Source organism: Phocoena phocoena, chromosome 13 (genome assembly GCF_963924675.1).
Source record: "Phocoena phocoena chromosome 13, mPhoPho1.1, whole genome shotgun sequence".
Classification (NCBI taxonomy): Eukaryota; Metazoa; Chordata; class Mammalia; order Artiodactyla; family Phocoenidae; genus Phocoena; species Phocoena phocoena.
The window spans coordinates 44,010,585-44,082,673 of record NC_089231.1 but is presented as its reverse complement, the minus strand read 5'-3'; the positions used below and the strand labels follow the sequence as shown (position 1 = coordinate 44,082,673).

General features: G+C 38.0%; 1 protein-coding gene across 1 annotated transcript; it reads left to right on the top strand.

Annotated features, from left to right (window-relative positions):
* Positions 1-41,778: 41,778 nt before the first annotated feature.
* On the top strand, positions 41,779-70,693 carry DSG3 (desmoglein 3). The gene is given in 16 exon segments (XM_065889394.1): positions 41,779-41,826; positions 49,662-49,697; positions 50,219-50,347; positions 51,999-52,154; positions 52,743-52,887; positions 54,170-54,336; positions 55,197-55,325; positions 55,611-55,796; positions 58,264-58,535; positions 59,710-59,849; positions 60,923-61,144; positions 63,018-63,275; positions 67,011-67,150; positions 67,454-67,517; positions 68,905-69,152; positions 70,076-70,693. Coding segments are annotated over 16 exon segments (2,958 nt in total).
* Positions 70,694-72,089: the final 1,396 nt, after the last annotated feature.

Genomic DNA, 72,089 nt, shown 5'->3' with positions numbered 1-72,089 from the left:
CCTTGCGCCCAACATTGTTGTAACGGAAACAGTAACGGCACCTATCTATGACGTCCAAAGGGGTATCTGTGTAGCCGCTGAGTTAGCCAACACACACAGTGTAATCTATGCTGAGAGAGTGCTGTCTAGTCCTGGTAGGCCTGGCACGAGCAGTAGCAGCATGACGGATAGTTGTAGGGGACCCATGATGAGTAGCAGTATTTTTGTACAGAAATTCAAGTGATGCAAATGGTGAGTCCAGACATTCACATAAGTCGAACCATTTGTTCCCCATCCCCTATGACATCTCGACACACAGTAACACAGTATAGTAACATACCTTACTTCCAACAGTAAGTGCTTTATGGCCAGTATTCTCTTGCACCTTGTAATAGCCACCATATCCATCAAAGATGTATAATGTACTATATTTAACATTTTAACAGTCAACAAACATTCGAAAGTTCTAAATTCAGTGAGACTCTTTGATTATATCTTTTGGGGGGTAAATATGGCTAAGCACTTTAGAAAACCCTTTTAAAATTTTTTCTGATTTTAAATAATGTGCCAAAAAACTTGAAGAAAATGTGTTACATCCTTTGATACAGTCTAATGAATAGCATGTAATTCATAAGGTGAATCTTAGAGGTCTTCAGGCCTGTAAAACTGGTCATATAAACCAAGATGCCCTTGTTCTCAAAGGTTGAAAAAGAAGTCTTGTCTGCATTCACCAGCCATATTAATCTTTAAAGACATATTTCTATTAAAAACTTTTGACTGAAAAAGTGAATGAAATGTACACTTTTGAAGTGAAACTGAAAAAGAAGGTGGAGCGTCTATCAGTAGAGATCTGAAGTCATTTGTCTCTTCAAATGGTTTCTCAAGATATGCAATTATTAGGGCATGCTTAATATCATACAGGGAGAAAGCTGCCTAGGTGAATATGTCACTGAAAATGGTTCATCAAAAGGAATTATATACCTATGTATAGACATGCATATATACATATCAATATGGATGCATTCTTATTGCACTGTATTGATTTATATCATCAACTGTAAATTATTTAGAATAGCAAAAATAAAATTATTACAACACTACAATAGAAACAGTTCTTAAGGGAAGTATTAGAGATTTTACCCCTTAGAGAAAATTTTTTCCCTGCTCTTGTTAATTATGTCAGACTGTATGAAATGTGGTTTAATCAGTTTCATTGACCTGAGTCATAGACCTTTCCTTTAGCAACCAGATATTCTCTAAAAGCACCACTGTAATTATGCATATGTTCAACAATATTTACTTAGAAACTAATCTGTGTTGAGTGCTGGTCTTGGCTCTGTGAATATATGGATAAAGACAACTGAATGTTGAATGAATAAAATGGAAACCCATGTACAAATTGTTTATTTTTAGTAGGCATAAAGCTGGTTTGAGAAAAAGAAATTCTGGCAAGATAGCATTATTTAATTCTGTAAAATATGTCAACTATATAGTAGTAAGTATAATATGACTAGTAAGATAATGAAAATGAAATAAATTTATTTTCAGGGCTTAGTCCTTTTGGAAGGAAATAACTATAGTGCTTCTTGCTTAATTTTGTTTTTTTATAAGTAAAAGTATTGAAGAATTTAGGGCATTGCACAATCTCTTGCCCAGTTCTCTCATTTTATAGAAAGGGAATCTATAACTAGAGAGGTTAAATGACCATAACCAGCTAGTTGTGATACAAAACCTTCAACCCATTGCTCAGATACTCTGGCCTGTGTGCTTTTCAGTATTATAACTTCATCACACATAGAGAGGATCCAATTTGGCCTTTTGCATGGTCTTTGCTATTTCCTAGTTGGAATAAAAAGTATCTGTCAAGAAAAGAAAGTAGGTTTTGTGAAGTTTAAGTGCAGAATGGCTAAAACATCATAATACTAGAAGGTTATTTCCATGTTTTCTAATCTTTTCCAAATTATATGTATTGTCAGTTGTTACAGCCATTCCTTACTTTAGTTATTCACAACCAAGACTTTGTTACTTTTCATTACCCTATAATTGGATGAAATCCATAGGACAGCCAAGGAGCATTGGTGCCATGGTCATTTTAACACTCAGCAAGCAGCCATGGTGTATCTTGTATGCATTCAGTCCTGTGGCATATCCTGAGGTGGATATTTCTTGAAGTTCACATTCTATTAGGCCAGTGAGCCTAAGGGTCATGAAACAATTAGTGAATAATTAAATGTAAGGTGCTAGTGGGATTAAAACTGAAAATACTATGAGATTTGAGAAATGAAGAATAAAATAATAAGTGATTAATGGATAGATTAAAATTTTGAAAGGAGGTGAAACCATTTGTGAGAAGGGTAAGAAAATTTTTCTGTGCTCTATTCCTCTATCAATATACAAAGATTTAATGGTGCTTTGAAAAGAGAAACCATACTATCTGTGGAAACAAGACCAGAACCATTTCATTGTTTCTCTCAATATTATCAGTGGAGAGGAGCTTCTCCATCATATAAGATGATCTCCATCAATCATATATGACTCAAGCCTCTGAAACTGGCATATGCTAAAAACATTATTTCAAGCAAAATAGAAAGCATAAGACAAAATTTCCCCTTCACTGCTTAAGAGTTAGGGTACTGATTTATCTAGGAGATAAAGATGATATAGCATTTATGTTCAGTTTGAAAATGCAACCAGAAGTCTAGGAAATGAGATTTAATAAACAAATAGTATATAGTTTGAGTCATATCTCCTGCCCCATGGAATTACTTGAGGAGATGGCATTATTAACTGAATAAATGGGCTCTCTTAGAAAAGTCTTATCTGATGAAGGGAAAGGAAGACATTAAGACAGAGAATTTATAAACTTATTTCAGAAAAACATTATTTTTAAAAAGTCCCTCTTTTAAATTAGATGTTTCTGATTGCAGTGTATTACTGAATATAATAATGTGCTATATATGTCTTCAATAAAAAATATGTGATAAGAAAATATGTTTTATTTTCTCTTTGGTGCATGTAGTATTCCATAAATAAATACACATTTGGAAAATCTTTTCCCATTTTGTTACTAGGTGATTAACATCTTTATCATTATGTGTATACTACAAGAACATGAATTCACTTATAAATTGAAATTCAGAATAATTTACTTACCAATGGTAGAATTTCTCAATATCATTATTTTATTAACAAATGCTCACTATAAACTAATAAATCAACTGAATAAACTCCTGAAATTGTTCTAGACATTGTATAAATAATAAAATACCATCTCTTCTTACTGGATTTAAATTTAGCAAAATTATTACTATTATTTCTGTATCAGAGGTACCAATTTCTGTTGAAATAAGAAAAGAATAATTAATTTCAATTATTTTTTAAAGATTCCTTGAAAATGGTGTCATCTGAGGTAGGCCAAGTAGAATTTTACCTGCCAGTGGTTCCAAAAGTATAAAAGCCAGAAACACAGGATATATTCAGAGCATACTAATAGTCAAAATAAATATAACTTAAAATGTCTGACACAAAATAGGAATTATAAAATCCTCACATAGTCTGCCATTTTACATAATGCTTACTGTACTAATTACTCAAAAATATATCCTACTGAATTCTCAAAACAACACTATGTGGTATAACTTACACCTATGTCATAGATGAAGAAACTACAGCTAAGGAAATTGTTACTTTTATGTGTGCTTAAGTAAACAGCAGAGTTAAAATTCAAACCTGGAACAGCCTAACTCCAAAGACCTTATTCTAACTCATCAAATTCTTCTGACTTAATCCTAGAAGGACACATGGGAGGCAGATGGCAGAGGGTCTTGAATCCCATTAGGGTTTTGGATTTAACTTCGTAGAAAATGAGGGACCCAGTGAAATTTTTTGTGCTGGTGAAGGGCCGAGTCCTATTTTATGAGAGGACACTGGGGCAGTCCTCAGGAGTCCTCATGATAGGTGGTGTGGTGTTGATCATTACGATACAGAGACACCCCAGTGGCCAGATCACTAAGGCAGAGAGCCTAGTATGGTGTCAGGATCTTCTGAAAAGCCAGCGTTCCAAGTTGAGCTTGCTGGCCCCAAAGCCTGGGAGATGCTCTGATCACCACTGAGGTGAGCAGGTCCATGATGTTTTGTCTCAAACGACTCCTGTCAATCATTCTCTATGTTAATCAAAGGATTTGTACATGGCATACCCCTGACCTATTTTATTACTTTAGAAGAGGCATATGAACTATTTCAGTTTCTAGAGGAGGGCATGCTTTCTCATACCTCTGTCACTCTGCCCCACCCTGGCTCCTTAACTGGAAACCCTCTTCACTCCCCTCATCTACTCAGCTTTTTCCTCCTCGTGCCTCTTCACTCCCCTCATCTACTCAGCTTTTTCCTCCTCGTGCCTCAACACTCACCTTCCTCAAGCATTGTCACTTCCTAGGAACATCTCTTGATATCTCTGCCACTGCCCCAACCTACTTGCTTGGCTAGCTCTTCTTCTTTATTCTCTTCAGCAATTAAGATACTATTTTCCTATGTCTGCCAGCCTGTGAGCCCCTTGAGAACAAGGGCAACGCTTTTCTCATTTCTGCATCTCCAGTGTTAGTAGAATGTCTAGTTCAGCGCATGCACTCCTTATTTTTGGAAGTGAAGGATAGAGTCAAATTCTCTCAAGTACCTAAAACAAAGTGTCTCCAATTCAGCAGTGTTGCCTCTAGACAGCAGCCCTTCAAATGACCTTTGAAAGGTTTGTGTAAATGCCAGCAGAAAGCCGCAAGTATAAACTCATGAAGACACTTACATTTCAGGAGCAATTTACCATTTACAGGAAGAGTAATAAAATCATTGAAAAAAACCTCACATGCTTTTTGAAAGAAGTTATGAGATAGCTGAATAACATAAATTCTAAAATGTTGCAGAGAAGATGAATCTGGGAAATGTAGTTCCTCAAAGACCTTAAAAGTGAGTGATGGTGAAGCAAAGCTGAAAGCTGGCAGTCAGGTATCCAAAACAACTAGTTTTAAATCAATGATAGTGGATTTACTTTTCTAGAGTTCATCAAAATAAAGGTATTAGAGTGGGAATTTAGCACCAAGACTCTGCTATTGAATTTAAAATTTTTGTATTATACTCTTCTATAATTTCATTTTCCCACATTATCATGAACATCATTCTTTCAAAATTTTGCATAATAGTCATAAATTTGTACCACACATTTTTAATGATTCCGTTAATCCCAGAGAATTAGATCAATTTCAGTTTTTGCTATTATTAACAATGCTACAATGGACATATATATATACATACACAAGTACATAGTCACAAGAGCACATACACATGTTGAAATATTTCTATAGGACTGACTCTTAAAAAGGAGGTTACCCTTACTCTTAAAAAGGAGGTTATTATTTGCGTGGATACACGCAAATAATTTTTTATAGTTTTCCCAACTTTCTCTCTCAAAAAGGTGTGTCAATTTACACTCCCACCAATAGTTCTTTATTTTTTTATACAGCAGGTTCTTACTAGTCATCAGTTGTATACACATCAGTGTACACATGTCAATCTCAATCTCCCAATTCATCACAACAACATCACCACCCCCTGCTGCTTTCCCCGCTTGGTGTCCATATGTTTGTTCCCTGCATCTGGGTCTCAATTCCTACCCTGAAAACCAGTTCATCTGTACCATTTTCTAGGTTCCACATATAGGCGTTAATATATGATATTTTTTTTCTCTTTCTGACTTACTTCACTCTGTATGACAGTCTCTAGATCCAACCACGTCTCAAAAAATGACCCAATTTCGTTCATTTTTATGGCTGAGAAATAGTCTATTGTATATATGTACCACAACTTCTTTATCCATTTGTCTGTCAATGGGCATTTAGATTGCTTCCATGACCAGGCTATTGTAAATAGTGCTGCAAGGAACATTGGGGTGCATGTGTCTTTTTGAATTATGGTTTTCTCTGGGTATATGCCCAGTAGTGGGATTGCTGGATCATATGATAATGCTATTTTTAGTTTTTAAAGGAACCTCCATACTGTTCTCCATAGTGGCTGTATCAAGTGCAAGAGGTTCCCTTTTCTCCACACCCTCTCCAGCATTTGTTGTTTGTAGATTTTCTGATAATGCCCATTTTAACTGGTGTGAGGTGATACCTCATTATAGTTTTGACTTGCATTTCTCTAATATTTAGTGATGGTGAGAAGCTTTTCATGTGCTTCTTGGCCATCTGTATGTCTTCTTTGGAGGAATGTCTATTTAGGTCTTCTGCCCATTTATGGATTGGGTTGTTTGTTTTCTTAATATTGAGTTGCATGAGCTGTTTATATATTTTGGAGATTAATTCTTTGTCCGTTGATTCGTTTGCAAATATTTTCTCCAATTCTGAGGGTTGTTTTTTCGTCTTGTTTATGGTTTCCTTTGCTGTGCAAAAGCTTTGAAGTTTCATTAGGTTCCATTTGTTTATTTTTGTTTTGATTTCCATTACTTTAAGAGGTGGATCAAAAAAGCTCTTGCTGTGATTTAAGTCATACAGTGTTCTGTCTGTGTTTTCCTCTAACAGTTTTATAGTGTCTGGTCTTACATTTAGGTCTCTAATCCACTTTGAGTTTATTTTTGTGTATGGTGTTAGGGAGTGTTCTAATTTCATTCTTTTGCAAGTAGCTGTCCAGTTTTCCCAGCACCACTTATTGAACAGACTGTCTTTTCTCTATTGTATATCCTTGCCTCCTTTGTCAAGATTAGTTGACCATAGGTGTGTGGGTTTATCTCTGGCTTTCTATATTGTTCCATTGATCTATGTTTCTGTTTTTGTGCCAGTACCATATTGTCTTGATTACTGTAGCTTTGTAGTATAGTCTGAAGTCAGGGAATCTGATTCCTCCAGCTCCGTTTTTTCCCATCAAGATAGTTTTGGCTATTCGGGGCCTTTTGTGTCTCCATACAAATTTTAAGATTTTTTTGTTCTAGTTCTGTAAAAAATGCCACTGGTAATTTGATAGTGATTGCAATGAATCTGTAGATTGCTTTGGGTAGTATAGTCATTTTCACAATATTGATTCATCCAATCCAAGATCATGGTATATCTCTCCATCTGTTGGTATCATCTTTAATTCCTTTCATCAGTGTCTTATACTTTTTTGCATACAGGTGTTTGGTCTCCCTAGGTAGGTTTATTCCTAGTTATTTTACTCTTTTTGTTGCAATGGTAAATGGGAGAGTTGCCTTAATTTCTGTTTCAGATTTTTCATCATTAATGTATAGGAATGCAAGAGATTTCTGTGCATTAATTATGTATCCTGCTACTTTACCAAATTCATTGATTAGCTCTAGTAGTTTTCCGGTGGCATCTTTAGGATTCTCTATGTATAGTATCATGTCATCTGCAAACAATGACAGTTTCACTTTTTCTTGTCCAATTTGCATTACTTTTATTTCTTTTTCTTCTCTGATTGCTGTGGCTAGGACTTCCAAAACTATGTAGAATAATAGTGGTGAGAGTGGACATCCTTGTCTTGTTCCTGATCTTAGAGGAAATGCTTTCAGTATTTCACCATTGAGATTGATGTTTGCTTTGGGTTTGTCATATATGGCCTTTATTATGTTGAGTTAGGTTCCCTCTATGCCCACTTTCTGGAGTGTTTTTATAATAAAAGGGTGTTGAATTTTGTCAAAAGCTTCTTCTGCATCTATTGAGATGATCATATGGGTTTTATTCTTCAGTTTGTTAGTATAGTGTATCACATTCATTGGTTTGCATATGTTGAAGAATCCTTGCATCCCTAAGATAAATCCCACTTGATCATGGTGTATGATTCTTTTAATGTGTTGTTGGATTCTGTTTGCTAGTATTTGTTGAGGATTTTTGCATCTATATTCATCAGTGATATTGGGCTGTAATTTTCTTTTTTTGTAGCATCTTTGTCTTGTTTTGGTATCAGGGTGATGGTGGCCTCATAGAATGAGTTTGGGAGTGTTCCTTCCTCTGAAATTTTTTGGAAGAGGTTGAGAAGGGTGAGTGTTAGCTCTTCTCTAAATGTTTGATAGAATTCACCTGTAAAGCCATCTGGTCCTGGACTTTTGTTTGTTGGAAGATTTTTAATCATAATTTCAATTTCATTACTTATGATTGGTCTATTCAGTTTTTCTCTTTCTTCCTGGTCCAGTCTTGGAGGTTATACCTTTCTAAGAATGTGTCCATATCTTCCACGTTGTCCATTTTATTGTCTTAAAGTTGCTTGTAGTAGTCTCTTAGGATGCTTTGTATTTCTGTGGTGTCTGTTTTAACTTCTCCTTTTTCATATCTAATTTTAATGATTTGAGTCCTCTCCCTCTCTTTCTTGATGAGTCTGGCTAATGGTTTATCAATTTTGCTTATCTTCTCAAAGAACCAGCTTCTAGTTTTATTGATCTTTGCTATTGTTTTCTTTGTTTCTATTTCATTTATTTCTGCTCTGATCTTTATGATTTCTTTCCTTCTGCTAACTTTGAGTTTAGTTTTTTCTTCTTTCTCTAGTTCCTTTAGGTTTTAGGTTAGATTGTTTATTTGATACTTTTCTTGTTTCTTGAGGTAGGCTTGTATAGCTATTAACTTCCCTCTTAGAACAGCTTTTACTGCATCCCATAGGCTTTGGATCATCGTGTTTTCATTGTCATTTGTCGCTAGGTATTTTTTGATTTCCTCTTTGATTTCTTCAGTGATCTCTTGGTTATTTAGTAACGTATTGTTTAGCCTTCATTTGTTTGCGTTTTTTACGTTTTTTTCCCCCTGTAATTGATTTCTAATCTCATAGCATTGTGGTCAGAAAAGATGCTTGATTTGATTTCAATTTTCTTAAATTTACTGAGGCTTGACTTGTGACCCAAGATGTGATCTATCCTGGAGAATGTTCTGTGCACACTTGAGAAGAAAGTGTAATCTGTTGTTTTTGGATGGAATGTCCTTTAAATACCAATTAATTCTATCTGGTCTATTGTGTCATTTAAAGCTTCTGTTTCTTTATTAATTTTCTGTTTGGAAGATCTGTCCACTGGTGTAAGGGAGGTGTTAAAGTCCCCCACTATTACTGTGTTACTGTCAATTTCCTCTTTTATAGCTTTTAGCAGTTGCCTTATGTATTGAGGTGCTCCTATGTTGGGCGCATATATATTTATAATTGTTATATCTTCTTATTGGATTGACCCCTTGATCATTATGTAGTGTCCTTCCTTGTCTCTTGTAACATTCTTTATTTTAAAGTCTATTTTATCTGATATCAGTTTTGCTACTCCAGCTTTCTTCTGATTTCTATTTGCATGGAGTATCTTTTTCCATCCCCTGACTTTCAGTCTCATGTGTCCCTAGGTCTGAAGTGGGTCTCTTATTGACAGCATATATATGGGTCTTCCTTTTGTGTGCATTCAGCAAGCCTGTGTCTTTTGGTTGGACCATTTAATCCATTCACGTTTGAGGTAATTATTGATATGTATGTTCCTATGACCATTTTCTTAATTGTTTTGTTTTTGTAGGTCCTTTTCTTCTCTTCTGTTTCCCATTTAGAGAATTTCCTTAAGCATTTGTTGTAGAGCTGGTTTGGTGGTGCTGAATTCTCTTAGCTTTTGCTTGTCTGTAAAGTTTTTGATTTCTCCATCGAATCTGAATGAGAGCCTTGCCAGGTAGCGCACTCTTTGTTGTAGGTTCTTCCCTTTCATCACTTTAAGTATATCATGTCACTCCCTTCTGGCTTGTAGAGTTTATGCTGAGAAATCATCTGTTAACCTTATGGGAATTCCCTTGTATGTTACTTGTTTTTCCCTTGCTGCTTTCAATAATTTTTCTTAGTCTTTAATTTTTGGCAATTTAATTGCTCTGTGTCTTGGCGTGTTTCTCCTTGGGTTTATCCTGTATGGAACTCTGTGCGCTTCCTCAACTTGGGTGGCTATTTCCTTTCACAAGTTAGGGAAGTTTTCGACTATAATTTCTTCAAATATTTTCTCGGGTCCTTTCACTCTCTCTTCTCCTTCCAGGACCCCTATAATGTGAATGTTGTTAAGTTTAATGTTGTCCCAGAGGTCTCTTAGGCTTTCTTCATTTCTTTTCATTTTTTTTTTTTCTTTATTCTGTTCCTCAGCAATGAATTCCACCATTCTGTCTTCCAGGTCACTTATCCGTTCTTCTGCCTCAGTTATTCTGCTATTGACTCCTTCTAGTGTACTTTTCATTTCAGTTATTGTATTGTTCATCTCTGTTTATTTGTTCTTTCATTCTTCTAGGTCTTTGTTAAACATTTCTTACATCCTCTCGATCTTTGCCTCCGTTGTTTTTCCGAGGTCCTGGATCATCTTCACTATCATTATTCTGAATTCTTTTTTCTGGAAGATTGCCTATCTCCACTTCATTTAGTTGTTTTTCTGGGGTTGTATCTTGTTCCTTCATCTGGTACATAGCCCTTTGCCTTTTCATCATGTCTATCTTTCTGTGAATGTGGTTTTTGTTCCACAGGCTGCAGGACTGTGGTTCTTCTTGCTTCTGCTGTCTGCCCTCTGTTGGATGAGGCTAAGAGGCTTGTGCAAGTTTCCTGATGGGAGGGACTGGTGGTGGCTAGAGCTGACTGTTGCTCTGGTGGACAGAGCTCAGTAAACTTTAATCCGTTTGACTGCTGATGGTTGGGGCTGGGTTCCCTCCGGGTTGGTTGTTTGGCCTGAGGCAATCCAACACTGGAGCTTACCTGGGCTCTTTGGTGGGGTAATGGCAGACTCTGGGAGGGCTCATGCCGAGGAGTACTTCCCAGAACTTCTGCTGCCAGTGTCCTTGTCCCCATGGTGAGCCACAGCCACCTCCCGCCTCTGCAGGGGACCCTCCAACACTAGCAGGTAAGTCTGGTTCAGTCTCCCATGGGGTCACTGCTCCTTCTCCTGGGTCCCGATGCACACACTACTTTGTGTGTGCCCTCCAAGAGTGTAGTCTCTGTTTCCTCCAGTCCTGTTGAAGTCCTGCTATCAACTCACACTAGCCTTCAAAATCTGATTCTCTAGGAATTCCTCCTCCTGTTGCCAGACCCCTAGGTTGGGAAGCCTGACGTGGAGCTCAGAAATTCACTCCACTGGGTGGACTTCTGTGTTATATATGTTCTCCAGTATCTGAGTAACCCACCCAACAGTTATGGGATTTTATTTTACTGTGATTGTGCCCCTATTACCTTCTTATTGTGGCTTCTCCTTTGTCTTTGGATGTGGGGTATCTTTTTTGGTGAGTTCCAATGTCTTCCTGTCGATGATTGTCCAGCAGCTAGTTGTGATTCTGGTGTTCTCACAAGAGGGAGTGAGAGCACATGCTTTTACTCCACCATCTTGGTTCAGGGTCACAAATTTTGCTTCTTCCTTAGTTATTCCCACCAAAATTATTAGCTCTGTGAAGGCACCATCAGTGGCTGCTGGTTTATTGTATTTCCAGTGCCTTGCTCTGTGCTGTTCTGGAGAGGAGAGGGCCCCACACCATGCAGGGCTGCACAGGGAAATGGTGAGGGTCGTCTCCGGGCACAGAGAAAGAGGCAACTTACGGCTGAAGCCTTTACCGTGTTTTCCTTGGAAAGAAACAGGTGAGGCAGATTCCATCCAGAAGTCTTGATTGGCAAATGGATGAATTGAGCGCTCAACTGAGCAATCAATGAATGGACCAACTAGGTTTCACATTGGTAGCACAGATGCTGGTACTCACAAATGACTCTTCATCTGAGACACAGGGAGGGACACTTCCTCAACAGCTAACAGTGAAGGGAAGCATCACAAAAGTCAGACTCCACCATGACCTAACCCGACAGCCGTGCCAGCTGCCGAGCCTCAGGTGAGCCCTTGTCTTTGCCTAGGGCCGTGGGCGCAGGGGTCGGGACCCAGAGGCTGCCTGCGGAGCTGGGAGCTACCTAGGTGGCCCCGTGCAGGCTTAGCTGGGCAAGCGCCTGCCACCAACAGTTCTTGATAGGACTTGCTTAAACACAAACTTAATAATAATTGATTTAAACAATTCTTTAATTTTTAATAATCTAGTAAGAATTATGATTACCTGATGTATACCCATCATTTATGCAGCTTCTGACAATCAATAAATATAAGTTGATTGTATAAAAGAATGAACCGTTAAATGATTATTATAAATTACCATATATGCTTAGATACATTTCTAGTCTGTCCTTTATTACACTGACATATTATTAAGTATGCTGATAATTCTGACTATTGTTACAGATGTACTACATTGTTTTTAGTATGTTTTGATATCTGGTAAGTGCAGTCACCACCCATTACCTTTTTTTTTTTTTAATTATCTTGGCACTTCTGATACACTCAAGTTTAGAAAAAATAGCAAACGATGGAATTTTGATTAAGAATAAAATTAAATTGAATATATAAATGAATAACTTTAAGCCATTCAAAAATAGCATTAATCTAATGCTTTGCCTTTTCTAGTGTGATATTTTACACAGGATAAATACTTCAGAAAAAAGTTAAAACTTCTGGAAATTTGAGACTGCTGATAAATACTTTTCATTATAACCATTGACTGGTTGATAGTTTTTATTTTCTTTCAAAATCATTTCCTCTATTTCTTATATATAAGCTCAGTATCCAAAAAAACAACCAAAAAAACCAAAAAACAAAAAAACCCCAGAAAATCGTACAGTAGAGGGCAAAATAAAGTTCCCAATAGTAAGATACAATTCATTTACTTTCCATCATAATATATTTCACAAACAACCATGAAAACCAAATAAATGAATCCTAAATATTACACTTATTAAACATGGGAAAAAATCCCATTCCCAAAAAGCCAGTAACTGTCACTAAATATGATATACAATTTTTTTCTTTTTTCTTGAATGTTACCATGTGTCCATGTGTAAATGGTTGTTGCAATCTTTTAAACATGGGCTAAATAATAAATACAGATAATAAAAATTAATTTGTGAAAACTTCTTTAAATTCTATTTCAGCTTATTTGAAATAAAAGTAAGTGAAAAAATAGAGTTCATACTAGGAAAGAATTACTGTTGGAGATTTGCCAGTGCTTTTGTGGATTGTAAAGAAAGTGAATAAGCAAAGATTGTGTCATATCATTTTAAAAAATAACAAAATTAAGTGAAATTGAATGCAGAAAAAAATAATAAAGGAAAAGGCAATAAAACCATTCCAATAATTATACGAATAAATCCTTTTTTGCAGCTAAAGATGGTGATTGGTACTGAACTGTTGGCAAGTGGGTATCACATGCTGGCACAAAGTGCTTGTTCATTAGCTCATAAGCAGTTGAATTGTGCATAAGAAAGGTAATGCAGTGGTACCAATATACAATGTGGAAAAAGTGAGTTGAGGGGAAAAAATGAAAATTGAGGGCTATCTGTATTTACTGTCATTGGCATAAAGGATCAACCTTAAGTATTGAAAAATTTTTTCTTAAAAAGACCACACCTTGGTTAGAAATCCATAGAGCTGAGTTTCCCTGTGATGAGTAATATGACTGAGTTAAAGGTAACAGAGATGCTGAATGTGTGTTTAATAGGAGGCAGTGAGTATGTGTGGTGAGTGATGATGAGGTGTTAGTATAAAAGTCACAGTGTTTGCATGTGATCAGCATAAGTATTGCTTGACTGGGAAGTCTTATCTATTTAACAAGGAGGCACTGATGGGGTGGAGAACTTTGTACCAGTGAGGCATGAGCTACCAGGTGTGGGGAACCTGAAACTAGATAGGAACTGTAAATAAAAGAGTGAAAAAATAAATATTTATTATCATGCACCAAGCATTATGCTAATTACTTTTCAAATATTTTCTCATTCAATCCACCCTATGATCTTCCTTTTAAAGATGAAGAAAAGTGAGAAAAAGAAAAATGATATGGGAGCCCCTGTGACCTCGTTTCAATGCTCATTCATTCATTCATAAAAATGTTTTTAGGGCTTCCCTCGTGGCGCAGTGGTTGAGAGTCCGCCTGCCGATGCAGGGGACACGGGTTCATGCCCCGGTCCGGGAAGATCCCACGTGCTGCGGAGCGGCTGGGCCCATAAGCCATGGCCGCTGAGCCTGCGCGTCCGGAGCCTGTGCTCCGCAACGGGAGAGGCCACAACAGTGAGAGGGCCGCGTACCGCAAAAAAAAAAAAAAAAAAAATGTTTTTAGTATTTTACTATTACCTGTGAGCTGAGTGCTGGGAACGGAGAGGTTGAATTAAGGTCCTTGCCATCAAGAACCTCACAGTCAGATGCAGGAAGAAATAAGAGCTAAAATACAGTATGACAAGTGTTTCATGAGGGGTGTGAATGAGAGCGCTATGCAAGAAGAGAGGGGTGCCCAGCTGAGTGGAGTTGAGAAAGGCTTCTCTGAAGAAGTGACCTTTCAGCTGAGTCTGGCAGGACTGCAGGAAATAGCCAAATGAAGAAACAGGAATGGCATTCCAGGTCAATAGAACAGCATTGGGGAGAGACACACAGAGAGAGAGAGAGAGAGAGAGGGAAACTGGCTAATCTCTTAGCATAGTAAGGCTGGGGAATGAAGGAAGATGGTTCTATAAACAAGAAGTCTGAGGCCTAAATATTATGAAATTCTAAGGATATTTTAACTTTAACCTGGAAGGTAAAGAGAACCAGGAGAACAGTGACTTCAAAATCACTTGTGAAGTTTGCTCTGGAGTAGATAGGAGGAGGATGAGGCTGTTGGTGAGGAGATCAGAGAAGTTCTCTCAATGAAACAAAGCAGTGAGGGACTGCTTTGAGTTTCATCTACACATCCTGATCCCTGGGCTAACTGAATAATTAACTGCCCATGTCACAAAATCATATTTGAATTGTGCATTTCACATAATCAGCAAATGGTGGCAACCAGTTATGCCAGCTATGTCCTAAAGATGGCACTCTAACTTAAAAACACCAAGCCAGTAAATGCCCTTAAAACTGGATGACCCTCGTGGAAGACCATCTGCTGAAGGAGCAAAACATGAACACTGGGCTTCCCTGGTGGCGCAGTGGTTGAGAGTCCGCCTGCCGATGCAGGGGACACAGGTTCGTGCCCCGGTCCAGGAGGATCCCACATGCCGCGGAGTGGCTGGGCCTGTGAGCCATGGCCGCTGAGCCTGCGCGTCCGGAGCCTGTGCTCCACAACAGGAGAGGCCACAGCAGTGTGAGGCCCGCATATCGAAAAAAAAATAAAAATAAAAAAAATAAAAATAAAAAAAAATAAATAAATAAAAAAACATGAACACTAAGACCCAGGCTTTCACCTCAAGAATAATATGCTTTCTACCTTTACAAGGAATAGAAATGAAATCAACAGAAAAATCAGGGATAGGATTTTAAGACTTTTTTTGCTATTGGTGCACCACTGATTATATTCCTAGCACAAAATTAATGTGTGGGGCTTCCCTGGTGGTGCAGTGGTTGAGAGTCCGCCTGCCAATGCAGGGGACACGGGTTCATGCCCCGGTCCAGGAAGATCCCACATGTCGTGGAGCGGCTAGGCCTGTGAGCCATGGCCACTGAGCCTGCGTGTCCGGAGCCTATGCTCCACAACAGAAGAGGCCACAGCAGTGAGAGGCCCGCGTACTGCAAAAAAAAAAAAAAATTAATGTGTGCTTAATATATAAAATTTAGAAAATATAAAAAGAGACAAGCCTCTTAGATAGCCTAATTCACCAGAGGACAGACAGCAGAAGCAAGAAGAACTACAATCCTGCAGCCTGTGGAACAAAAACCACATTCACAGAAAGACAGACAAGATGAAAAGTCAGAAGGTTATGTACCAGATGAAGGAACAAGATAAAACCCCAGAAAAACAATGAAATGAAGTGGAGATAGGCAATCTTCCAGAAAAAGAATTCAGAATAATGATAGTGAAGATGATCCAGGATCTCAGAAAAAGAATGGAAGCAAAGATCGAGAAGATGCAAGAAATGTTTAACAAAGACCTAGAAGAATTAAAGAACAAACAAACATAGATGAACAATACAATAACTGAAATGAAAAATACACTAGAGGGAATCAATAACATAGTAACTGTGGCAGAAGAACGGATAAGTGATGTGGAAGATAGAATGGTGGAATTCACTTCTACAGAACAGAATAAAGAAAAAACAATGAAAAGAAACGAAGATAGCCTAAGAGACCTCTGGGACAACATTAAATGCAACAACATTCACATTATAGGGGTCCCAAAAGAAGAGAGAGAAAAAGGACCCAAGAAAATATTTGAAGAGATTATATAGTAAAAAACTTCCCTAACATGTGAAACAGCCACGCAAGTCCAGGAAGCGCAGAGAGTCCCATACAAGATAAACCCAAGGAGACACATGCTGAGACACATAGTAATCAAATTGGCAAAAGTTAAAGACAAAGAAAAATTATTGAAAGCAGCAAGGGAAGAACAACAAATAACATACAAGGGAACTCCCGTAAGGTTAACAGCTGATTTCTCAGCAAAACCTCTACAAACCAGAGGGAGTGGCATGACATAATTAAAGTGATGAAAGGGAAGAACCTACAACCAACATTATTCTACCTGGCAAGGATCTCATTCAGATTCGATGGGGAAATCCAAAGCTTTATGGACAAGCAAAAGCTAAGAGAATTCAGCACCACCAAACCAGCTCTACAACAAATGCTAAAGGAACTTCTCTAGGCAAGAAACACAAGAGAAGGAAAAGACCTACAAAAACAAACTGAAAACAATTAAGAAAATGGTAATAGTAATATACATATTGATAATTACCTTAAACGTGAATGGATTAAATGCTCCAACCAAAAGACACAGGCTCACTAAATGGATACAAAAACAAGACCCATATATATGCTATCTACAAGAAACCCACTTTAGACCTAGGGAAACAAGCAGACTGAAAGTGGGTGGGTGCAAAAAGATATTCCATGCAAATGGAAATCAAAAGAAAGCTGGAGTAGCAATACTCATATCAGATAATATAGGCTTTAAAATAAAGAATGTTACAAGAGACAAGGAAGGACACTACATAATGATCAAGGAGTCAATCCAAGATGCACCCAACATAGAAGCACCTCAATACCTAAGGCAACTGCTAACAGCTATACAAGAGGAAATTGGTAGTAATGCATTAATAGTGGGGGATATTAACACCTTACTTACACCAATGGACAGATCATCCAAACAGAAAATTGATAAGGAACACAAGCTTTAAATGGCACAATAGACCAGATAGATTTAATTGATATTTATAGGACATTCCATCCAAAAACAGCAGATTACACTTTCTTCTCAAGTGCTCACAGAACATTCCCCAGTATAGATCACATCTTGGGTCACAAATCAAGCCTCAGTAAATTGAAGAAACTTGAAATCATATCAAGCATCTTTTCAGACCACAATGCTGTGAGATTAGAAATCAATTACAGGGAAAAAAAATGTAAGAAACAGAAACACATTGAGGCTAATAAATACATTACTAAATAACCAAGAGACCTCTGAAGAAATCAAAGAGGAAATCAAAAAATACCTAGAGACAAATGACAATGAAAACACGATGATCCAAAACCTATGGGATGCAGCAAAAGCAGTTCTAAGAAGGAAGTTAATAGCTATACAAGCCTACCTCAAGAAACATAAAATCTCAAACAATCTAACCTTACACCTACAGGAACTAGAGGAAGAAGAACAAAAAAACCTCAAAGTTAGCAGAAGGAAAGAAATCATAAAGATCAGAACAGAAATAAATGAAATCAAAACAAAGAAAACAATTCAAGATCAGTAAAACTAAAAGCTGGTTCTTTGAGAACATAAACAAAATTGATAAACCATTAGCCAGACTCATCAAGAAAAAGAGGGAGAGGACTCAAATCATTAAAATTAGAAATGAAAACAGAGAAGTTACAACAGACAGTACAGAATTACAAGGCATCCTAAGAGACTACTACAAGCAACTCTATGCCAATAAAATGGACAACCTGGAAGAAATGGAAAAATTCTTAGAAAGGTAGAACCTTCCAAGACTGAACCAGGAAGAAACAGAAAATATGAACAGACCAATCACAAGTAATGAAATTGAAGCTGTGATTAAAAATCTTCCAACAAACAGAAGTCCAGGACCAGATGGCTTCACAGGTGAATTCTATCAAACATTTAGAGAAGAGTTAACACCCATCCTTCTCAAACTCTTCCAAAAAATTGCAGAGGAAAGAACACTCCCAAACTCATTCTATGAGGCCACCATTACCGTGATACCAAAACCAGACAAAGATACTACAAAAAAAGAAAATTACAGACCAATATCACTGATGAATATAGATGCAAAAATGCTCAACAAAATACAACCAAACAGAATCCAACAACACATGAAAAGGATCATACACCATGCTCAAGTGGGATTTATCCCAGGGATGCAAGGATTCTTCAATATATGCAAATCAATCACTGTGATACAACATATTAACAAATTGAAGAATAAAAACCATATGATCATCTGAATAGATGCAGAAAAAGCTTTTGACAAAATTCAACACCCTTTTATGATGAAAATTCTCCATAGGGAACCTACCTCAACATAATAAAGGCCATATACGACAAGTCCACAGCAAACAGCATTCTCAATGGTGAAAAACTGAAAGCATTTCCTCTAAGATCAGGAACAAGACAAGGATGTCCACTCTCACCACTATTATTCAACATAGTTTTGGGAGTCCTAGCCATAGCAATCAGGGAAGAAAAAGAAATAAAAGAAATGCAAATTGGAAAAGAAGAAGTAAAACTGTCACTGTTTGCAGATGATATGATACTCTACATAGAGAATCCTAAAGATGCCACAAGAAAACTACTAAAGCTAGTCAATGAATTTGGTAAAGTTGCAGGATACAAAATTAATGCACAGAAATCCTTTGCATTGCTATACACTAATGATGAAAGATCTGAAAGAGAAATTAAGGAAACACTCCCATTTACCATTGCAACAAAACATATAAAATACCTAGCCATAAACCCACCTAGGGAGACAAAAGACCTGTATGCAGAAAACGATAACACACTGATGAAAGTAATTAAAAATGATACTAACAGTTGGAGAGATATACCATATTCTTGGATTGGAAGAATAAATATTGTGAAAATGACTATACTACACAAAGCAATCTACAGATTCAATGTAATCCATATCAAATTACGAGTGGCATTTTTTACAGAACTAGAACAAAAAAGCTTAAAATTTGTATGGAGACACAAAACACCCTGAATAGCTGAAGCAGTCTGGAGGGAAAAAAACGGAGCTGGAGGAACGAGACTCCCTGACTTCAGACTATACTACAAAACTACAGTAATCAAGACAATATGGTACTGGCACAAAAACAGAAATATAGGTCAATGGAACAAGATAGAAAGCCCAGAGATAAACCCATGCACCTATGGTCAACTAATCCATGACAAAGGAGGCAAGGATATACAATAGAGAAAAGACAGTCTCTTCAATAAGTGGTGCTGGGAAAACTGGACAGCTACATGCAAAAGAATGAAAGTAGAACACTCCCTAACACCATACACAAAAATAAACTCAAAATGGATTAGAGACATAAATGTAAGACTGAACACTATAAAACTCTTAGAGGAAAACATAGGAAGAACACTCTTTGACATAAATCACAGCAAGATCTTTTTTGATCCGCCTCCTAAAGTAATGGAAATCAAAACAAAAATAAACAAATGGGACTTAATGAAACTTAAAAGCTTTTGCACAGCATAGGAAACTACAAACAAGACGAAAAGACAACCCTCAGAATAGGAGAAAATATTTGCAAATGAATCAACAGACAAAGAATTAATCTCCCAAATATATAAACAGCTCATGCAGGTCAACATTAAAAAAAAACAACCCAATCCAAAAATGGACTGAAGACCTAAATAGACATTTCTCCAAATGTCCAAAGAAGGCATACAGATGGCTAAGAAGCACATGAAAAGGTGCTCAACATCACTAATTATTAGAGAAATGCAAATCAAAACTACAATAAGTTATCACCTCACACCAGTTAAAATGGGCATCATCAGAAAATGTACAAACAACAAATGCTGGAGAGGTTGTGGAGAAAAGGAAGCCCTCTTGCCCTGTTGGTGGGAATGTAAATTGATACAGCCACTATGGAGAACAGTATGGAGATTCCTTAAAAAACTAAAAATAGAATTACCATATGATCCAGCAATCCCACTACTGGGCATATACCCAGAGAAAACCATAATTCATAAAGACATGCACCCCAATGTTCCTTGCAGCACTATTTACAATAGCCAGGTCATGGAAGCAACTTAAATGCCCATCGACAGACAAATGGATAAAGAAGTTGTGGTACATATATAGAATGGAATATTACTCAGCCATAAAAAGGAACGAAATTGGGTCCTTTGTAGAGACATGGATGGATCTACAGAGTGTCATTCAGAGTGAAGTAAGTCAGAAGAGAAAAACAAATATCATATATTAACGTATATTTGTGGAACCCAGAAAAATGGTACAGATGACCGGTTTGCAGGGCAGAAATTGAGACACAGATATAGAGAACAAACGTATGGACAACCAGGGGTCAAAAATGGCGGGGGGTTGCGGGTGGCGGTGTGATGAATTGGGAGATTGGATTTGACATGTATACACTGATGTGTATAAAATTGATGACTAATAAGAACCTGCTGTTTAAAAAAATTAATTAAATAAAATTCCAAAAACATAAATAAAAAGAAAATGGAAATCATGTTCCATTACCCAGAGACATCTACTGCTCACACCATGATAGTTTTCCTTTCAGTTAATGCTATCATAACTCTACCCTTTGGCTGACAGCTAATGCCTAAGAAAACCAAATCTGTAGTTAGTACTTATTCTCTACACCCTTTCTCTACAACCTTATTCATTGCATGTAATTTTAAAGTTGAGATTATTGTAAACAAAAGTTTGTGCCTACTATTTATATTTAAAATTCTTTAAAAGTATTTTAGGGGATATTTCATTCCATGAATGAACACTGAGGTTTCTTCCACTTCTTTTATATTGTAAATAGTGACATGATTTATATCTTCATGTGTATAGCTTTGCATGCACTTTGCATTATTTCCTTTTGAATTGAAATTTCTGGGTCAAAGACTATGCACATATTTTAAAATCTGTATATTATAACACATTATTAACAAGGTAGTCCAGGATGTTAGTGAAAACACCTTATACACTTCAGTGCAATAATCATAGCTATATTTTTTACATTTCTGGAGTTCCAGTTGCCTTCCAGTTCTTGAGATTGAGTCCGAGTATCCAATAGATGTTTCCTATTACTATGAAGCTCATATTCGTTTGTAAGGATGCCAGCACTCTAGAGGAATATTTAGATAGATATCCCGTGCTATCAAGGCTTAAGTTGTCACAGGTTACTTTTGATGGCCACAAAACTTACTCAGTTTTCAGACTGAAGACAATACAGGCTCTGCTGTCTTTGTATAATGTGTTCAGCCCTGATTTATGTAGGTATAATCCTAGAACCAAAGTATTGAGCTACAATTTTCTTTTAAAATACCAAATTATCATCTAACAATTTAAGCCCTGAAAAGCATCTCTCCCCCAAAAAGTCATGAGAAAGTCTGCACCACAATGCCACACTGGCACACCCAGGTACCACCTGTGGCCTCACTGATAAAACTAGGTTAACCATCCAACAGAAAGAATCCTTAGATTTAAATATGTGCTTTAGAGGGAAAAAATATTCCCAGCAAAAATAGGACATGATCTGACATGATGATGGTAAATCCCATCCTGGGATGGCACTTATTACTTACCTGTGGTCTTAATTTCAAAATATTTGAGATTTTTACAGTGTCCAGAATACATTAAACCCTGACTAACCTTTCACAATTGGTGGATTTCAATCAAGTTCTAGCCTGTTCCTTGTTATTTTACATTTCCGCAGTTTGAAACCAATGTTTCCTCCCCTCACCCAGCCTCCCTTAACTTAGAGAATTTATATCTTCTGCTTCACCTGCACTGACATACTGGGAGGAGAGAAGATACTGTGACAAATGACACTGAAAAATTAAGATTAAATGTTCAACTCTTGAATGGAGAGGATGGAAGACCTGGACCCATCAGGGAAATTTGGCTTATACACTTATCCTTTTCACAACAATTACAAGCTGGAGTGCAAACCCTAAACAAATATCACAAGCTAACAAGATTCATTAACTGTTTCTGATGGCTGTTATCTATTCATACAGAGTATAATCTTGCAGAATGGTTAGAATCAAGGCTTGCAGAATGGTTAGAATCAAGATGCTTCCAACTAACTACCGATATCGACTAGTACTTTTAGACCAAATCACACAGCAAGCACTAAAACAGTTAACTGGAACCTTAACACTTTTCCACCCATTCCAATTTCATAAAATTTATCAGTGAAAACCAACTGATTACCTAAAGAAATGGAAAAAAAGAAAGTTAAATCCTTTACCATATTCTGGTAGTCAACTATTTTAGGGAGTTAATGCCTTCCTCTCTCAATCTTCAGATTTTTTCATGGGAGACTCAGGGGAGCCTCATTTTCTGCTGAGAGGAAGCAAGCATGAGAATCTGAAAGAGAAGCTATTCTCTACCAGAACAAGAGGAACCAGGACACCTACCCTCCATTAACTCTGGCCTCTCCCAGTCTCTCTCCAAGTCACAGTTCCCTTCTGCCCTGTACCACAGGCTACCTCAGAAAGGAGTACCCAGCAGCAGGTCAGGAGGACACCAGACTCCTCCCTCCACACTTTTCCCCTCCCTAGAGAGAGAAGAAGGAAGGGGAGAAAAGACCACAGAAAATTCCACTGGCTTAGCAATTATGGTTTCCCTAGAATCGAAAGGGATGTCCTTTCTCCGAAGGTAAGGGTGTGTTCAGTTCACTGCATGTTTTGGCAAAGTACTTGTGAAGCATCCTCAGCTAAGACAGAAAAATATGTAGCCTAGCAGGAAAAAAAGGGCTGAGAAATGATACCTGACATTAAAACCACTAAGCTCCATGATAGACTGATTAGCAGTGATTACTTAGAAAACATCCATCACGTTGTCAACAGGAAAATCTGTGCAAAATGAAAACTGGTTTATAAGGAGTTTTGAAATCTGGATCAACTGTTGATTTTAAGTGTCGGGTACAATATTTAGTAGTAACCATACCTCCTGGATTTCCAGGATGGGTTCACACTGATCACCAGCTCTTTCAGTCTTAACTTAAAATCATCGATCTGTTATCCCCTTATGTACTCATTCTTGTTAGACTGTTGAGTTTTAGAAAATACAGTCACCCTTGTAGGCATCCATTAAATATCTGACAATCTCATATGACCAGTTAGTCATCTAAAATCTTTCATAGCATGAATTGAATTAGTTCATTTCTTTCCATGCCTATAGATACACCTTGATCCAAGACTCTACCAGTCTCATTCATCTTTGTGTCTCAAGATCGCCAAAAAGCACATGAAAAGCTGCTCAACATCACTAATTATTAGAGAAATGCAAATCAAAACTACCATGAGGTATCACCTCACACCAGTTAGAATGGGCATCATCAGAATATCTACAAACAATAAATGCCGGAGAGGGTGTGGAGAAAAGGGAACCCTCTTGCACTGTTGGTGGGAATGTAAATTGATACAGCCACTATGGAGAACAGTATGGAGGTTCCTTAAAAAACTAAAAATAGAATTACCATATGACCCAGCAATCCCACTCCTAGGCGTATATCCGGAGAAAATCAGAATTCGAAATGCACCCCGATGTTCATTGCAGCACTATTTACAATAGCCAGGTCATGGAAGCAACCTAAATGTTGGTCGACAGAGGAATAGATAAAGAAGATGTGGTACATATATAGAATGGAATATTACTCAGCCATAAAAAGGAACGAAATTGGGTCCTTTGTAGAGACGTGGATGGATCTAGAGATTGTCATACGGAGTGAAGTAAGTCAGAAAGAGAAAAACAAGTATCGCATATTAACGCACATATGTGGAATCTAGAAAAATGGTACAGATGAACCAGTTTGCAAGGCAGAAATAGAGACATAGATGTAGAGAACAAACTTATGGACACCAAAGGGGGAAAGTGGGTGGGGGGTGGTGGGATGAACTGGGAGATTGGGATTGACATATATACACTAATATGTATTAAATAAATAACTAATAAGAACCTGCTGTATAAAAGTAAATAAATAAAATTAAATTAAAAAAAATTAACTTTTATAATCTGAATAAATAAATAAATATATTCAATATACATGGAAAATATACTTGATTGAATTATCCTTATTCAATCAATTCTTAACATTGTTATCAAAATTGTCTCTTCTAGTAGCTGTAGATTATGGGAGGATCTATGCTTTTAAAAGAAAAATCATGAAGAGATATTAAACGTCTATGTTCCAAGGCTTGCAGCTCTGCATAACTAGACAGAATTCTATTCATATTTGGGTTCAATTCTTGGACAAGTCACTTAAGTTTCTTCACCGTATTTTGCTTATTTGTGAAATTAGAGAATTGGATTAAATCAATGTTTTTATACTGTGGGTCACACACCCCAATAATGAGTCATGAAGTCAATTTAGCAAGCCTATATAGGGAAATATTTTTAATGGAATTAGATAGAACATAAAAGAAAAGGAAATAGCAGAGTATATCACACATAGTAAGAGTATGCGCTTGCATATGTGTGTATTGGTTGTTGACATAACTATATTTTTGACCATGGTTAAAAAAAGTTTGAACACCTCTAGACTAGATCATCTTAAGTTTCCTCAGAGTCTCAAATGCTTGAACTTTAGGAATAAGTTGAAAGAGGAATAGGAAGGCCTTTAGTGGTAGGAATGGGAAGTCAGAGTGACAGACAACAGTGTCTCTTGGAGCAGAGCAAAAGCTGTGCGGGTAAGAGATAATTCAGTGCCTTTAATATTATCCACATCATATGAAGATAAGCAGTCAGTAAATCTTTTATACAGAATACCTCTTCCTGGAGAGCACTGGGAAAATAAGAAAGTTATCAAATCCCTGGAGGACTACAGAAGAGTTTGTAAAAATTAGTACACAGTGATCCTCATTTACCAAAGGCCTATTATAATTGTTACTAAGGGAAGACCGTTTACGTATGTGGAGGTTAAGGGAGGCTCCATGTAGGTTATAGGTATATCCTATCTTCCTTCATTTAAATTGAACCTAGCAAACCCCACTTCTGCCTCTCTTTGCTTTGATCTTCAACTTCTGGAGTATGAGATAGCTTGCACTTTGTAGATGATGAGACACGTGCCCGTAATTCCTGCCCAGTAGTGACTTGTCATCCTAACCTGGACACCGGGGATGGGACTGGTGCCCAGTCTCCACAGTAGACGAACCATGCAGTGATAGGCAAGTCCCATACCTCTCTGGGCTTCGCAAGCATCCCCTTCAAAATGTGAGTTTCTTGGACAACATATGTCTCTGTGTATGAAATTGCCCAGATCTCATCTGCTGTCACTATATCAAGTCTTTCCTAAAATGAGAATGACCTGAGGCATTCCAGGTATTTTGTTCAAGAAGAGACCAGTTTCAGAGGATCCCCCTTTGGGAGTAAAACCCCAGGTACACAATTTCCAGGATATTTTATGGTCAACTGAGAAAATTAGGAATGAAGCTTCATGGAGAGAAATGAACTGTTGTTCCCTGAGGGATAAGTTTTCTGAAAGAAACTTCAGAATTACTTCAGATTTTGTGTTACCGCGCCCCTTTCTGTGTGCTGCCCTTCTTAATGGACTCGAGAGGGAGCATCAGACTTAGTGCGTCCACTCGCACACGCTCAATCCCCCCCCACCAATACACACAGTAGCTTGCTTTTCTTCAAGCTCTAGCAGAATGGGTTTTAATTAAGTCTAAATGGATATCAAGCAATTTTATTACTTGGATCTTCTTTAAGAGTGAAAAAAAGTTTGGAAGAGGGGGCATTTACATTTTCTAGTGAAAATACGGAGTGTAAAATTTCCTCTGATAAATAGAGTAATACAAATTTCAGATCTACATTCTGCCCCCAGGTAGTGTGGAAAAGGGAAAACTAATAGAAAGAAAAGACAGAATGGATGGATATGGTGAGGACGGCTTTCCTCCTGAAGCAGCAGGAAGAAAAGTGTTGAGAGGGAGGGGGAGGGACTAGGAATCAGGAATGGAGAGAGCAAGCTGCATCCAGACAGCAGACTGGAAGAGGGGTGCACCCTGAAAGGCAAGCAGGAGCCAGTGCTGTGCTCACTAGCCCCAAGGAGCCTGCCACACTCTGGAACCAGCCACACTGGCCCAACCTGATCTCTAACCTCACCAGGAAGCCTGCACAAGACAGAGCAGAGATAATACTTGTTCTAGGATAGACAGTCATTTCCTGGTTTGGAGCTTGTTAAACTGACTAGTTGCCTGTTCTGATTCTTGTTCCTAATTTGTACTCCATTCCCATTTTTGTCGTTGTTTTTCTCATACGAGTCCTAAATGCCAAACTCTTGACTTTTATTCTGACTGCTTCTCCCTTAGACCTGACTTGGATTTCTGAGTGCTAGCACAACAAGAACTTTTCCAGATACTGAAAGATGCCCACATCCTACAGTCTGACCTGGTAACTCTGACCCTGATCTTAGATTTTCTCCCAGGATTCCCAGATCTGTTCTTTCAATGGACCACTCAGCGGCATGATTCCTAACCCACATTTTGTTCACACTTTCAATCCACTGACTTCATTTCATTTCAAAAATATTTATTGAGTATCTGGCACGAACAGGCGAGGCACTGGGGCTACAAAGAGGAACCAGACACAGTCCCACCCTTGGGGATGCTACAGACTAGTAAGAGGGATCAACTCTTAAGCAAACATTTCAGGATAATCTTTAAGAAATCTCTACCTATGTGCTATGTATGGACATGCAGACCCAGAGCACAGGCTAGTTTGGGAGATCAGAGATGGTATCTGGAGAGGATGAAGCCTCAGCTCATTGTTAGGGAAGCATGTAGCAAGGTGGTGATCACAAGGTGGTGGAATGGGGGTGGGGCAACCACCAGCAGTGTGCAGCCTGGTGTGACACAGGCATAAAGAGCATCAAGTACATGTGGGAAATGGTGGCCATGAGACCTAGACGTCCATTGGAACAAATCATGGAAAACCCTGTGTCCACGGTAAAGGGCTGGCAGTTTATCTTACAGCAGTTGAGGAGACACTGAAGGATTTAAGCAAGGAAAGCGAACGCTCAGAGTTGTATTTCACATGTGTCTTTTCAGTGCCTCTGTGGTGCTAAATTTGTGGAGAGTAAACCTTGATGAAGGGAAGGAATTGGGCTGATTCTGCTTTCAGTTCTGCACCTCCCAGCCCACCTCTTCCTGTGACAGTCTCTGACAAATTGAGCACAGCTGGAGGCAGCTTCACAAGCAAACTGCTTTGTCTTTTGACATTGAAGGGTATTGCTAATTAGCCAGTTTAATATCTAATACATATATATATTTTTAATTGAAGTATAGTTGAGGTACAATATGATATGTTACCAATGTCCAGTAGTAATTCACGGTTTTTAAAGGTTATACTCCATTTATAGTCATTATAAAATATTGGCTCTATTCCCTGTGTTGTACAATATATCCTTTTAGCTTATTTTATACCTAGTAGTTTGTACCTCTTAATCCCCTACCCTTCTGTTGCCCCTCCACACTTCCCTCTCTCCACTGGTAACCACAAGTGTGAGTCTGTTTCATTATGTTCACTAGCTTGTTGTAGTGTTTAGATTCCACATATAGGTGATATCATACAGTATTTGTCTTCTCTGTCTGACTTATTTCATTTTGCATGATACCCAAGTCCGGGCTTCCCTGCTGGTACAGTGGTAAAGAATCTGCCCACCAATGCAGGGGACACGGGTTGGAACCCTGGTCCAGGAACACCCCACATACTATGGAGCAACTAAGTCCGTGCACCACAACTACTGAGCCTGCACACCTAGCGCCCATGCTCTGCAATAACAGAAGCCACCACAATGAGAAGCTTGCGCACCACAAGGAAGAGTTACCCCCACTCGCCGCAACTAGAGAAAGCCCTCATGCAGCTACAGAGACCCAATACAGCCAAAAAAATAAAAAATAAATAAATTTATTGAAAAAAAAAAACCCCAAATCTATCCATGTTGCTGCAAATGGCAAATTTTCATTCATTTTTATGGCTCAGTAGTATTCTATTTTATATATGTATACATATAGTCTGTATGAGACTATATGAATTCTTTTTCTCATTTCACTTTTTAGACTCTTATTACTAGGGTAAAAAAGTTACTGATTTATTATATAAAAATCCACCTTAAAATTTCTAAGAAAAGTGCTACATGCAAACGTGTGATAATAAATTTGAAAACTCTAGAAGATATGGATAATTTCCTTGCAAAATATAAATGATCAAAATGTAGCCCCCAAAATGGAAAGCCTCAACAGAACCACTGACGACTGAGGAGCTTCATATAGTGAAACTTGGAGTAACTGGAGATAAATTTCATAAGCTCAAAATGCTTCCCTAAAACTCAGGCTGACTTACCCAAATTAGTATAAACTGCATCACTTCAAAGTCTAAAGGAATAAAAAGGTGTCTTGAGAATTTGTCAATCCTGACTTCACATGGAGAATTGAAGATTAACATTAAGTCAGCATGTTGAAAAAGTTAATCAACATGCGCAAACATCCATAAAATGAGCCATGTGTCTAAGACATCAAAAACGAAGCCCAAACCGACTCATGCACATGCTGTGCGAACAAGGGAGACCAGAGGTGGAGTTTTCTCTACCTTTAATCTCTCTTTAGGTGTATCCTTCCAGAAAAAGACCAAATATGCTGCAGCTGTGCCGGCACTGGATCAAAAAAATAAAATCATACTGTAAAGATGTGCTTTGAGAAACGTTCAGTCTAAGTGAATCCATAGGAATGTTCAGAAGTTTCAATAAAGAAAAGTAAATTGAAATGATGTTCAAAAAAGTTAATGTGAAATAATATAGAACAAAATTCTATAAGCTACACTTTGCTGTAAGACATGGATTTATTCCCTATTCAGGTAGGTAATGGATTCTGATCGTTTTCTTAATGTCAGCAAATAGAATAAGGGTGTTTATTCAAAGGAAGGCCAACTAGACATGTCCAAAACTGTAGAAGAAACACGTTCATATGTCTGAACGGGAAGTTCAGTGCCTTCCTAAGTACTATGTGAATACAAAACAGATCCACATGATACAGGAGTTACTGTGCCCCTGAAAAACAAAAGCAAGAAAATACACTTGAAATTTGTTTCCTCTCATTAATCTTTTCAGGAGGCTTTGTAGCTCCTAGTCAGGACCCCAATGGTAAAATGCCCAAGACAATAAGTTGCTCAAGTTTTACAGGTTTGAAACTTACTTGCAACTTACTAATCACAAAAGTATCAGCGTATGATGCCTCATGTAAAAAGCCAATAACACATGAGTCTTTGGTAGAAAAGACTAAACACATCAGTCTTTGACCCAGAAGAATAAAGAATGACAGACGGCTCATTTTTCAGAAGCATCCTTCCTTTCCACGCTAGAACTAGGAGTTCTTAACCACAAATACTCCTGTAATCCTTGGAGATCATTTTTTAAAATGTTCCATGCTGTTTGCAGATCCCATCTACAGATTGGCGTCTAAGGCAGACCAGGGAGCATAGATGCTGCTGTGTACGATGCAGCGTATCCATTCCACTGGCAGCCACGCCTCATGGTGTATGGTTTCCTTCCCATGGGTGGAGTGATGGGTTGAGATTTAAATTTTTAAAATTATAAAAAGTTTTGTTTTCTTTCCTTAGGAATTACCTATAATAATACTGGTACAATTTGACTACTAGGAAAACATAAGTCATGGCTCCCATGATACTTAAAAATATTCAAGGACTCCTGTGAAATGTGCTCTTTATCATCAAAAGGAATATATATATACAAATAAAGGGATGTAACAAGAACTACAGAGTATAGGAAATTAATATTTGACTTTGCATATTTGATTGTCTTATCTTTTCAAATCATTTTTTAAAATTATTTTCACTGTTTTCAAGTTTGACATGTCATTTATTAACCAACGTAATGAGTCTTTGTTTTAAACATTTTTTTTATTCAAACAGAAAGTCACAACAATTATAATCATCCTCGTCAGTTCACTCAGTCCCATGTAATTGATTTTTTTTATCTTGATCTTTTGTTAGCACTTTTATGAATTCATCAGTTTTCCATTAGAGTTCTGAAAATGCTTATTCATTCAGTTCAGCAATATAGTCAGTTACCAGAAACCTGTACTTGTCAGAGTCTTTTCCATGAATTCCTTGAAGATGAAACCCTTTTATAGGAACACTTTTGCAAAATCATCAGAGTACACCCAGAACTGTCTGTAAATGACAGAAGACTTAAAAGTGACCACGGTTAAAGATTTGATGAAAGTTCATAATAATGCAATTGACAAGGAAATTTAGTTATTTCTGAGATATACATTATAAAGTAATAATAGAATTATGACTTATAACATTATACCAGAACATATAAGATTTTTAGGAATTTCATGTAATTCTGAAACATTTATATTAACATATTTCCAGGCAAATAACCCAAAGAAAGTTTAGTATTAGTTTCTTTTGTTTTGTATTGTTTTGTTTTGTTCTATACAGCAGGTTCTTGTTAGTCATAAATTTTATACACATGAGTGCATCCATGTCAATCCCAATCGCCCAATTCAGCACACCACTATCCCCACCCCGCCCCCGCGGTTTTCCCCCCTTGTTATCCATACGTTTGTTCTCTACATCTGTATCTCAAATTCTGCCCTGCAAAACGGCTCAACTGTACCATTTTTCTAGGTTCCACATACATGCGTTAATATACGATATTTGTTTCTCTCTTTCTGACTTACTTCACTCTGTATGACAGTCTCTAGATCCACCCACGTCTCAACAAATGATTCAATTTCATTCCTTTTTATGGCTGAGTAATATTCCATTGTATATATGTACCACATCTTCTTTATCCATTCATTTTTTTTCCCCAGCAAATCAAAATTTATTAGAGACTGTTGAGATATGATTTGTGTTCCCCCCCTTACAAATCATCCTTTTATCAAATGCATGACTTAATTCAGTCTCTCCAGCTAAAGTGGTGAATCAAAATTAATCAGACAGCTCTGGACTGTGTCGCACAGCCATTCTAATTTACCTTCCATATGGGTATCATTTTATTTTTTATTTATTTATTTATTTATTTATTTTAACATCTCCATTGCGGTATAATTGCTTTACAATGGTGTGTTAGTTTCTGCTCTACAACAAAGTGAATCAGCCACACATATACATATGTTCCCATATGTCTTCCCTCTTGTGTCTCCCTCCCTCCCACTCTCCCCATCCCACCCCTCCAAGCTGTCACAAAGCACCGAGCTAATCATTCATCTGTTGATGGGCATTGAGGTTGCTTACATGACCTGGCTATTGTAAATAGAGCTGCAATGAACATTGGGGTGCATGCGTCTTTTTGAATTCTGGTTTTCTCTGGGTATATGCCCAGTAGTGGGATTGCTGGATCATATGGTAGTTCTATTTTTAGTTTTTTAAGGAACCTCCATACTGTTCTCCATAGTGGCTGTATCAATTTACATTCCCACCAACAGTGCAAGAGGGTTCCCTTTTCTTCACACCCTCTCCAGCATTTGTTGTTTGTACATTTTCTGATGATGCCCATCCTAACTGGTGTGAGGTGATACCTCATTGTAGTTTTGATTTGCATTTCTCTAATAATTAGTGATGTTGAGCAGCTTTTCATGTGCTTCTTGGCCATTTGTATGTCTTCTTTGTGGAAATGTCTATTTAGGACTTCTGCAATTTTTGGATTGGGTTGTTTGTTTCTTTAATACTGAGCTGCATGAGCTGTTTATATATTTTGGAGATTAATCCTTTGTCCGTTGATTCGTTTGCAAATATTTCCTCCCATTCTGAGGGTTGTCTTCTTGTCTTGTTTATGATTTCCTTTGCTGTGCAAAAGCTTTGAAGTTTCATTAGGTCCCATTTGTTTATTTTTGTTTTGATTTCCATTACTCTAGGAGGTGGATCAAAAAAGATCTTGCTGTGATTTATGTCAAAGAGTGTTCTTTCTATGTTTTCCTCTAAGAGTTTTATAGTGTCCGGTCTTACATTTAGGTCTCGAATCCATTTTGAGTTTATTTTTGTGTATGGTGTTAGGGAGTGTTCTACTTTCATTCTTTTACAAGTAGGTGTCCAGTTTCCCAGCACCACTTATTGAAGAGACTGTCTTTTCTCTATTGTGTATCCTTGCCTCTTTTGTCATAGATTAGTTGACCATAGGTGCATGAATTTACCTCTGGGTTTTCTATCTTTTTCCACTGATCTATGTTTCTGTTTTTGTGCCAGTACCATATTGTCTTAATTACTGTAGCTTTGTAGTATAGTCTGAAGTCAGGGAGTCTGATTCCTCCAGCTCCATTTTTTTTCCCTAAAGACTGCTTTGGCTATTCGGGGTCTTTTGTGCTTCCATACAAATTTTGAGATTTTTGTCCTAGTTCCATAAAAAATGCCATTGGCAATTTCATAGGGATTGCATTGAATTTGTAGATTGCTTTGTGTAGTAGAGTCATTTTCACAATGTTGATTCTTCCAATCCAAGACCATGGTATATCTCTCCATCTGTTGGTATCATCTTTAATTTCTTTCATCAGTGTCTTATAGTTTTCTGCATACAGGTCTTTTGTCTCCCTAGGTAGGTTTATTCCCAGATATTTCATTCTTTTTGTTGCAGTGGTAAATGGGAGTGTTTCCTTAATTTCTCTTTCAGATATTTATCATTAGTGTATAGGAATCCAAGAGATTTCTGTGCATTAATTTTGTATCCTGCAACTTTACCAAATTAATTGATTAGCTCTAGTAGTTTTCCGGCAGTATCTTTAGGATTCTCTATGTATAGTATCATGTCACTGCAAACAATGACAGTTTTACTTCTTCTTTTCCAATTTTGATTCCTTTTCTTTCTTTTTCTTCTCTGATTGCCATGGCTAGGACTTCCAAAACTATGTTGAATAAGAGTGGTGAGAGTGAACATCCTTGTCTTCTTCCTGATCTTAGAGGAAATGCTTTCTATTTTTCACCATTGAGATTGATGTTTGCTGTGGGTTTGTCATATATGGCCTTTATTATGTTGAGGTAGGTTCCCTCTATGCCCACTTTCTGGAGAGTTTTTATCATAAATTGGTGTTGAATTTTGTCAAAAGCTTCTTCTGCATCTGTTCAGATGATTATATGGTTTTTCTTCAACAATTTGATAATATGGTGTTTCACAATGATTGATTTGCATATATTGAAGAATCCTTGCATCCCTAGGTTAAATCCCACTTGTCATGGTGTATGATCCTTTTCATGTGTTGTTGGATTCTGTTTGCTAGTATTTGGTTGAGGATTTTTGCATCTAGATTCATCAGTGATATTGGTCTGTAATTTTCTTTTTTGTAGTATCTTTTTCTGGTTTTGGTATCATGGTGACGGTGGCCTCATAGAATGAGTTTCGGAGTGTTCCTTCCTCTGCAATTTTTGGAAGAGTTTGAGAAGGATGGGTATTAGCTCTTCTCTAAATGTTTGATAGAATTCACCTGTAAAGCCATCTGGTCCTGGACTTTTGTTTGTTGGAAGATTTTTAGTCACAGTTTCAATTTCACTACTTGTGATTGGTCTGTTCATATTTTCTTTTTCTTCCTGGTTCAGTCTTGGAAGGTTCTACCTTTCTAAGAATTTTTCCATTTCTTCCAGGTTGTCCATTTTATTGGCATAAAGTTGCTTGTAGTAGTCTCTTAGGATGCTTTGTATTTCTGTGGTGTCTGTTGAAATTTCTCCTTTTTCATTTCTAATTTTATTGATTTGAATCCTCTCCCTCTTTTTCTTCACAAGTCTGGCTAATGGTTTATCAATTTTGTTTATCTTCTCAAAGAACCAGCTATTAGTTTTATTGATCTTTGCTATTGTTTTCTTTGTTTCTATTTCATTTACTTCTGCTCTGATCTTTATGATTTCTTTCCTTCTGCTAACTTTGGGTTTTGTTTTTTCTTCTTTCTCTAGTTCCTTTAGGTGTAAGATTAGATTTTTTATTTGAGATTTTTTTGTTTCTTGAGGTAGGCTTGTATAGCTATAAACTTCCCTCTTAGAACTGCTTTTACTACACCCCATATGTTTTGGATCGTTGTGATTTCATTGTCATTTGTCTCTAGGTATTTTTTGATTTCCTCTTTGATTTCTTCAGAGGTCTCTTAGTTACTTAGTAACGTATTGTTTAGCCTCCATGTGTTTGTGTTTCTTACTTTTTTCCCCTGTAATTGATTTCTAATCTCATAGCGTTGTGATCAGAAAAGATGCTTGATATTATTTCCATTTTATTAAATTTACTGAGGCTTGACTTGTGACGCAAGATGTGATCTATCCTGGAGAATGTTCTGTGCACACTTGAGAAGAAAGTGTAATCTGCTGTTTTTAGATGGAATGTCCATTAAATATCAATTAAATCTATCTGGTCTATTGTGTCATTTAAAGCTTCTGTTTCCTTCTTTATTTTCATTTTGGATGATCTGTCCACTGGTGTAAGTGAGGTTTTAAAGTCCCCCACTATTATAGTGTTACTGTCGATTTCCACTTTTATAGCTGTTAGCAGTTCCCTTCTGTATTGAGGTGCTCCTATGTTGGGTGCATATATATTTATAATTGTTATTTATTCTTCTTGGATTGATCCCTTGATCATTATGCAGTGTCCTTCCTTGTCTCTTGTAACATTCTTTATTTTAATGTCTATTTTATCTGATATGAGTATATCTACTCCAGCTTTCTTTTGATTTCCATTTGCATGGAATATCTTTTTCCACCCCCTCACCTTCAGTCTGTATGTGTCCCCATGTCTGAAGTGGGTCTCTTGTAGACAGCATATATATATATATATATATGGGTCTTGTTTTTGTATCCATTCAGCGAGCCTGTGTCTTTTGGTTGGACCATATCATCCATTCACGTTTAGGTAATTATCGATATGTATGTTCCTATGACCATTTTCTTAATTGTTTTGGGTTTGTTTTTGTAGGTCCTTTTCCTCTCTTTTGATTCTCACTTAGAGAAGTTCCATTAGCATTTGTTGTAGAGCTGGTTTGGTGGTGCTGAATTCTCTTAGCCTTTGCTTTTGATTTCTCCATGGAATCTAAATGAGATCCTTGCTGGGTGGAGTACTCTTGGTTTAGTACTTGCATCACTTTAAGTTTATCATGCCATCACTTTAAGTATATCATGCCACTCCCTTCTGGCTTGTAGAGTTTATGCTGAGAAATCAGCTGTTAACCTTATGGGAGTTCCCTTTTATGTTATTTGTCATTTTTCCCTTGTTGCTTTGAATAATTTTTCTTTGTCTTTAATTTTTGCCAATTTGATTACTATGTGTCTCGGCATGTTTCTTCTTGGGTTTATCCTGTATGGAATTCGCTGCAGTTCCTGGACTTGGGTGGCTATTTCCTTTCACATGTTAGGGGAGTCTTCAACTATAATCTCTTAAATATTTTCTCTGATCCTTTCTCTCTCTCTTCTCCTTCTGGGACCCCTATAATGCAAATGTTGTTGTGTTTAATGTTGTGCCAGAGGTCTCTTAGGCTGTCTTCATTTCTTTTCATTCTTTTTTTTTTATTCTGTTCTGCAGCAGTGAATTCCACGATTCTGTCTTCCAGGTCACTTATCCGTTCTTCTCCCTCAGTTATTCTGCTATTGATCCCTTGTAGTGTATTTTTCATTTCAGTTATTGTATTGTTCATCTCTGTTTGTTTGTTCTCTAATTCTTCTAGGTTTTGTTAAACATTCTTGCATTTCTCAATCTTTCCCTCCATTCTTTTCCAAGATCCTGGATCATCTTCACTATCATTATTCTGAGTTTTTTTTTGGAAGGTTGCCTGTCTCCACTTCATTTAGTCGTTCTTCTGGGGTTTTATCTTGTTCCTTCATCTGGTACATAGCCCTCTGCCTTTTCATCTTGTCTATCTTTCTGTGAATGTGGTTTTTGTTCCACAGGCTGCAGGATTGTAGTTCTTCTTGCTTCTGCTGTCTGCTCTCTGGTGCATGAGTCTATCTAAGAGGCTTGTGGAAGTTTCCTGATGGGAGGGACTGGTGGTGGGTAGAGCTGACTGTTGCTCTGGTGGGCAGAGCTCAGTAAAACTTTAATGCACGTGACTGTTGATGGGTGGGGCTGGGTTCCCTCCCTGTTGGTTGTTTGGCCTGAGGCAACCCAACACTGGTGCCTACCTGGGCTCTTTGGTGGGTCTAATGACAGGCTCTGGGAGGGCTCATGCCAAGGAGTAATTCCCAGAACTTCTGCTGCCAGTGTCCTTGTTCCCATGGTGAGCCACAGCCACCCCCCACCTCTGCAGGAGACCCTCCAACACTAGCAGGTAGATCTGGTTCAGTCTCCCCTGAGGTAACTGCTCCTTCCCCTGGGTCCCAATGCACACAGTACTTTATGTGTGTGCCCTCCACGAGTGGAGTCTCTGTTTCCTCCAGTCCTGTCGAAGTTCTGCAATCAAATCCCTCTAGTCCTCAAAGTCTGATTCTCTAGGAATTCCTCCTCCCATTGCCAGACCCCCAGGTTGGGAAGCCTGACCTGGGGCTCAGAACCTTCACTCCAGTGGGTGGACTTCTGTGATATAAGTGTTCTCCAGTCTGTGAGTCAGCCAACCAGCACTTATGGGATTTGATTTTACTGTGATTGTGCCCCTCCTACTGTCTCATTTTGGCTTCTCCTTTGTCTTTGGATGTTGTGTCTTTTTTGGTGAGTTCCAGTGTCTTCCTGTCGATGATTGTCCAGCAGCCAGTTGTGATTCTGGTGTTCTTGCAAGAGGAAGTGAGAGCACGTCCTTCTACTCTGCCATCTTGGTTCCTCTCTCTCAAATCTTATTATTATATCACCTGAGATGGTGAAAAGGCCAGGATGAGGTTAGATCCAGGAGGGATGCTAGGTCTTTTGGATCTAACCAAGATCCAGAATTTACTTAGTTCTGGGTCCAGTTTCTTAGATTGCTATGCTCAGAATCTTAACTTTATTTCCATTTATTATAATCTGATAAATTATTAGCATATAAATGAACATTTAAATCTCTTAGTAGAACTAAAATATATTTTTATAAGTACTATTTTCTCATATAATAAGCAGAAGAGAATTACCTATAATAAACATTATGCCTGGGGGAGGGGAGGGAGGAAGGACAATTTCGTACACTATCAGTGGGAATGTAAACTGGTATAGCCTTCTGGGATGACGACCTGTTAAAAACTGTACTACATGTGCCCTTTGATCCAGCAGATATACTTGCACAAAATTTTTAAAGATATATTCATTTATTCACCCTGCAAATTGCTGGGAATAAGCTACTAAATGAAATAGACATGATACCTCCCGGATAGAGGGCACAGTCAAGTGGAGAAAAGCAATATAAGCACTCCAACTAAGAAATAACAACGGACACATGGTACTAAGCCCTATACAGGCAGCAAATGGGGATGACAGATAAAATAATGGGGATGACAGTGCCCACGTTAGGGAGTAGGAAGAAAGGACCCCTCTGAGAAGGTCTCATAAGCTACCAACTGATGAATGAGAAGCAGCCAACCAGGCAGGAGAGAAACCGAGTGAAGACCTGAGGCAGGAAAGAGCTGGTGGTTTTTGAAGAACAAAAGAAGGTGCATGTGAGAAGGAAGGAGTGTGTGAAGTGGCTGGAGAGGAACACAGGGAATGGACCAGGCAGTTCCCTGGAAGCCACAACAGGCAGTTTTGATTCTGTTCCAAGTACATTGGAAGCCACAATTCTTTCAAAAATAGCAGTCAGGTTGCTGAGTGAGAGGAGGATTGGGTGAGAGGTGAGAACGGAACAGGAGCTCAGTCCTAGGCCCATTGCCTAGGCTGCCTAAGAGATGCCAGGAATCTGGTGAGTGTGGATGCCCAGAGAAGGAGGGAACTAGATGGATTCAAAATAGATTTTGTAAGTAGATTCCATCTGGTCAAGTTTATCTCCAACCAACCACAAGAACCAAAGAAAAATTTCCTAAAGAAACACATTGTTGAAGTGAACATGAAGCTCATTTGGAAAATTCCTCCATTCACACTCTTTATTACCTTATAAAAGTATTCCCACAAATAAGCAATTGCCTAATCAGACTAAACAAAGCCAAAAGATGTTGACCCTAATCCACGGCATAAGTAAAAAATTTTTTAATGTGCATTCACCCATATTTACCCTTCTGAAATTTGGGCTTGAATCAATATATGATAAAAAAAAAATTGCACAAATCATTTGAAAGAAAGAATCCCAGGAATTACAGAACCATGGTGACCATGTTGCATACTCTCTAATAGAAAATTAGATCAACAGCTCTATTTTCACTGATTTTTAAAGTTGCAGACTGTTCTCTGCAAATGCACAATTATTGCATTCTCTGAGATTTCTGGATGCCTTCAAGTGATGATCCTAATGAGAGAAGTGTATGATTTCCATTATCTCAAATAACAAAAAGTGATGTTTCACTACATTGGCAGGCCATTTCAGGATGTATGTATCATTTTGTTAATGCATGATTTGTGGAACTCATACCTTAATTAATGAAGTTGTGGACATTCAAGAACAATTAAATATCAAGAAGTAGTGATGTCTGACATATAAGATATAGTATATACATGTTTCCAGTCAAAACAAACAAAAACCAGTGAAGGCAGTCTTATTAACATCCTCTACTTGGTGAATAATAGAACTGCTGTAGATAATGAGCATTAGAAACATCATGGAAACCTCTGAAGCCACTGCCTCTTAAATAAACACTCATTTTTATTGTTTCACTTCTTATGCCATGGTTCAATTTCCAGCAGATTGAAGAATGGTCTCTTCTTACACCTATGATGTATTGTATCTATTGTCCAATTCTTACATTTTTAATATGATGCATCAAACGAAGCACAATACACACATACAATGAAGCTCCTTTTTAATGATTATTATTGTTATGATCCTCATTTTTATTTCAGCTTCTTGAGTAAAAGCCAGTTTCAAGTTGGGCTTAAGTTTCCAAAGCCATTATCTGGAGAGTAATAACATAACCACTCAACCGAAACTATTGGAAAATCCTCCCTTCTTTCCTTTTCACAAACATAAACATAAACAAAAATAGCAAGTGAGAACACTGCTTAGTCCAGAAGACACAATGCAATGCACTCCCCAGCAGGAGTAACCTCCAGGCCACCTTCCTATCACCATGTAAATGTGGTCCCAACACAAGGATGCTTCATTACCTTACTGAGGTTCCCAATCCTGCAAAGAAAAAGCAGTGTTGGCTTAAAACACTGTCAAGAGCACATAGAAAGAAGATTAGGGGAGTCCTGTCTGCCTACAGAATGGACAATGGGATCCGTCCTTGCTTTCTACAACCCTCCTTAACAGGGACAAGTAGATGGAGCCAGCCTGAATCAGGCCAAGTCTGGTACATTACTCTCCTATGAGGGTGCCTATACCCTATTTACACCATCCAACCAAAAATCCTTACATGGTATTTCAAAATACAAAAATGAAATACCAGTTAAGTCCTTAACCTGTGTTCAGGTGAGGAAAGAGTGAAGTGATAATCAACACTTTTAAGTCTAATTAATTAAAATTGTCAAAGAAGGGACTTCCCCGGTGGTCCAGTGGTTAATACTCCACACTCCCAATGCAGGGGGCTCAAGTTTGATCCCTGGTCAGGGAACTAGATTCCTCATGCCGCAACTAAGAGCCCGCATGTAGCAACAAAGATCCCACGTGCCACAACTAAGACCCAGCGCATCCAAATAAATAAATAAATATCTATATAATTGCCAAAGAACTGGAGCTTTAGGAAAGGTAAATCAGGAAAAAAAAAATTGAGTCATATCTAGAATTTAGTCCACAATGCAACTTATGGGTATTCCTAGGAATATCATAATTCACTGCTATCACTTTTAAAATTTCTTTTGTCTTTAGCACAATAATGCTTTGAAGAAATTGCAAGATATTAAATTATGGAAAAAGGAAGGAACTGAAAGTTCATTATGTTTTTCTCTTTTTCCCTGCCCCAAAGTTTAGAATGTTATTCATAAAAGCTTTCTGTACTCACATTATTTTTAAAGAAGTTTCTTTTTAAATTATAAAACTAATACATTCTCATTACCAAAAATAAGAAAATACATACAACCATAATGAAGAAATAAAATACATCCATAATCACTTCATTCGAAAAATAAGTTCTAGTATATTAAGGTGGTTCATTCTAGTCTTTGACCATATGTATGTATTTTTCATTATGCTATAAGAAAAAAGCCCCAGTATACATACATATAAACCCAAAACTCTCACCAATGTTAAACAAATTGATACTAAATTCAGAAGCAACCAACACTTCAATTGCTGAATTCTGCATTATACAAATCACTAAGTTCAATAAAGCTCATCCCAGCTTCTATCCCCTTACATTTGTTAACTAGTCCAGTCACAGACTAGTGAATATACTTAATGCCACTCAGCTCAAACTTAAAAATAGTTAAAATAGTAAATTTTGTTATGTATATTTTACCACAATTTTTAAGAAGACAAAAAAAAAAATCCCACAAGATTTTTACCTATAAGGTGTTTTTTTCCAACTCCTAGACTATAAAATCCTTTCTGTCTAAAATATTCTGATTAAATGGTTTCCCTGGTACTAAAAAGCTTCCAAAACCTGATGCACAAATACTTATAATATTGTTTTTCTACCAAACATTTAAAAAAATATTCTGGAATGTTAAGAGTGCTCTTAACTAAACTAAAAACTAAGAAGGTGCTTTAGTAGCTTTTCCCCATCCCATAACTTGAGTTGGAGTCCAGGAGTTTAGAAGTGCACAAGTAAACAGCAGTGAGCAGGGTATCTGCTCTAGAGGAAATGTAATTAAAAGTGCACAGAGTTAACCTACTTCACTAGGCAAATTAATTTTTTTAAAACTTATAAATGAAAAGAAACACAATAGAAAGATGTCATCTGAGTATTATCAGGGATCTGATTTTGCAATGCACAGCTTATATATTTCAAATATCCAAGGCACCATATGCGTTTAGTCCAATTTTATTTCCAATTGTTTACATTCAAAACTTGTATTAATAACTGCTTGATGTGATGGTTTTCTTCTTCAGATTTGTAGCTTCTTTCAATAAAATTGAAAGCCATATTATTGCTTAACACCTAAAATATATTTTGCTTAACTTTAAATCTACTCACATACACTCAGGCTAAAAATAAATGCTCTTCCACAAGTTAGATTTGGGGGAATTTTGTAGGCTTTGTTTTATTTTTCAGTTTTAATTGGCACCATGAGAAGCAGCCAACTAGATCCTTTTTCAGTGTAGTCAAGGTTGACTTTTTCACTTCCACACCATGATTAGTTTATCATCTGGTACCTTCCTATTAAAACTGGTTTTTAGCCTGTGAACTTTTCTTTCAGCTTCCAACAGAGGATTTCATTGCTTCAGGAATTGAGGTGTGTCTAAGTTTTTACCTGGGAGCAAAATTGATGCAAGCGTTTCTGGTTTAGGGTGGGGAGGACCTGCATAACAGGCTATCTGCAGACTCCTGAAGACTCTTGCTGTCCTGAAGACAGCAGAGACGCTGAGAGGGCTTTCCTTAGACATCGCATGCAGGCGGTTGGAAGGACTAAAGCAGCAGCTCCCTTGGGTTCGTTCACCAAGGAAATCAGAGACAATGGCTTGGCTCCTTTTCAGAACCACAGGGGCTCTGGCCATTTTAATGGTAAGTCCTATTTTTTTCTAATAATTGCAAACTTTCCCTGTTTCCTTCCTTGTTAGAGAATGCTATATTTGACTGCTGAATCCCTATTATAAATTCTAAAAAGAGTTCAGAGGAAATAAACATTTTAAAATGAAACTGTAAAGATTACCAATTTCCCCCTTTTGTTGCTTTTTTTAATGTTGTATTTTCACATAATAAGGCAGATGATAGAAATGAATTTGAAAGTTGCCATTTAGCATTTCTTTAGGTAAATAATTAACTAAAGAATTAAATAATCCTGGTCTCAAGTCTATTTTCCACAACACCTTCACTTTCTTCAAAGTAATGCTTTTATTCATCTTTTTATTCATGCTTTTATTCTAATACACAAACTAAAACACATAAAAGAGAACAAGCTCTATTTTCCAAGGTTTTATATCTCTTAAGCATATGCCTAAGAATTGTACATGCCTGGTCTTGATACCTGACATGTTTTTAAGTAGTCAAAGACCATGGAATTAGAATCAAAGCAATGTTTGACTCTAGAGAAGTTGGGAGGGTTATTAAGAAAACAGCGTTTTACGTTTAGCCTTTATGTGCAAAAGACATCCAACCTTTGGGTACAAAAGAAGACAGAATATTTTATAAGCCAGTTTTTCAGAAGAGTAATACTTTTGTGGATTGGGAAAGTTTTATATAATATTACATAAAAGAGAAGTGGAATCTGGAGAGCAAAGCACTAGCCTGGATGTTACAGACTAGTTTTTTCCTTAAATGTGTTGTTTTAGTAAAGAAGAAAACTTGTCACAATATTATCAGTTACACAAAGATATCAAAATAGTGAAATATACCATAATGAATATTTTTTAAATTCCTAATACTGATCCCTCATTTTATCAATAATAAATTGGGTTGGCCTACACATCAGTTTCCCTCATTTCCTCATCTAAAAAAAATGAGATAATTGAACTTCAAGAAGTTATAGGAGATAGTTCTCAAGGAAGAACATTCTAAAAATTAAATATGTTTAAAATTAGAATAGACTGCCTGTGAGCCAGTTTCCCAGCCTTCCTTCTCATGGCAATGGTCAAGCAGAAAAATTGGTATCACACCCTTCTGTTTGAGTCTGTTTCTATTATGACAGTATAACTAATTGTTTTGGCAATCTAATGAATTTAATTGACCCAGGAACGTTGTAAAAAGAAATGTGACAATTGTAATGACTTCTCCACTTTTCCAGATGGTCCTTTCTGAACTAAATGGACTGCAGGTAGCCTCATAACCCATCTGTCCAAGCCAATGACCAACGTGGGAAGCTAGGGGATATGTGGAAGGGAATGTCGGGATATGTGGAAGGGAATGTCGGAATAGTGTTGTCACGGAGTTTGACGGCCACATGCTTAGAGGAGCTTCTTTCCCTGATTTGACATGTACCACTCTCAGTTACCATTCTGGTTCTGGAGTGACTGTAAGATCCTTATACTGAGGGCTGTTGTATTCTTCTTTTTATCCCCGATGCCCACCATAATATCTGTCTTACAGTGGATGCACAATTGTTTGAAGAATGGATAAATGAATGATTGAATGAGGTCTCTCTCAACTATAATTTCCCCTCACGGTGCCTCTATAATGCTAGTCATGGAAGAAGCTATGAGGGGTTAGAACATTTTGCTCCCCTCAGGAAAATTTTACAGGCACACATACACAAATACACAAGCTATGTAAACAACAATATAACTTCATACATAATTGTTAAACTGAGAGGTCTGGACCTGCTCTTTCCAATACGGTAACAGTAGCCACATGTGGCTATCAACCACTTGAAATGTGGTTGATCTGTATTGAAATGTGCTGTTAAGTATAAAGCATACACCATGTTTTGAAGATTCAGTATGAAAAAAATGTAAAATTTATCATTAATAATTTTTATGTTGATTACATATTGAAATGGCAATATTTTGGACATTAGTTTAAAATATATTAATAAAATTAATTTCACCTTTTTAACCTTTTTAATATGAATAATAGAAAATTTAAAATTATATATGCAGCTCACATTTGTGGTTATTATATTTCAACTGGATGGTGCTGGTCTACTCTTAATGCTATTAGTGGAAGGCAGTGTCAGTCAGAGGTGAGGTAGGCAAACCAGGCTCCATGGACCAGGTGAGATTTGAGCTGCTTTTTGATAAGTATAGATGGGCGACAGGGAGATATCTTCGGTTGTCAGCCCAGCACATGCAAAGGCAGGCGCAATTACGGCACTTGCCTAGAGGCAATGGACACACTGATTTGGCTGGAATGATAGTCTGCATTGGAGAATCTGGACATGAAGTTAAAAAGGCAGATGAGGGTCAGACTGAAAAGTGCATTCTGTGAAGGGTAATGAAACCCTTTTAGAAGTGGGGAGCCACCCAGAGTTTCAAAATAGCTTGGTGATGGGAAAAAACAATGTTTTTAAAAGCACTGTGGAGTGGGAAAGCAAATATTTTATTAAAGGGTGGGGTCTGAAAGTTGGAAGACCTGTTTGGAGGTTTTGAGTTAATGCCACCAACCTATGACCATACAAGTGTTGCCTAGAGAAGTAATATATGAAAACTAAGTCACAGACTCCATTCTATGCCTGTACCACTGACTCACTCCAGGCCTTGCTTCCTTAGCTGTCAAATAAGAATAATCATATCCCCCTGACTAATGAGAATGACCACAGTAAGAATAAAGGAGCAATGTGCACAGGAAAGTGCTCTGGAAAACATAAAGTGCTTTGTAAGACTCTAATTCCTATTATTTGTAATATTTTAGTAATAAAGATGAATCTTGATTGATGAAGCAATCCAATTTCCAGTACTAATAAATATATGAAAATTAATTTCCTCCTGAGCCTTTCCGAAAGTTAAGATTCTAAAATCAGAATAACCTTGCCAAGAAATTCCAGCCAGCCCTGCCTGACTTGAGCAAAACTTAGGAAAGATGTCATTACTTCCACCTATTACCGCTCCCACTTACTTAATACCCGAAACCGGTTTTCACTTAGAACACTCAATGACGTTTCTCATAAACTTCTTAGCTTTTGTCTCTTCCTTTCCTGTTAAGAGTCATTCTGGGGCTTCCCTGGTGGCGCAGTGGTTGAGAGTCCGTCTGCCGATGCGGGGTACACGGGTTCATGCCCTGGTCCGGGAAGATCCCACATGCCGTGGAGCGGCTGGGCCCGTGAGCCATGGCCTCTGGGCCTGCGCGTCCGGAGCCTGTGCTCCGCAGCGGGAGAGGCCACAGCAGTGAGAGGCCCGCGTACCGCAAAAAAAAATTTTAAAAATTAAAAAAAAAGAGTCATTCTGATAGCCTAAGGTGAGGGCTTGCTTTGGAAAATTCATCACAAGAATTACATAGGCAATTGGCTACTATCCATAATTATACTATGAATAATTGAATTTGTATAATATGCACATTTTTCTTGCATGGCCACTGCACAGTTGGCCAGGCTCTACACTGCACAATGCCAGGAAGTGCATTCACATATACTACAATGCGAACAGTGCCCCCTGGAGCTGTGCAAGGAGCAACCTACTCAATTGTATGGTGGAGCTCTGGTTCTTATCTTTTTCTTTTCTTTTTTTTTTTTTTTTTTGCGGTACGCGGGCCTCTCACTATTGTGGCCTCTCCCGTTTGTGGAGCACAGGCTCCGGACGCGCAGGCTCAGCGGCCATGGCTCACGGGCCCAGCCGCTCCGCGGCATGTGGGATCTTCCCGGACCGGGGCAGGAACCCGTGTCCCCTGCATCGGCAGGCCGACTTTCAACCACTGTGCCACCAGGGAAGCCCTCTTATCTTTTTCTGATGCTCAAGAAAGAGAAAGTCCTTACGTGCCTTGACATGAATAATAATAATAAAAGGTCACTTAATATCACAGTGGCTCTTTTACACCTTTTTTTAAAAGCCTGGACAAAAGTAATTAACACTTATTAAGCAGTTACTGTGGGCTAGGGATCATCTATATGCTTTAGACGTGTTAATTCATTTAATCCTCACAACAAACCTATAAAGTAAGTAGAATTATTATTTCTATTTTACAGATGAGGAAACTGAAAAATTAAGTAATGTTCCCAAGTTATTCAGCTGGTACCTGGTGAGACTGGGATTTTAATTCAGGGATTCAGGATCCAGTGTCCAATTTTCTATTGCTACATTTGACTGCATCCTACACAGTATTTAAAATGAGCTCTTGAAAACAGCCATGGGTATTTGTTTTCACCTCTATCATGATACAAGGCTTAACTTTCTAAATTGAGCTTACTCTAAACATCAGTTATTAAAAATTGAACCATCCTAAATTAATTTTTAAGTAATTAAACATATATAATTGTTTTCAATTAAAGAATTTGCCTTGATTAATACAAAGCTTATTAAAATACTTCCAGGTTTTTAAATTTTAATTTTAAAAAGTCTCTCTATATATAAAGCTATGAGGTATCATAAAATATAAATCACTCATTTCTTCTGAATTGTACATATGAAATTTATTCCAACATGTATTGAATGACCTCTATGATCTGACACATAAATAATCATTGTACTTAACCAATTATAAAAATAATATCACCAACCTATGTATATATATTTCATGAATTTTTCCAAAAATAATTAATAATTAAAAAAAATCAAGTTTAAAATTTGTAATGATTTCTTTGAATTACCCAATTCATTCTATAAATTTCCCAGAGGGGAGTGGGTGTGATCCACTCTTATCCCAATTTTGAGAAGAGTGGCCATGCCCTAGCCTGGCTAGGACTAGCTCCGTGGATCCAATGCACAGTCTAACAGTCTGTCCTTCCCCACACTAAAGTATCAGATTATTCTAAACAAAACCTTGGCCAACTCAGTAAAAAGCAATTGTTATTATATATGATATTTAAAAATCCAGTCACCCATATCCTCAAAATATATTTATTGTGGACCTACCATACTCAATAGGAATCTTAATGATATAACTACATACATTTTAATTAGCAAATAAGGCATGTGAATATCAAATCACTTTATGTCATACGCTTTTTAACCTAATAATCTCATTTGCTTTTAATAAAATATTTCTAATTCTTACGTATGCCAAGGTATTTAGACCATATCAATGCTTTAAAAACCATGTAGTCAAAATTATAAAAATAGGGCTTCCCTGGTGGTGCAGTGGTTGAGAGTCCGCCTGCCGATGCAGGGGACACGGGTTCGTTCCCCGGTCCGGGAAGATCCCACGTGCCACGGAGCGGCTGGGCCCATGAGCCATGGACGCTGAGCCTGCGCGTCCGGAGCCTGTGCTCCGCAACGGGAGAGGCCACAACAGTGAGAGGCCCACGTACCGCAAAAACAAAACAAAACAAAACAAACAACAACAACAAAAAATTATAAAAATAACCAGGAAACAAAGGGAAGAAAGAAAAGTAAAGAAATTCTCAAGATATGGAGTGTTTTCTCCACATTGGTATTTCCTAGACTCTAGGCCACAAAAAAAGAAAACTTAGTTGATTTACATTGTCAAGAAGCTATTGAAATATTTATTACATATTCAAAATACTTATATGAACAAAGTAACTAAAACATCTAAGTAGCCACATATAAGTATTAATTAACTAAAATAGGAAAGATTTTTTAAAACACTATTCGAAATAATGTAAGCCTATGATTATATGTCTCAATACACATATAAAGAACACTGCATTATTCAGAAGTGCCCCATATTCCTAGAAATACAAAAATAATCCCATTTTCACAATATTCCCTAAAATTGGAGAAGATTCTTGTTGGCCTGACTTTAAAAGAGAGGATGGGAAACAGTAAAGGTCTGGCTGAGTGACTTCTCTAAGGGCTCTGATTCATTGAAATGATTGAACAAATAAGAAACACCTGTCTGCAATGCTCATTTTCCATAGTTCAGGGTTTGTCCTTCCTTTGCTTCCCAGGAAAAGAGAAATCATGTCTTAATGTCTACTAGAAGAATCATTCTCCGTGGGCCTAGTACAAACATGGTTCATATTTTCTGGATGACTCTGGTTTTCCTGTAAAAGAGACTGTGCCTGGCCCATCCCTCCTCTCACGTGTGGCTGAGTTGTTCTTATGAACTGAGAAAGTAGTACAATGACTACATTGCTCTGGTCTTTTCTCCCAAGTAACTCATGATATTGTTTAATAAAGAGCAGCAAAGCTGTAAAATCATTTTGAGACCTGTTAGAACCACAAGTAATGGTTCTTTTTCATGACAATTTTAAAAAACACCCTTTGAAATAAAGACTTTACTGAAATTTTTAGAATGGAAGGGTCCTGGCATTCTATGTCTGGTATGATTATTCCTTTGGTTCAGACTGGGACCTGCCTCTTTATTATAACCTTCCAAAATAAACAATGTAATAAATCTGCATTGTTTCAGGAATAACTGCAGCCTTTGCCAGGAAGAAATCTAAACTATCATATAACTTTCTTTCTATGACTAGTTTTTTTTCTATTTATTTACATTGACTTTGGTTAGAATCTAGTGTAGTGGTGATGTGCACGCTTTAGAGTCAGGCTGCAGGGGTTCAAATCCTGGCTCTCCTGGGGCTGTCTCCATTTCTTCATCCATGAAATAAGGATTACAATAATAGAATCTCCTTCAGATGACTGCCATACTAAGTGAGATAGTAAACATAAAGCTCTATGAATAGCAACTGGCACAAAAAAATAGTCATTTTTTTCTTCTGATTTATTTTTCACAATCTTTTCCCTAACAGATTCTCTTCAGATTAGGTAATCCGTGAGTCACAAAATAGTGGTTAAACATCTGCTGAGGGACAGGTATTGTACGAATTGCAAGAAGAAAAATAATACAGAAGCAATGATTTGGGAAGTTTGCAATTCTCTTGGCTTGATATCACAATGCACATAAAGCCATAAGAAATAATGAATCATGGTAAACCATTACGAGCGAAACTGCATGTTATAGAATATGTGTTGTACAAACTGAGAAAAGGAGACGTCAGTAAGGACAGTTTCATGGAGACTGTTGGAACTTGAAATGATCTTAAAGGATGAGTAATATTTAAGTGTGTGAAGGGAAAGAAGAATGCATTCCAGGGGGAAAATGACACAGATGAAGGTCCTGTACGCCCTTGAGAAAGTGAAGACCCTGGCCCACCTGGCTTCATTTTATCTTTATTTTTAGTTTTTTTCAGATCAGTATGAATATTAAGCTCAAATTTAAATTGAACTAGTAAGGCAGAGATGCGCAGATCCATGTCCCACAGAAAACAACACTAGTGGTTGGAATAGCATATCCCGATCTTTTACGTTTCATTCTCTAAATTAGACTAGTTCCTTTCCACTCTCTCCACTCTTATATGACTAAGAAAATGCCTTACCCTGCAGTTGCAACTAACTAATACAGCACTGACTTTGTACAAGTCAGTAGCGTAGGTCATGGCTTTTAATAATCTCCTATGGCACTTTCTGAAGCTTATCACAATGATGCTCATCATTGTTTCCCAAAGCAATAGCTTCCATAGCTCCCGGGAAGTGTTTATAGAGCAACCAGGTAAGAAATGTCTGGTTGCTGCAACAACTGTTAGAATTTTGAAAAGTCCAATAGATTCTCCTATGTATCATTGAAATGCTGTAGTCAGATTAAAGAACTGAAAGAACTTGTTTATACGAAGAGTATTTTCTTTTTTTTGGAAGGATTTTGCCCTTTGAATACTGCATCTCCAAATCTACTTCTTTTGAAATAGAAACAAACTACAATATGAACAGCAGAATGTAAAAACCAGGATTATTATCTTATATAATTACTTATTTGAAGAATTCACATTTAATTTGACTTTATTTAAATGTCTACAGGTGGTCCTTTTTGTTCATGGAGAATTGAGAATAGAGGTAAAGTATGAAAAAGTTTTTTGTAATTAAAGTAACAGTTTAGTTAAAAAATTAAAATTGTACTCAGGAAAAATAAATATTTAATGTTTTAAATTATTTAATAATTTAATTGTGAAAATATAATTAAAATTCTAATTGCTAACCTAATAATATTTAAATACTAGCAAGAATAAGTGTCATTATTGTAACTTATCTCATGCATTCTTCTTATCTTAAATAAATCAACAGGTTTTCATTAAACCTGTCTTTTATGCACAGAATAGTTAGACGTTGTGGAATATATATAGAAAATATAAAATATGATTCAATGCTAATATTAAAAATCATATAGCTCTGTAGCTATTCTAGTTATTTAATGTTTCTTCTTTGCTTGACAGTGTGAGGGAGAGAAAATTAGATATTTAACAGTCTGAGAGATCTTGAGACATAGGAGGCTCCTCAACCTAGGTGTCTATAATTAATACTCAAAGCAAAAATTTCCAACAATGTGCATAATAAAATGGAATCCCTTTTTACATAAGACAAAAGGACAACATGGAGAATATGAGACAGCGGTACAAGGCAAAAGGAGATACAAACGTGAATGGGTGAAATTTGCAAGACCCTGCAGAGAAGAAGAAGACAACTCAAAAAGAAATCCAATTGCCACAGTAAGTCTTATGAGCAGAATTTTCAGATAAATGTACTAGATGTAAATTAAAATAATATGGCAATTCCGATTAGCAAAATGCAGACTGAAGAGTCCACAGAACAAATAACCTGGCATCTTCAACAAAACAAAAAACACAGTAATAATAGTAATAACAATTTAAAAGAGAGAAAGATGAAGGAGCTATAGCTTCTAGAGTAATAAAACATAATTAAGAGACATTTCAATCAATTTCAATGGATACACCTTTTGGGATTCAGATTCTAGCAAACAAAGAGAAAAATTATATGGAAAGTGCTTTGTTTGGGGCAGCAAATTATGCTCAGAGAATAAGATTTTTATCAGTAATTTATTTAACACGGGTTCACTTCAGGAGTTATAATAATTTCACAAGCCAATAACATATAAGATAATGTCTCTCAATAAACCAATAAATACCGTACTCCTAACCACAAGTAGATTAATCACACTATTGTTCCAGGCAAGGGAGAGGTTAAAGGAATAGAGTACAAATGTAGTTGAGTTGCACTTTTCTACGAGTTGGTTCTTGGGAGAGCCAGTTTAGTCAACCACAAGCTGATGTCCAGTGCAAAAACACAAGTCCCTTATCACTACAGCACGTTACTAGGGAAGAGAGGCGGTGGTACTGGCAAGCAAGATCGTGGTTTTCACCACTGCCAGGCAAAGAGCTGCCTTGCCCAGGCAGGAGCTAATAATGCCCCAAGGTCTTCAAGAGAGCTATTTAGGTCAGCAAAGAGTTGCCTTGCCCAGACTGAACACTCTCAAGAGGTCCTCATAATCTCTTGATATTTAAAGCTTAAATGTCCCCCAGCCATAATTAATGGCTGCTCCACATGTTCGTATCAATAAGCCCCCAACATTGCTCCCCAATAGCTGAGCTACTGAGTGTTTATTGACAGCCACGGATGTCCATGACGACATCCTGACACAGCTTTCTCAACATAAGCAACTTCACTCTTAGAACAAAACAACTGTATTCTTATATTTTTTTTTAAGTGGATTTGAAATCGTACCGTACCAATACACAGCAATAAGATAATTAAAGATGGTTGAGAGTCAACATTGGATTGGCCATGTATTCAGAATTGTTGAAGCTGGGTGATGAGATATATCAGGTTCATTATACTCTTCTAACTTTATAGTATATTTGAAGTTTTCCCTATTAAAAAGTTTAAAAAATAATAATAAAAGCAATGCATTCTAATATTAACACTTACTATATAATCCCTTTCCCTTTTTTTCTCCAGCTCCTCCTTTTTAAACTAAAATAAATGTCTTTTTTGTTTTTTTAATGTTACCTGCGAAGGAAGGGAGCATCCAGAAGTAGCCTTGTCAATATTAAGTGTCCTTGACTTTCTCTCAACCTTTTAACATCACCATGGTGACCACAATCTGGGCAAATATTCTAAAGCCAGAATGATTAACGACACATTGGTCCATAGTGGTCAACAGAAGCAAAAATTTGAATTTATTTCACACTCCTACTATCTATCAAGGCAAAAAAGGAAACAGCACAGTGTCAAGAAAGTGTGAATAAAATGAATAGCTGACTTGAGAGTATGGAGGAGAGGAGGGAAAGGAATAGGCCTGAGTGATGATCACCTTAACATTTTTGGTATTTTGGGCTACAGATTTCTTCAGAGTTCCAAGCAGTCCAGAATATTACCTACCACATTTCTGGAATAGGAGTGGATCAGCCCCCTTTGGGAATCTTCATTATTGACAAAAACACTGGAGAAATTAACATAACAGCCATAGTTGATCGTGAGGTAACCCCAAGCTTCCACGTAAGTTTGTGTCCTCGATATCGGCCACCCTTCCCCTGGTGCACAGTGGCTTTAGGAGGTTAATTTAGAAGAGAGATCAGTGCATGAATCCATCCACCAACAAATAACAATATTAGTCCCTCTACAAAGAGCCTCCCCTGGACTTCCCCGGCAGTCCAGCGGTTAAGACTCTGCGCTTCCTCTGCAGGGGGCGCAGGTTCGATCCCTGGTTGGGGAACTAAGATCTTGCATGCCTCACAGCATGGCCAAAAAATTAAAAAATAAAATAAAACAAAGAGCCTCCCCTTATGGTTGTGCCCCTGAAGGAATACCCCAGGAGGGTGCATGAGCGCTCAACTCCAGCAGGCTGTTTGCCAAGAGCTTCATGCTGCCAGGAGACACGTACCAGCCTGCAGGAAGGGGCAATTTGCCCAACTGGTACGCCCAGAGTCGGCACTTTTTCCTGCTTTGTCTCCTCTCTGGGGAAATACTTTTCCTCTTTGCACAAAAGCACTGTACATGCCAGGAGAGGCCTTGTCTCTACAAGTTTTAATAATAGGCAAACTAAAGTTTGTAGAATGTTAATTAACATTTCCCCTCCTTTTCTAGATTACCTGTCGTGCTCTCAGCGCCCTGGGACAAGAGGTAGAGAAACCACTTATACTAACAGTCAAAATTTTAGATATAAATGACAATGCTCCAGTGTTCTCACAAAGTATGGTCACGGCTGAAATTGAAGAAAATAGTGCTTCGAGTAAGTCTTAACTACCATTTTTAATTTTTTTTTTTCAAATACAAGTATCACTATAGTACATCATTTTTACAAGCTAATTTATCCTCTTAGTTTCATCAGTAGTTTTGAAGAAAAATTCCTCAAGATAACCTGAGTCTTCCTTTCTAATATTTGTGGTTGAGCTATTTGTCCACTGCCAGTGTACTATATTTCCAAGTTGTGACTGTTATCAAGTCAAAGCTTATCCTAGTCACAAAGCTAAGGAGGTGGCTTTAGGCAACCTGGATGCATCAGTTGGGCTTTTTTAGATTATAAGGGACAGAGATACACTCATTGCTTGGATAATGGGGGGGAAGGGAGAATTATAAGCCCAACCAGCAAGGGAAAAAATAAAGAGAAAATAGTCACAACCAACCAAGGCTAAGTGAGAAGTGGAGGATTTTTACAGAAGGCAGCACAGCTCACCTGATTGACAGAGACAGTAAGAGATATTGCAAGTGACATGTAATGTTTTTTTAGCACACAGATAGTTTTTTTGGTTTTTTTTTAATTAATTAATTTATTTTTGGCTGTGTTGGGTCTTCGTTTCTGTGCGAGGGTTTTCTCTAGTTGCAGCAAGCAGGGGCCACTCTTCATCGCGGTGCGTGGGCCTCTCACTATCGCAGCCTCTCTAGTTGCGGAGCACAGGCTCCAGACGCGCAGGCTCAGTAGTTGTGGCTCACGGGCCTAATTGCTCCGTGGCATGTGGGATCTTCCTGGACCAGGGGTCGAACCCGTGTCCCCTGCATTGGCAGGCAGATTCTCAACCACTGCGCCACCAGGGAAGCCCCACACAGATAGTTTTAAGATTTTTTTTTTAATTTTTAAAATAGATTTATTTAATTAATTTATTTATTTAATTTTGGCCGTGCTGGGTCTTTGTTTCTGCACACGGGCTTTCTCTAGTTGCGGAGAGCAGCTTGCAGTGCGTGGGCTTCTCCTTGCGGTGCCTTCTCTCTTGCGGAGCACGGGTTCTAGGCGTGCGGGCTTCAGTAGTTGTGGCTTGTGGGCTCTAAGGGGCAGGCTCAGTAGTTGTGGTGCACGGACTTCGTTGCACCGCGGCAGGTGGGATCTTCCCAGACCAGGGCTCGAACCCATGTCCCCTTCATTGGCAGGCATATTCCCAACCACTGTGCCACCAGGGAAGCCCTCTAGTTTTAAGATCTTAAAAGACAAAGATCAGTTTGAAATTGTGCTGAACATTTCATGTGAACATAATGTCAATCTTTACATATTCTTTAATAAACTTCTTCTGTATTCCTAGACTCACTGGTGATGATCCTAAATGCCACAGATGCAGATGAACCAAACAACTTGAACTCTATAATTGCCTTCAAAATTATCTCTCAGGAACCTGCAGGCAGACCCATGTTCCTCATAAGCAGACACACCGGGGAAGTCCACACTTTGACCAGTTCACTTGATCGAGAGGTAAAGCAAGGCACTGGGGAGCGTTCAATAACTCAGGATTCTGTTGTAAGAATGCTAAGAGAGGTGACTCCTTTCTACCTGAGAATGAAAGGAGGAAGGAACAGAGGTTCCCAGGACTCACGTGGCCCAATCTAGGGAAACTCCTTGCATCCTAGTGTGATTCTGCTGGGGTGGGATGTGTACTTGAGACCTGCACAATCAACTGTACCTAAGGAAACAAGTATCAGCATACCTGTGGGAGTTAAAGCGGGGGAGTAAGGGAAGGCACTGCATGCACGACAGAGGCTGAACCGGGGTTAATCCCTCATATGATGGAGGAGAAGGAAATTTCTTAGATGGAGGGAGAAATTTCTCTCTGGAGTAAAGCCTTCTCTGCTGTCATGCTTTTTCTCCTGACTTCTTTCAAATTGACTCCTACTTCCGGAATACTAAAGAATCCCGTTCCTCTCTCTGCTCCATTGTCCTACCACCACATCTCCATCAATGCACGCTACCCCATCAGACTCTGTATAACTTTTATACAAGTGATTTTCCAAACAGACCAGCAGGGAAGCTCTGTAAGTGAGTTTCCCTCCGATAAACATCCCACCATCCTCATTATCCCTTTTTGCTCTAAGTGTACTATCCTGCCCTAAGAAGCTCAGAAAAAACCTGTACTAGCCTCATAAAGACTTCCACCTAACCACCCAGAGCCCCACATACCTCCTCTATGATGGGCAATGAAGTGCGTGTGGTCCTTCTAGAGAATGAACCACGAACTTGAATATTTTCACCTCCTTCCCATAGGAAGCAAGTAGTTGTCATTCATATCTCTGGCACTAGAGATTAATCATTTTTCTTTATTTTTTCTCCAAATTTAGCAAGTTAGCAAGTATCATCTGGTTGTGACTGGTACAGACAAAGATGGAGAAGGACTTGTAGCACAATGTGAATGTAGCATTAAAGTGAAAGATGTCAACGATAATATCCCAAGCTTCACAGAATCGCAGGTGTGCCTTTCATTCCTTGAAAAATAATTATGTATTTTTTTTATGTTATACCTTGCCATCCTAATCCAGGATTCGCCTGCTTGCTGGCTTTTATTTAAGCTCTCTGCACTTTTCTTTTAAAATAAGCTATCGTAAAATATAAGAATTCAGTAACCAGCAAGGAGGCAATACATAATTAGAGAATTAATGACTAATGCCATTCAGAATGAATATAATTCATTTAGATAAAACCTGCCAGTGAGTCTTAAATTTTGCTTTTTTTAAAAATATTTTTTATTTTTTTAGTATTCAGCAAGTATCGAGGAAAACACTTTAAGTTCTGACTTGCTTCGATTTCAAGTAATAGATTTGGATGAAGAGTTCACAGATAATTGGCTTGCAGAGTATTTCTTTACCTCTGGAAATGATGGGAACTGGTTTGAAATACAAACTGATTCCACAACTAATGAAGGCATCTTGAAGGTTGTTAAGGTAAGGTCTGATTTCCCTTCAGTGGGAAAAATGTTCTGTATTAACCAAAACTAGTACTATATTTTAACCAAAACTGTCATAAATAAACTTTATTCACTTATGAATAATAATACCACTTCTTTATAGAAAACATAAAAAACACATAAAAGTAGATAGAATTTTGAAGACACACATAGCCCCATTACCTAAGGAAATTCTCTTAACATGTTGATTTGTTTCCTTCCAAGCTATCACACTTTCTATAGCAACACAAACACACTAATATACATATATTTATCGGTGTGCCTGTTTTATGCGCAAGAAAGTAAAACACACTTCCTGACTTAAACTCCGGAACAGACAAGAATACATGGAATAGCTGCTTGTGAATTTGTCCACTTACTTTAAATGGATTAGCTACAGTCCTCAGAGGGAAAAAAAATGTGACTTTTTCTAGAAAATGGAAATGTAAAAACTAAATCTGAAAAATAAAAAATAAATAATTGAGTAACACTTCCATTTAACAGGCTTGGCTACAATAGACCCTTCATCTGAAATAACATAAGGCTATCTATGCCTGGATATTGTATAGACTAGAAAAATATTACCACTATTTCAGGACATTCCTTGCCATAGAACATTGGACTATATGGGAGCTTCTCTCTTTAATTCTGTGACTCCAGTAGAATGACAGATCCGTAATATGCCTTAACAGGGAGATCCCTGGAATTCTAGATTGTTGGAAGCCACATAAGTGGTTGCTATTACTCTGCTTTTCAGAGTGGGTTACAGCCATCCTCAGTTGCAAGGGTTTTGTTATAAACTCCCAACAATGCCTAGGAATGAGATATTCCCAGTCTTCTGTGTTGGTGTCATCCAGTCTCCCAAACTAGAAACCTGGGCCTTGTCCTTCAGTCGTGGCATTTTCTCACCACCTAGAGCCAGACATCAAATTCTGCCCTAGAAACCACCCTTAAAGTCTAGCCCTGGTCTTCCTTCTCACAGCCTGTGTTCTTCTCAGCCTTGCCCCCTCCCTTCCTGATTGACGTAGCTACCTCCTGTGTATACTTCCCTTCATTCTCCTTCTACCACATTTTTCTTAAAGCCAATTTGGACCAGCTCCTCTCCTCTTTAAAAACTTTACTTGTTCTCCATTGGCTGTGAAAATGGCCCTCAATCAAGATTGTCCATGTGAATGACCTGCAGCTTCTCCCTGCCTGCGGCAAGTTAGGAACTGCTGGTTCAGTTGGTCTGCAGGGAAGGCCAGGCAGCAAGCGGTTCTTAAAGGCTCCTCAGGGGACTCTTAATATGCAGCCGGGGTGATGACCTCCTGCTGGCCTTTGAGATGACCTTCAGCCCCCTCAGAATTGCATCCAAGGCGTCTCAGCAGTCATCTCCCTATCACCTTCTGTAACTGGTATTTGCAAGTGCTTTCACTCTGCCTGAATAACTCCTCTTCAACCTGTATCACTCTGCTCACATGAAAACCTCTCGGACGCCTTTCCTGACTTTCCCAAGTACAAGTCTTCACTCGCTTTCACACATAGACTCTGTAGTCTCTTTTGTCAATTACCCCTTATATTATAATTACCTATTTAAGCATCGTTCTCTTCTTCTCCACTAGGAAACACTTGAGCCCACAACACCAGTCATTGCAAAGTTAAAACTCAAATCTGGTTCTCATACCATAATTATTTTCAGTTATACACAAATGTAACCGAAATGAACATTTCCTTATCCCATCACCCTGAAAAAATGTACTAGTGAATGGAAAAAGCTATCCTGGGATACCTCAGGCCTTGATTTGGGCCACTCAATAACAGAGTCAAACAAATAGGTAACACACAGGACTATCTGAAAATGGTTCTATGAAGAGTCGGTGGGCCACCCACTCATCGTTTTGCAGAGGCCTGTTTGCCAACCAAGTTTATTAGGATACTTTATCTTTGCCAACAGGGAATTTTTAAAGCCAGAAAGGATATTATTGCACAGGAATCCAATAACTATTCTGTGAATGGACGTAGCTGCCATTTACAGGAATGTATTACGGGCCTTAATCAGTTCAGTCCTTACAACAATCTGATGAGGTAAGGGTTTTTTACCAGAAGCAAAAAGTTAAGGATCAGAGATAGTAAAAATTGTGCCCTGAGTCACATAGCTATTAAGTAGCAGAAGCAGGGTTCAAACCATGTTACCATAGAAAATTTGTGATTCTTTCCACTGTACCACACAGCCTGAAGAAACTATAAAGATGTTTTGTTAGTCTAAAAAGAAGTTCTCTGCTTTGTAAGTATCCATTACCAAACTGAGGTTTCATGAGTTACAAATTCTAAAGGATTCTCATCACAGCATTGTGAAGATCGTGAAACCGTTTTGCTGTATAGAAATAAAGGATTCATTCATGGCACGTAACATAGAACTCTCTTGTTCTCTTTCCAGATCATATTTTTGTAACGTCTCTTTCCTTTTAATTTTATTTTTACTCTAGTCTCTAGATTATGAAAAACTACAAAGTTTGCAACTTGGTATCGCCGTCAGAAACAAAGCTGAATTTCACAAATCAATTATCTCTAAATATACAGTCCAGTCAACCTCACTCATAATCCAAGTAATAAATATGAAGGAAGGAATTGTATTCCGTCCTCCTTCCAAGACATTTATTGTCCAAAAAGGCATAAGCGGTGAAAACCTGATCAATTATATCGTGGGATCATATCAAGCCATTGATGAAGACACTGGCAAAGCTGCCTTATTTGTCAAGTGAGATTTTATTTTAATATTTTAGTATTCCTTGAATTTTTTTTATTTTATTGAAGTTTAGTTGATTTACAATGTTGTGTTAATTTCTGCTGTACAGTAAAGCAACTCAGTTATACATATATAATCTTTTTCATATTCTTTTCCATTATGGTTTATCACAGGATATTGAACATAATTCCCTGTGCTATACAGTAGGACCTTGTTGTTTACCTTGACTAGTTTTAATTTATAAACTATTACAATATAACATCTAAACTATTCTGTGCCAAGGATACAAAGAGATACAAAGCAGCCAACTCAAGGAACCATATAACTCAAGAAGAGGCATGCTATGAGCAAAGGTAGCATAAGTTAAAGTGGAAACTAAGAAAAGAATGACTTAGCCTGTCTAGAGAGATCAGGAAAAAGTTTCATGGAGACTTTCAGTTGAGCCTTAAAAAAGAGTTGAATTTCACCAGAAGACCGTGATGCAGTCAGATAGAACAGCACATACAAGACACATATGCCTAAAATAGTAGAGCACCATGCAAAGTAGCTGCTGCAGTATAAAGAACAAGGACACAGGGACTTCCGTGGTGGTGCAATGGTTAAGAATCCACCTGCCAATGCAGGGGACATGGGTTTGATCCCTGGTCCGGGAAGATCCCACATGCCACGGAGCAACAAAGCCCATGTGCCACAACTATTGTATTCTGCATGTCCTAGGGCCCATGTGCCACAATTACTGAGCCCACGTGCTGCAACTACTGAAGCCCACGCACCTAGAGCCTGTGCTCCACAAGAGAAGCCACCGCAATGAGAAGCCCGCGCACCGCAACAAAGAGTAGCCCCCGCTCGCCCCAACTAGAGAAAGCCCATGCAGCAACAAAGACACAATGCAGCCAAAAAGAAATTTTGAAATAAAACAATAATAATAATCTTCATTAAAAAAAAGAACAAGGACACAGTTATTTTACTGAGCAGAGCAGAAAATTGAAAAACCAGGCTAACATATACTTAAGGATTATGAAATACTGCTTGTCTGTGCTAATATGTTAAGCTCCTGCTGCTTTTATAAAAGTATATTTCATAGTCTTATACTAAGTATAAATAAATATTAATGAGTCATTTTCATTAAATAGGTAACATTCCATGTTTGGAAAAAAACCTATTGTTGTTTTCTATTACAAAACAGATACACCTTGATACGTAATAATGATGGTTTGCTAACTATTGATTCAAACACTGCTCAAATCAAATTTGTCAAAAATACTTTTCGAGATGTTGTTGTCATGGTTAACAAGACAATCACAGCTGAGGTTCTGGCCACAAATGGTAAGAAAAAATGTTTCATTTTTAGAGAAATATTACTCCAACTGGCATTTCTTGATGAATAGATGATTGTGATTATTAACACATTACCTTTATCATTAGATGAAGTTAATTATCTTAGGGGCCCTGGGTCTCAAGTCTGAGGTGGCTAAATCCAGGAGAAGACTGAGCGTCCCAGCTTCTCACTGGAGTTTGCTGGACCAGTGAATTCTTTGTTGGTCCTATTGTTGGCTGTTGGGGCAGGAATTTCTGGGTTTGAGAAGGTGGATAAAGATTGAGACAGAAAGCTTATCAGGGAAGCTCAGCTCCAATGTGAGGTGCCTTTGTGAGTTACTTACACACAGAGTGAGTTACTTATAGAGACCTCAAGCACTTATATCACTGAACAATAAAAATCTTTTGAAATGTTTTTAAAATAGTATTTACTGACTATGTGTGTTTCCCTAAGTGTAAAATTAATTTATGCTCAAGGCGATCAGCAAACATAAAAATAACACAAAAGAATTAACACCCAAAATCATGTTATCTGGGAAAACAGAAAAAAGCACTAAGGGAAACAACAGAAATAATTCATAATCCCACCACTGAGAGATTTTTATTTTATTGCTTTTGATTGTCAACATTAAAAAATTTTTCTTCAATAAACTTTATATTTTGGGTAATAAAAATAAATCATAGTTTGTTCCAAATACTTTGGCTCAAGCTTTAGAAGCAAAAATCTTTCACACAGTATGGGCTCGTGCAGTAGGATACATTTAAGAAAACTATTATTTTTATGTTGATTTCATTTGTAATCAGTTAATTTATCACCTTATAGGTCTTGGTTCCAAGCATATTAAATTAATAGCCATGCTTCTAATCAAGACATCTGCCAAGTTGATAAATTTAAATTTGCTCTCAACAAGGTGTGGAAATTGGGTGACATCTTTTTACCTGTGGGAATAACGAATACAATTTCTCATGAGTAGATACACTAATCTGGCTGCATGTAGGAGAAATTTTAAAGGTTTATTTATTTAGTTATTTTTTGTACAACTTGTGTACATTTCTCTAACTCTAAAATGTCACTCTTATAGAAAATACAGGTGAAACTGCTACAGGAACCATATATGTCCAACTACCTGGTTTTAATGAAAACTGTCCAAAAATTGTCCTGGAAAAGAAAACAGTCTGTAGTTCATCACTCTCCGTGGTTGTCAAAGCTATATTACTGGACGATAAATATACTGGCTCCTACACATTTTCACAGGACAAGCAAACTACAAAAGTGCCAGAGTGGAAGATCACAAAACTTGATGGTGAGTACTTACTTGTAAAGCTGCTTCCACAAATGAAAGTTGCTGCGTCTTTATATTTCCAGAAGGTTAAGAGAGAGTTCATTTGGGAGCAGTTCCTTTCCAAGAGTAGTTTTTAAAATTCTTTGTAATGAAGATGAGGTCCTAGCCTCATGAATTTCTTCTCTCTTCAGGAAAGAAAAGGGATGATATAATATTAGCACTATTTAATATTTTCTGCTTTTCATGTGGACTCCAGTTTTTGGATATCTTTATATTTTTATCTGTACCTCCACGGCACCCCCCAAAAAATAAAAAGATTAGAGTCAGGCACCTATTTTACTGCAGAGCTGTTTAGGCTTCTAAATACAGCCTTCATGTCTGCAGGCTGTCAACAGACATGAAGCGCTGGAGGGGTCAGCCTGCTCAAGGCTGTCACTAGTGGGTCACTAGTCAGGAATCTTGAGAGCATGGTGGACTGAAATTTGTAAACCTATTAGCCAATGGGCAAGAGCTAATCCATCCTTCCTTTTCTCTTAACCTTTATCATGCTAATTTCACATTTCCTCTGTTTTCCAGGAGTCTCACAGAAAAAGCCATTAGACAATAAGAATCTTCTCCCTTTGAGGATTTTATAATGACCAGCAGGCCACTTCAAAGCCTCTGTAAATGAACTCACTTATCTGTAGCTCTTTTCTGAACTAATCTTGCTTCCTTTCATGAATGTGCTTACTCTGTGGTACCCTAGTCATAGGGATCTGACATTGCTAGAGTCACCAAAGGCATCTTGTCCTCCGTGGCCTTCTTTCCTGGGGTCTTGCTGATCCTGGTGTAGGGATCTAGCTCCAAACTGTGCATGTAGCTGAGTGGGTTTACCAGACACATGTCCAGTGAAAAGGCTACAAAAGAAACATCATAGAGAGACAGGACCTGGCACTAGACACACCTGTGTGGGTGAGGGTAGGCAAGGCAGCAGTGGTTGGACGAGGTGGATCGGGCACAATGTCAAGGGGCATGATGGGGTCAAGAATGATTCAAGGGATACAACCCTACAGCTTATGAGAGCTGCTGCTGGAGCCCACTTAGGAAGGGGTAGCATAGCAATGAAGAATGGAGAATGATCATTGCTCATGAGTCAGAGAAGCAACAGGCCTTCACCGCAGGGAATCCCATACAACTGGCATTAGGCTCATGGGACGAGTACTGACAGGAGCAGCTGAAGTAGCAGCAGCCAAAGCAGAAACTCAGTCTTGATAAGTCAGGCACCAAAGCATGGAGTGAGGCGGAAGGGCTACATTCAGAGGTCTACACCAGGGGTCCAGGGGTTGGTGCAGACGTACAGAAGAGTGGTTAAGTCCCAGAAGAAGGAGGTCTGGGATTTAAATGATGCCCATCTCCCCTCCTCTTTTGGGGGAAAATCAAGATAGGACTGAGGGGCTTCCCTGGTGGCGCAGTGTTTGAGAGTCCACCTGCCAATGCAGGGGACGCGGGTTCGTGCCCTGGTCCGGGAGGATCCCACATGCTGCGGAGCGGCTGGGCCCGTGAGCCATGGCCGCTGAGCCTGCGCATCTGGAGCCTGTGCTCTGCAATGGGAGAGGCCACAACAGTGAGAGGCCTGCGTACCGCAGGAAAAATATAGGACTGAGTTTTCACGGGGGAGAATAATGGGCCCATCTGGGGCAGACAGGAGGACAGGAGGAAGTACAGCCCCATACACCCACTGATCTCCGAAAGCCCTCGTATCTGCTCAAGCCTCACCCTACTATTTGTGACAGTGGTGTCTATGGCAACTCTGGTTCTGTTCACCAAAAAGAAAAAAAAAAACAACATAGTTTTCAGAACAAGGAGCAAGATACGCTTTGTTCTACTGCTGATTCGTTTGGTTGTTTCCCTTCAGACACCTCTGCAACCCTAAAAAGCACGGAGCCGGTATCTCCCGGGGTGTACAGCATCTCCCTGGTCGTCAAGGACAGCGAGGGCATATGGTGTAAGACCCCGGAGAACTTGACTCTGGAAGTCTGTCAGTGTGATGACAATAACATCTGTAGAGCTTCGAGCCCGACCAGAGCCCCTGAGCCCCCTATTAAAGAGAAGCCTGGGAGGCTGGGGCCTGCCGCCATCGGCCTACTGTTCCTCGGTCTTCTGCTGCTGCTGTGTGAGTATGCTGCAGCATCCTCCTGCTTGCACTGGGTGTCAGCACATGCAGAGGCCTTCCCACTGCATGGACAATGCATCTCCGCAGTTGTTTTAGAGGCAAAGCTGAGGGGAAATGGTATTTTCAGGAAGCATCGGAAATGGCATTTTCAGGAAAAATCAGAAATGTTTAAAGCTAACACGTCACCTGCCAACAATCTGTATTTATAATACAGAGAAGCAAGTCGTATATGTTAGACATATAGAAAACAACATGAGAGACTCAAGAAGGAAAAAAATGAAGCATGAATAGTCTACACACTGGCCATGATGTTCATGGTCAGAATGATGACTTTATCGATGAGTGTGGCACTTTCTAAAATGTCTTCTTTGTATACAAATCTCATGAAATTCTAAAATAAAATAGAACCCTGACCAAATAAATTTAGGGAAAATATATAAGATATCATAAGCCTTGAGCTTTACGATGCACATAAATATATCACAGACTCTGAGAAGTTATTGCTTAATCTAGAATTTCCTCAGAATAGCTTTCTACCTGAAAATATACTCCTGTAAGGCTCTCATACTTAATATATTAAGTTTATTGAACACATTGAGGGAAATTACATACATGTATTATTTTTCAATAAAACTAAAATTTATTCTTTTAATAGGTAGGTTTCAAAAAGTTACACTTAAAATCGTGTGAATCAATTAGTATTTTGAATGCAACAAGTCTCTATTTAAAAGAACTTCGGGCTTCCCTGGTGGCGCAGTGGTTGAGAGTCCGCCTGCCGATGCAGGGGACGCGGGTTCGTGCCCCGGTCCGGGAAGATCCCGCATGCCGCGGAGCGGCTGGGCCCGTGAGCCATGGCCGCTGAGCCTGCGTGTTCGGAGCCCGTGCTCCGCAGCGGGAGAGGCCACAAGAGTGAGAGGCCCGCGTACCGCAAAAAAAAAAAAAAAAAGAACTTCATGGCAAATTCTTATAGTGTAAATAAAAGAAATCCTTGATAAATTCACAGTCACTTCCCTAATTTATTATAGAATCATAGACACTTAGAGTTAAAATGATTATTCAACCTCTTAATTTAATTTTTTTTAATTTATGAGATATTCTTAAACCACAAAGAACAGAAAATTGCCATGACAAGCACAAATATAACCACAACTCAGACTTAACAGACATTAATATTTGCCATATTTATTCAGACCTCTTTAAAAAAAAAGAAATAAATTGCTATCCACACATTTAGTGGCCTCCTACACATGCCATATATTCTCCTTCCTCTTTCCCCTTAAGTGTTTACTATTCTAAAGTTACCATGCATCATTTCATTTAATAGCTGAAACTGACACTCAGAGTTTCAGTTTTCCAATGTCATGACTAGTCAATTTCAAAACCAAAAATTTTTCAAGTACCTATATATGAGTCTTTATATAGATCAATCAAGTTCAATCAAGATCAATCAAGTTCCCAAGAAAGGGAACTTGATTCTGGTTTTCATGTAGTAGTAGATTCATTCATGTCTAACTCTATGGAAAACATATACCATGATAAAGCTGTAATATATATAATAATATGATATAAAATAAAAGTGAACACTAAGGAATATTGCAGAGGTTTCACAGACTCAGGGGAATCATCCATTTGAGCCTTGGAAAATGAGTAGGCTATAGCAAGTACAAAAAGAGGGAAAGGTGTTTCCAAAGGGTAACAGCGTGAGCCAAAGCCAGAAAATGCTTGGCAGGTTTTAGGAAGCACACAGCCTTGGGAGGTTAAAGCAAGGGGAAATTGTGGAGAGTGAAGGAGATGAAACTGGAGAACGCTTTGGGACTAGTTTGAAAGAGCTTACACACACATGGAAAGGAAGGTTGCCGAGAGTATTTGAATAAAAGACTAACATGATCATATTTGCATTTTAGAAAGATAACATTGGCACAGTGTGTACTGTAAATTAAAAAGGAAAGAACAGTTAGGAGATTATTGTAATAGTTCACAAGGGATGATGGAGGCCAGGTTTTGAGCCATGGCATAAGACTGGAAAGGAAAGGATTGATGTGCAAGGCACGATGCGGGTACATGGAGAGGATCTGGAGACAAATAGATAGGAAGAGTGGAACAGAAGTCCACAGGCACCACTGAATTTGGCTGCTACTGAAACCATTAACTGAAATTGAAAATATCAGAGGAAGCACAGATAAGTAGGGTGGCAATGATAAGTCTGATTTTGAAATGTTGAATTTTGAGGTATGCATATATCCTCTAGGCTACTGTACATTTGGGATTGTGGCTCAGGATGGCAGTCAGAGGTCATATACTCCGTTATTCCAACAATCACATTTGCTTCATGTGAAATATCACCATTTGCAAAATGTCGTATCTTGAATTTTGTGCAGGACAGAACTTTCTCTGGATGCATATGTAAAAACCTAATACATATTGCACACACAATGATAAACAAGGTTTCTAAAAGACTACTATGGCCACCTAAAAATACTGACCATACAGATATATATTCATTACTTTTCAAAACTAATTTGTCCATTTATAATATTCGACCCTTCCCACACATTTAACAAAGTCATAGAATTAAGAATGGCAATAAGCAAAGAAAACCTTTAGAAGTATCACTTATATGAACATTATGTTAAATTTTGAGAAAATGTATTATGTCCAACTTATTTTATTTTATATACTTGACCTAATTTTTTTCATTTATGTATATATAAAATATATAAAACTGACCTAATTTGTACAACTGATGTAGCCCATCCAAACAATACTGGCAAGTCCTCATGGCACTCAGTACCATCCTTTATCTATATTAACTCATTTAATCCTCACAACAATCTATGAGATAGATATTATATATTCTCCCATTCTTTGGATCAGTTAATGGAGGCAAGAAAAGATGACATAATTTGTCCAGCTGGTGAATGGTGGAACCAAAACTCAAACCCTAGAAGTCTGACTCCAGAGGCTATATACTCTTAAATGTCTCACTAAGCTGCCAGTAAGTGAACAGAATTCAAACATTAGGATTCAGGTGGCCTCAGCAGGCCAAAGGTGGAGGTGGGGTCACTGACTACCTAGACTGAGAAGTGCCTCCTTTCTCTCTTGGCCCATTAGCCTAAGAATGATGTTAATCTTTATTGCTAAGATGTGACTGATACACACAGAAAGAATGGTAATTACCCAGGCAGGAAGGCCCCTCCGAGCTACGAATTCCTAAGTCACAATTAAGAGTGCAATGATATTAGATCATCACCCTAGTTGCTGAGGGAGTTTGCAAGTTAATGGCTATTCTCTAAGAGATCACTGGAGACCAGATTACCAAATCACTATAATGCCCACCTAAAATCTTGACTCTTCAGGTGTGTATTCACTTGACACCATATACATAGCCTCAACATGTACAAATAAGTGCAATAATAAAAAAATATATATTACGGAAAATGATTGAGGAACTGAATGGCCACCTTTATCATTCATCGAACAGTGCCTATTTTAAGAAAACAATATACGTGTCTCAAGAATAATCTGATCTGTCGCCTTCAGTTTCATAATCAGGTGAAATTTTAGTATGCTTAATTTACTAAATTTTATTTTGTAGAAACGAATTTTGCTTTCTATTAGATTATCCATAAGCGTTAAAAAATATTGTATTTTCTTTGTAATGTTTCTGGCAATTGCCATGTCAAATTGTTTCCAAGTGATTCAAATGTTCTGATATTTTGTTTTCCTATATACTAGTGGCCCCCCTTCTGCTGCTGACCTGTTACTTTGGGACCGGTCCTATCGGGGGAGTGACGGCTGGATTCATGCCAGTGCCTGATGGTTCAGAAGGAACAATTCGTCCGTGGGGAATCGAAGGAGCCCAACCTGAAGACAAAGTGAGGATACACTTTGTAAAACATTTATTTCAATCATACAGAACAAAATTCGATTTATATTCATATAGATAAAGAGGTAATGGGGTATAAAAATGATACTTCTGACCCTCAAGGACCCATGAGAGTCAGTACTAAAATGAATGGAGCCTTTTAGGATCTTAGCTCTTCAGATGGCAAATCATAAAAATGGTTACTCCTGGAAGAATTTGGAATTCTTGTAATGTCTCCATTTGCATATCTTACTTATATTGGTGAAATCTGGGTAATTTTTAAATGTATTTATTTTTTGCATGTGGTTTGTAGGAAATCGCAAATATCTGTGTGCCACCTATAACTGCCAATGGAGTTGATTTCATGGAAAATTCTGGTAAGTGAACATAAAATTTAATTTTGAAAGCAATAATGGGTTAAATAAGGAATATTGAAAGATAAGAAATGTTCTAAAGTCTTTTCTTAATAATTTGCATATTTGTGCACATACTGAGAGATGTTACCCCTGAAATAGGGTTTCAATGAAATGGTTTACTGTTAGTATATCAGTCAATTCTGTGACCTAGCTCTGGCTTCAGTAAGTTCATTTGTCCACTGATGTCACCATTTTTTACTAGCTGAAGATTTGTTATACTTTTCCAAAGTTTAATATACTGAAGTAGAACTCTCAGGGGGTCAATTATTAATTTTTTAATAAGCAAAGATTTCACACATATAGAAAAGTAAAGGAAAATATAACAAACACTACGTACTCACCACCCAACTTTGCCTATCAACATTAGTAATATTTGCAGTTAAAGTCTCATGTGTGCACATCCTAGGTCTTGTTGCCCTTCTTCCTTCCCCAGAGCTAACAGGATCCTGATTTGAGTTCAATTACCAATTCTTATATTTAATCATAATGGGACAAGGATCGCTTATTTGTCATATAGGTGAAAGTATTTATTTCTTTGGTTTACCAAATGACTATTTTATTCATCTTATCTCAACGCTACAACTAAGGTGTAAACTAGAACCGTAAGACCTAATGCCTAATATTCAATTTTTTCTTAATTCCATGCTTAGCAATAGATTGTTTTTAAATGTCCAGCCTGAAAAGTCCGCATAAGATCTCCCCAAAAAAGGTAACTGTCTTTATCAGCTACCTTAATCCTTAATCCTTACCTGCTTCTCCCATTATAATTACATAGCAAAAACTATATTCAGAATTCTCTAGAAAAAATAGCTTTCCATGAAAATGCAATGTAAAAGTAACAGGCAAAATAGTCACAGCTTATTAAATTTTCATTAAGCACCAAGACACCAAATTAGCATCTGCTAATTTGCATGATTACATTATGTATGTTTCCTCTTTGGTTTCCATATTGAGCCAATATGACAGCTTAATTATAATTTCTTTTTTCCTGAAAACAAACAAGCATTACATTAGAAGCTTTCCATTGCTGTGTGCTGAATATTCTGTTTTTACTTTTCCATTTCTGGCCGTTGTCACTGAAAATCTATTTCCTTTGTATATTTTTTCAATTAGCATGTTTTCAGAGCTATTTCATCTGCTAATATCCTCTGTTACATCCTCACCTCCTCTGTTACTCTCACATAACAGACTGCGGGATGTTCTTATAACCTCGAGTCATAAAATTGTATTTTCTCCCACGTACTTGCTTTACTTGGCAACTGCTCACGGATATCAAAGACCAGGAAAAACAAAACAAAACAAAACAAATCACAGCATAAGATGTTATCGAATTTTCTCCTGTTTTTAGAAGTTTTTACAAATACATACACTGGAGGGATGGTGATGGAAGGAGCTTCGGGAATGGAAGTGACCACCAGGCTTGGAGCAGCTGCAGGATCTGGAGCCGCTGCAGAATTCGGAGCAGCCGCTGGACTTAGCAACTGTTCCGCAGGACAGTCCGGAACAATGAGAACAAGGCATTCCATGGAAGGAACCAACATGGACTATGGTGAAGGGGCAATAAACATGAACTTCCTAGACTCCTACTTTTCTCAGGTAATTTGGTGGAAAACTTTGTGGCTTTGTTACCTTGTTTACATTAGAGATCTTTCTACTTGACTCTACTTCAGTTTTACAGTTCGTTTGTTTGCAGCTTGGTGAAATACAAGCAAAAAACGTAGAGGCTCCTTGTAAAATAATACAGATAACCTAAGATGGCTGCCAAAATCCGGCTACTGGTCAAAAGGGAGGAGGGGCCGGTAGACATAAGATGAGAGAATATGGCACCTCATTCCTCCAACTGGAATAACAACAGAAAGCAAAACCTTTTGCATTTCAGATCAGCAGCATCCTCTTTAGGAATACAAAGCAGCTTATTTTCTATTTCCAATACCATGAAGTATGTCAGAATACATCTGCAAACATTTTTCTGAGAGGGTTAGAGTATTCTTCACATTGTCAAGGAGTCCATGTCCAAAAATGTTGAAGAACCATTGAATTAATGACCCAAACATAAAAGGGGGAACGAGGGCTGTGGTCCAAGATTAGGTGAAGTGTCAGGAAGCATAGAATCAAAATGGGACAAGGGTGCAAGAACAGAGAGGACTTTGGGAGGCAGGTTGCTTGCCTCTTGGTTGGTACATCTTTAGAACGGATTTCACCTACAGTTTCGGTATCAGAAATGGCAAGCGCTGGCATCTAGCCTGGTAGAGCAGATGAAGGCTGACACTGTGTGTGAGGAGAGACTGGCAGGAAGGGTTTGTTTAGGATGAGGATTCTTGGAATATTCCGAGGTGTGGCATAGGCCCTATTTACGGGTCAGGCTCTCACAAGATTGCTGATACAGAGGGTGCCCTTCTATGGATTACCTAAATCACGCATTCTTGATCAAACCTTGAGTTCTAAGAATGGTATAATATTACATTCTTCCACTGAGTGTCTCTTACGATTCATTTTTTTCCACTTTTCTCCACCTTTAGAAAGCATTTGCCTGTGCCGAGGAAGACGATGGCCAGGAAGCAAACGATTGCTTGCTGATCTATGATAACGAAGGAACAGGTGCCCCTGGTTCTCCCATCGGCTCCCTGGGTTGTTGCAGTTTTATTGCTGATGAGTTTGATGACAGCTGCTTGGACTCACTCAGTTCCAAATTTAAAAAACTTGCAGAGATAAGCCTTGGGATGGATGATGAAGCCAAAAACTCTCAGCCACCCACCAAAGAGAGTGGTTCTGGGATTGAATCCTGTGGCCAATCTGTACAAGTCCAGCAGTCAGAATCTGTTAGGTACCAGATTTTGCCAGGCAGCCAGGGAGCATCTGCTTTGTCTGCTTCTGGCTCTGTCCTCCAGCCAGCCGTTTCCATCCCTGACCCTTTGCAGCATGGTAGCTATTTGGTAATAGAGACTAGCTCAGCTGCTGGTTCCTACGTGCAGCCTTCCACTGCAGTCTTTGATCCACTTCTCACATAAAATGTAATAGTGACGGAAAGAGTGATTTGTCCCATTTCCAGTGTTCCTGGCAACCTACATGGTCTGGCAGAGCTACAAGGGTCAGGTCGTAAAATCTGTACAGAAGATCCTTGTTCCCTTCTGATGTGACCAGAATGAACTGGAATTATATACTGGCCAAATATGGATATTTGAACCAAATTATTCAAAATAGCATAGCAAATCTCACAGTATTGGTCTGATTTGGCACTTATTTGCTACTCTTATAAACTGATCATGATTACAGTCTAAATTGTCTAGTTTATATCCCCAAACGGGATGTGTTGTCACTCTTACTTCTCAAATACTATTCAAGTCCTAGTAAATCTTAATGTTTTACCAAAAAAATCTTGAGATCATATTCAGTGGGACATTTTCCTAATAATTTTTAAACTTCAAATGCCATGTGTTTTAGTGGATTAAGTGCTTGGAGTCAAGAGCCCCAGTTGTTGAATCTTTCACCTTTTCTTATATCATTAATAATGATATGGTCATAAGGTCTTTGCTAAAGCATTTTGAGCTGCTTGGAAAAAAGGAAGTAGTTGCAGTTGAATTTTTGCTATCTTCTTGGTGCTGGGAAACCCTGTGTACATCTTTTGCTCAAGCTAATGGTATTGGTTTATGCATTAAACTCGCTGCATCTATATTCCTTATATTCTCACAATAAGACAATTTTGAAATAGAAGTATCATAGAAAACTTAGGAAAGTTTAGTATGGTATAAATATTTTGTGTTTTATTAAATCACCTTGAAAGGATCTACCTAAAGAAAATATTTTACATTAAGCTCTTCCCTACACACTTCTCAGTAACAGTAATCCTGTGTTAATAGTCTTTGAAAATTACTCTTTATTTTTTAAATGTCAGTAGGTAGCTGTAACTTACATATCACTTATAGTGATGTTTATCTTGTTAACTGTGTCTACAGACTTCATGGGAATACAAAACATGGCTTTTCTCATAAGCAAAAGAGGCCTCTGACTAGAATGACACATAGTGAAATTTGTGAATGTGTATTATACACAGTGTTTCTGGTCAAAAAGCGATACAGAAAGGAATTATCAGTAACTCTATTTTATTAAGTATCACTCCTTTTAAATTAAGCTGCTACCACAATTTAACTCTTGAGCGTAACAATGTTAGGTAAGCGACAGCTTAGAATATGTCATTTCAGGGGTATTACCCTGATGGCAATGCAGTTCTTCAAATCATTTCTGATCATTCAAGGTCTTCAGCCTTTAGCCCATAGAGAGCACCCTACCTCTTATCAACTTTTTTGTCCTTAACTGAGTCTATACAAGGTCATCGTCTGGCTCTACGCTCTGTTATCTCTAATTGTATATAAAATAATCCTTCCTGGCTTTTGCCATATTCAAAACCTATATTTGTTTTTTAGATGGAATGCAAAGTAATAAAGTGTGTTGTTTTTTTTTTTTAACCCAGAAGTGTACAGTCCTGAGGGTTCCTGGGGGGGGAAGAAACCCCCTAAACGTCCTTACATCTAGCAT